Source organism: Octopus sinensis, unplaced genomic scaffold, assembly GCF_006345805.1.
Source record: "Octopus sinensis unplaced genomic scaffold, ASM634580v1 Contig18745, whole genome shotgun sequence".
Classification (NCBI taxonomy): Eukaryota; Metazoa; Mollusca; class Cephalopoda; order Octopoda; family Octopodidae; genus Octopus; species Octopus sinensis.
The window spans coordinates 86,711-148,390 of record NW_021835992.1 but is presented as its reverse complement, the minus strand read 5'-3'; the positions used below and the strand labels follow the sequence as shown (position 1 = coordinate 148,390).

At 36.6% G+C, this 61,680-nt stretch overlaps 7 protein-coding genes and 2 non-coding genes across 9 annotated transcripts; 5 read left to right on the top strand and 4 right to left on the bottom strand.

Moving 5' to 3' along the window:
• Window positions 1-8,462: 8,462 nt before the first annotated feature.
• Window positions 8,463-8,534, bottom strand: Trnaq-cug. Its single transcript has one exon. It is a non-coding gene; the product is annotated as a tRNA-Gln (tRNA).
• A 2,033-nt stretch (window positions 8,535-10,567) lies between these two features.
• LOC115231612 (DNA polymerase kappa-like) lies at window positions 10,568-12,196 on the bottom strand. Its single transcript, XM_029801595.2, has one exon. The coding sequence runs from the start codon at window positions 12,056-12,058 to the stop codon at window positions 10,568-10,570; it is 1,491 nt and encodes a 496-aa protein (XP_029657455.1). The 5' UTR covers window positions 12,059-12,196.
• Window positions 12,197-14,249: 2,053 nt separating this feature from the next.
• Window positions 14,250-14,810, top strand: LOC115231611. The gene has a single exon (XM_029801594.1). It carries the CDS (start codon window positions 14,250-14,252, stop codon window positions 14,808-14,810), a length of 561 nt encoding a protein of 186 aa, XP_029657454.1.
• Window positions 14,811-31,857: 17,047 nt separating this feature from the next.
• On the top strand, window positions 31,858-31,929 carry Trnat-ugu. The gene has a single exon. It is a non-coding gene; the product is annotated as a tRNA-Thr (tRNA).
• Window positions 31,930-37,440: 5,511 nt separating this feature from the next.
• LOC115231610 lies at window positions 37,441-38,016 on the top strand. The gene has a single exon (XM_029801593.1). It carries the CDS (start codon window positions 37,441-37,443, stop codon window positions 38,014-38,016), a length of 576 nt encoding a protein of 191 aa, XP_029657453.1.
• A 721-nt stretch (window positions 38,017-38,737) lies between these two features.
• LOC115231609 lies at window positions 38,738-41,216 on the bottom strand. Its single transcript, XM_029801591.1, has 2 exons — window positions 39,858-41,216; window positions 38,738-39,010 (listed from the first exon to the last, which is right to left on the bottom strand). Exons 1-2 carry the CDS (start codon window positions 41,214-41,216, stop codon window positions 38,738-38,740), a joined length of 1,632 nt encoding a protein of 543 aa, XP_029657451.1.
• Window positions 41,217-48,491: 7,275 nt separating this feature from the next.
• Window positions 48,492-51,091, top strand: LOC115231608 (inositol-3-phosphate synthase-like). The gene is given in 4 exon segments (XM_029801590.2): window positions 48,492-48,520; window positions 49,532-49,892; window positions 49,895-50,323; window positions 50,326-51,091. Coding segments are annotated over 4 exon segments (1,542 nt in total). The 3' UTR covers window positions 51,049-51,091.
• Window positions 51,092-52,511: 1,420 nt separating this feature from the next.
• On the top strand, window positions 52,512-53,228 carry LOC115231607 (POU domain, class 3, transcription factor 3-like). Its single transcript, XM_029801589.1, has one exon. It carries the CDS (start codon window positions 52,512-52,514, stop codon window positions 53,226-53,228), a length of 717 nt encoding a protein of 238 aa, XP_029657449.1.
• A 1,242-nt stretch (window positions 53,229-54,470) lies between these two features.
• Window positions 54,471-55,764, bottom strand: LOC115231606 (prelamin-A/C-like). The gene is made up of 3 exons (XM_036500125.1): window positions 55,636-55,764; window positions 55,241-55,603; window positions 54,471-55,209 (listed from the first exon to the last, which is right to left on the bottom strand). Exons 1-3 carry the CDS (start codon window positions 55,750-55,752, stop codon window positions 54,622-54,624), a joined length of 1,068 nt encoding a protein of 355 aa, XP_036356018.1. The 5' UTR covers window positions 55,753-55,764; the 3' UTR covers window positions 54,471-54,621.
• Window positions 55,765-61,680: the final 5,916 nt, after the last annotated feature.

The following is a 61,680-nucleotide window of genomic DNA, read 5'->3' as shown; positions in this document are numbered from 1 at the left end:
CAAGATTTACAATAAACTAATTATTAAAAAATAATCAAAGAAAAATTCCATACATTGATCACCCTGAGCTTTAAACTTTTGTACTTAAAGACATTTTTGAGTAAAAAATCTCAACATTAAAACAAGAAGCTAAGGTTAGAAACTAAAATTAAAGATTATGAATCCATTTTATTGTTCATTACTTTATCAATTTCATTTCTGAATTGATTAATGGGAAACAACTTTAAATCTTGGGAAAAGTCTGCCTCAATAATATCTTCGTCCCAGTCGATATTCCATGCACTCATAGCCAAATGATCCTGGGAGTCGTCCCATTCTTGATAATAAAATTGTTTCCAAACCTTTTATTGGAAAATCCTCGAAATTGTCATCTTCATCGAAACCCAAATCTGAAATATCCATCACCACAAGATACAATGCCGTTATAAATTATTTTTATACATTTACGATAAGTTTTAATAAAGTCTACATAATTAAAAAAATATTTTTAAAAGATATTTTAGTAAATTATTTTTACTTATAAAATTTGCAAATTGGATTCTCGTATAAATATGTAGTTTTAAATATTAATAATATTTATTAAAATAAACTATATTTTTAATTTAATTAAAATTGAAAAATGTGGGATTATATAAATAATTATAATAGGTAATTTGTTGGGTTTCAATCAATGTGTCCAACTGAAGCTAAAGGTGGTTTGCCGTTAGTCAGTTAATAGTAACAATCGACGGTCTCGAATCTCCACTTGTTGTGGCCATGGTCGGATTGCCCGCTCGTGGAAAGACCTACATGTCACGAAAACTGGCCCGATATCTCAACTGGATAGGCTATACAACCAGATGTATAACCAAAATAACAAATTATAGTCCGTAGCTTTCAATGTGGGAGAGTATCGTCGTAAAGTGGCCAATCAGAGAAATATTGACTGCAAAGCTGATTTCTTTTCTCCTGACAACGAAGAAGGAAGAAAACTACGAGAACTGTGTGCTCAGGAAGCAATCAATGACATTATTTCCTGGCTGAATGACCCGACTAGTGGTGGGGTGATTGCGGTTGCTGTATATATCAACATGATAGATTTTCGACGCAACAAACACGACGAAAGAGCGCAGGGAAATGTTTTATCGTCGTTTTGTTGTCGAAAATAATCTTTCTTTATTTTGTGTCGAATCCATCTGCAATGACATTTCAATCATTTCAAAGTGTATTCGAGAAATTAAATCGACTTCTCCTGATTATAAGAACTCACCTCTCAATGGAGCTATTGACGATTTTAACTCTCGAATACGGAATTATGAGATTAGTTATATGCCTATTGATGGGGACGGGACAGAATCACATTTATCCTTTCTTAAAATAATTGACCAAGGAAAAAGTCACATTATAAATAAACTACACGGTTTTTTATTTTGGATATTTGTAGGGTTTGTTCCGAGTAGGATTGTTCAATATCTGATGAATATTCATGTGATTCCTCGGGAAATATATATTGCTAAGGTTTTCCAATTCTAACATTTGAAAGACCGCCGAGACACTTTTTGACCAACGGGCGATATTGGTGGTGACAATTTTGATTTTACTGCCAATGGTCGGGCATACAAAGACCTTTTAACCAATTTTATTATCAAGAAAGATGTGAAAGATCTGTGTGTTTGGACGAGTCTTTTAAAACGTTCATATCATACAGCAGATGGACTGAACTGCCCTAAAGTGCACTGGGCTGCTTTAAATGAAATTAATTCTGTTGGTTATTGCTTTTCATTCTCAGGGCAAATTTGATGAAATATCGCTTGATGACATTAAAAGCAAATTTCCCAATGATTACAGTGAGATTGCCAATAATCCATACGATTATTGTTTCCCGAATGGTGAGTCATATCGGGATCTTATATATCGACTTCAGCCTGTCATAATTGTCGGTTTTATTACTTACTGATTCCTTATTTTACATATATTGATATATTTAGGAATTGGAAAGACAGACCGATGTGCTTTTGATATGTCATCCGTCAGTTTATCGCTGCCTTCTGGCATACTTTCTCGATGTTTCATTGGGTTTTCAGTATTTTACATTTTGTAGAGGAAATAGATAAATATGAAATATCTCAAAACTGCGTTAGAAAGCTCACGCCAGTTGCGTATGGATGCAGGGTGGAGGATATATTTCTCTACTAGTTAATTCGTCTTGGTTAAATAGGAAAATTATAAAAGAAAATCACTTTTACTCTAAAATAATGTTCTTTATTTTTGTTACAGAAATAACATCATTGCAAAAAAACTAGCTTTTACGCTTTAATTTAAAACAAAACTTTCTTTTTCTTGGATAATATATCGCGTTGCCACAAGCACGTTAGTGTTTAAGATTTGCTTGTACTAGTAGCCACACGACTTCTTAATAGCAAGAAAGAGAACAAAGTGGTTAATTATTCGAAATAATTCCGAATAAGGGTCCTCATTAGTGTCTCCTATTTTATTTTTCTTTTTGTTGTCGTGCGGCTGGTTAAACGCTCGAAAGGTTGACATGGATTAGTTAGAAATCAATTTTTATAATTAAGAATATTAAAACATAGGAGATTTATTTTATTGATTCTTGTAGTGCATGTCGCTGGAATGAAATTCTCTATCAATTTGTGGAAATACGGACTGCTCTACCGAAATATCAGATCATAACCCTTTACAAACGGTTGAAGACTCGGTCGACACAGTTGGTGGAGCGATGCGTCATGTAAGCCAGAGGATCCATTCTCTCCGAGGTCTTCTCTCTTCTATCAAGAAGAGTGATCAATCACAATGGGCGCATGCAGTTCTGGAGTCAGTGAAGAGTCGGTTCAAACGTGTTCCGAGAGGCGGATGGTCTATTTGTTGCCATTTTTTGAGCCTTCCCTGGTTAAACGATGCAAGGAGGAATTTGTCAATGCTTACAGTTGCGTGAACAAGTCGGACCGGACTGAGAGAAGGCCAACGAAGAAGATCTCACACTCATACGTGGATGAATGCATAATGTCTGGATTGAACAAAGTAGTTGCTGAGTTTACAGCGACTAATCCCCCGACCTGTATTGACGAAATCTAGGACATATTATGTCACCGGTTTTATAGCCCACTGGGTTGGATAACCCACCTACTGCCATATTTTATAATAATAATATTTTTCATATATTTAATTTCATTGGAAAAAATGATTTTCTTAATTATTTTAATAATTTATTGTTCTTTTTTTTAAATATTTTAGCGTGAAGACTATAACTTTTTATTAATAAAGTTTAAAAACTGTGAAAATAAGTAGGGTTGTTCAATTAAGTTCAATTAGAATATGGTTCTTTTGAAATTAACGACAAACCAACTTAATGAAATAAAAAATTTTGATGACACCACTACTATATACGATAAAGAGAAAAGGAGAAGGCTCAGGACGCTTAAAAATCGTTTTTGCTTCAAAGTTCCTGAAAAAACGTATATAAAAGTCAGAAATAAAAAACTGCGTTTTTTTACTCTAGAAGAAAGTGAGCTAAAGTTAAAACTTATTGATTGCAGATTTAGTGGATCTAAGGAGATATTCAAACCTTAACAGCAATTATGGATGGGTCTTTTTTGAATAAGTCTTAGTTGGTTGTTGTAATCGACTCCTTTTCCAAATTTGCAGTGGTAAAACTTGCAAAAACGAAATCAGCTGAAGAAATAACAAGAAAGCAGAGCAGAAGAATTAAAGATTTCAAAGTACACCAATCTCTCGATTTCTTGGAACGCTATCTGTTTACCCCGATCGCCGTTGATACCTCAGGCGTAATCGGTGACAGGTCACTCATTTTCCTCAAAAAGCTGGTCGTCTGATTTCTCGCAAGAGGATTTCCCTTGCCATTGTACGTGGAAACTGTTTCTCCATCTACGAGGCGGGGAAGTCCTCTTGTTAACTCTCTTGTCTCTCTGTTTTCTTTTAAGAAATAAATATTTTGATAAAAAACAAGAAAGTTAAACAAGATTTCCTTTTCAATCCGATCCCCGTTTATCTTGCAAACAGACAATGGAAAAGAGTTCAAGGAGAACAGAAGATCAAATAAATGCATTGTTAATGTTCGACGGAACAAATCCAGAACTACACTCCTCGCCAAAAAAAATGATTCAAAATTCATATTTAAGTGATGAGTCAAATTCGAATTATTTTAAAAATGACGATAAAAGAACTGAGAAACAAGTGCATGAAAACCTTGTTAAAGCTGGAGAGAAAATGAAAAAACGTCGTAAGTGGAAATATGACGCAGAAGACATTGAAATTGGAGATACAGTGCTGCTGAAACACGACAGGGATGATAACCCTGGTAACCGTAGATACCCATTATATGACGAACTGGATATAAATAAGTACACAGTTTCATAAAAATTTGAAACTACGTGTACTATTAATAAAGATAATGGAGAAACAGTATCAAACGTGCATTTAAGTAGATTAAAAAAAATTTGATTAAAAATTTGATTTTTTTAAATGAATTAATTCTTATTTTTTATTGACTCCTATTAAATATAGATAAAATTTTATTTATTTTAAAAATGTAAAGCACAAATGAATGATGTGTGATTTATGCAACAGGCAGAAATATAAAAACTAATAAAAAAGAAGAAAATCAAAGTTAATTATTTTCTGATGATTTTTAGATTTCGGTGGGCTATAAAACCGGTGACATAATATGTCACAGGCGCTGGGCATTTCCGAGCGCAGCGAGCGACCACTCAATTTCTAGATGCGATCAATCAAAAAATTTATAAATTGACAAATACCCATGAATTGAATTTAGTTTATTGTAATTAACCGAGAAAGAGAAAGTGACAGGAATTAAGGACGGTGAAAGGACGAGACTGATGCCAAGGCAACTGAACTCTTCTGAGCTTGCGTCCAATTCATCTGTCGTGAGCCAGAGTTAATAGTGGCTATGTTGCTGAATTGCTCGCTTCTAGCAAGAGCTCTTGCAGCATATTCATATCCACTCCAGATATCTTCAGGGCTCCTACATAATCGCGGAAGCACTCCAGTAGGGCATCTCTGTTGAGTATGACCTGCTCCGAGTGGGCTATTCTTTGTGACAAAGCTTTGTCACGGTGGGTTTTTCTCCTCTTATGAGGGACAGCCGAGCGGACCACTTCTGAGTTATGGCACTCATTAGTGTTTGACTCCGCGCTTGTGAGTGTGCTGGGGGCCGGCGACGTCTGAATAGAGACATCGACTTTAGACGGACTTGGGGAAGACCCTTTTGTCCAGACTGATTTTATCGGTTCGGCTTTTACCCAGCGTACTGGGCTTTTAGTCTGTGGGCTCTTCGCAACCCTTGAGGCTGCTGTTGCTGCTTTGGCAGACGGACATCCACCGTAGCACGCCAAGTGCCCAGTGTTCTTGCAATTAATGCAAGTTTTTGCAGCTGGGACATTCGGTGTCGGCTTGGAACTCAGGCAGTTTTGGTGCCTGTGTTCTTTACCGCAGAGGAGACAACGGAGTTTTTCGGAGCATCTGTAGGACGTATGTCCAACTGATTGCAACGGAAGCATCTCGTTGCTGAGGGCTTGTGCCATTCGCAGCGGATATGGCTGAAGCCCGCAGTTATTCCAAAGCGGATGAGGGTGTTGGCCTCGGCTCTGGAATCCAGCGTGAGTCTGCCGATAGGCATGTCGGTTCCATTGCGAGAGAATCTTTCGAACTTGAAGTCCGATTCTAGACTTTCTCTCAAGTGGAGGTTAAGATCCTCTGTCGAGATCCAATGAGGGATTCCTTTAAGGACCAAGACTGAGGCCTTCTCAGCTACTGAGGCAAGTTTATGGCCGCCTTCGCCAAACATATTCGATTGAGACAGCTCTGCCTTGAAAGCAGCAGCATCCTCGGGCGATCTGAATTTTAGAATGAAGGTGCCGGACTTCTGTAAGGTTATCCGGGCCTTGGAAGCAGATTGATGTATAAAATAACTATTTATATATTTTTTAAATATTTTTAAGCCAGGTGTCCATTTATTCGCGTGTCCATTTATCCGACTGTGTCATAATATATCAGCCCAAGTGGCTTATGAGAAGTTGACTATGAGGAACCCTGCTAAGAAAGACCCAGTGGACTCTTTTGATAAGATTATTTGCGAACTGAAGGAAAAACTAGAACTTATTACAAAATTCTTTGAAAAAAAGCTGACCAAGGAGGAAAAACCAAAGGCGGCAAATGCATTATCATCATTTGGGTACAGGAAAGTTCGGAATGAGCGAACTAAATGATCAAGATTGTGGAAAAACGGAAGGAATTATTTAAGTCGGGGAGGAAGTTCCGTTGTGATAATATGAACTTTGAGCTAAACCGAAGAAGGTTTTACAGGAACCTTGAATCTGAAGAGCCAGTTACTATCCAAAATATTGATGAGGAAGAGTGTGCTGAATTCTGGGAGAGTGTATGGAAACCTAAAAATGTCTTAAACGGTGATTATCCGCTTCTCCGAAGAATTACTGGAGTTGAGAATGATCCGATTAAGATTAATGAGGAGTTGTTAATGGATGTTATTAAATTTCTACCCAATTGGAAGGCAGCTGGGTGTGATGGAGTATTTAATTACTTCATCAAGAAGCTTGATTGTCTTCACAAATTTATTTATGCAGAAATAATGAGGATTATTGGAAATAATTACTACCCTGGAGAGTGGTTTTATACTGGGGTAACCTATTTGGTTCCAAAGTGTAAGAATCCGACTTCTCCAAAGGACTTGAGGCCCATAACATGCATGCCGTCACTGTATAAGTTGAAGAACTTCGAAAAGTCTGCAACAAATTCGATGGCATTGGGTGATGAAGCATATGTATTGGATGGATTGCAAGGATATCGCTACCTTGGAATCATTGAAAACAAATCTAGTGAAATGAAGAGTAATGAAGTGATGGATGTCTTGAAGCAATTGCAAGGATTAAGAAGCTTGCTAATACAAAGCTAAATTCTGGAAATTTCTTCAAATCAGTTAATGAATATGCACTATCGATTTATAATTATTATACAGTCCGACCCCAAAATGGGGCAGACCCCAGGGGTGGGGCACCCTCGGATTTTGGGGCACCCCCGCAATTTGGGGCACTTTATTCCAAAAGTACATTTTGGCAGAAAAAAAATAAAATCGATAAAAAATTATGGAATTTTTTGGGGCACCATAAAATCATTTATAAGGAATTAAAAATAAAATAAAATTATAATAAATTAATTATTTTTTGTTTTATTTTCAATTTATATTTTTATGTTGTGGTTATGGATTACGAAACTAAATTGAAGATTGCTAAAGAAATTTTGAAGAAAAATTTATCTGAGAGGCAACTAATGAAAAAGTACAACACAAGTAAAGGAACAATATCAAGAATAAAAAAGGTTGAAGACACACTCGGTGCAGGAGGTTATATCGAATGAAAGAGTTGAGATACGGGTGGACACTCGAATCGAGACTGATTCTACCGTTCGTTATAACAAACCTGATTTATTAGTATATGATAAAAAAAGAACGTAATTTGGATTGTGGAAGTGGGAGTTACTTCTCAAGATAATTTACAGCGAGTAGAACTTGAAAAGTTAAAAAAATATGATTTACTCGCTAATGAATTATCCCTGATTCACAAGGCCAAAGTGAATATAATTCCTGTTGTCCTTACATGGGATGGCATTGTGTCTAAATATTTTAAAAAATATTTGGACTCGATCAGAGTGAGGGAACATCTGATTGTTTATATGCAATCAATTGTGCTTAAGCGTACGATGGAGAGCATTGTGCTGGACTTTCGAAGAGGTCTTACGCAAATGGATTATGAAGCCCGGGTTGAGGAGGTATTCTCAAAATACGAGGAAGCTAACGGGATCGGTGACCGAAAGATCGCGGTGCGTCGACTTGTCGAGGATGCCTACCATGTTCCTTTTCTGGATGGATCGAAACGACTTAAAATTGACGGAAGTGTGGGCCCTGGGATGATAGATCGGGAAGATAGTGGAGCTCGTAGAGTGGACTCCGAAGGCTGAAGGGTCTTTTAATACTATTTTATTCGGAATTGTGTTATTTTATTTAAAGTTTTATTTAAATAAATTTTAAAACATAGTTTATGTTAGGTTATCCAATTAAGTAATGTCCGACCTTTCGGGATCTCATGAGCCAATTTCACCACGCCCCTGGTTATTCGCGATTTTTATAAGCCTTGATAAAGGCAATCCCATGACGTCTTCTACCATTGATACTCATCGAGTCCTCGGTTGGCTGAGACTCCTTCCCAATAATATTCCTCATCATAATGTTCTTTCCAATAAGTATGTAACATTATAATCAACATTAAGCAATAGCTTAGCTTAAAAATAAATATTTGAAATTAAATACTCGATCGCGTCGGCTTCCCGTCCATGAAGCTTTTATTAATTAACTTGTAGTTATTTACTTTGTTGTGTTCATTAAACTGTTTTTCAGAATAAAAAAAAATAAATACAGGTCCCACCGAGATTCGAACTCGGGTTACCGGATTCAGAGTCCGATGTGATAACCACTACACTATGGGACCTTTTTGTTTCTTGTACTTTTGATTGACAGAATTCCCCATAGTGGTATTCTATATTTTATTTTTATATTGCTTATTGGATTCCTTATTTTCTCAAACAGTGAGTGCCCTTCTGCTCAAAATCTCTAAGAATGTGTGAAACCATTCGTTCTGCTTTAATGCTTATAGAGTCAAGAACTCCTCTCAATTTCCCTCTGTGATTATAACTTTTTGTCGTTAGAAAGTTTATTCGATTTGGTCTTTTGCCATTTTCTGCAAAGATCCTTGAGGTTTCCGCTGTGAGTGGAATCCAGCAGTGCAGAGTAACTATGAAAGCGTCCAGTTAGGTGAAGTATACAAAAGAGTGGTAGTTCCACAATAATAAAGCAGAACTCATTGGCATTTATGTTTGACCGATGGTAGGCAGATTCCAATCCTCACAGGGGCAAGTAGTTGTTTCAATAAGATAAGAGTTTTGTCAGGCACGACTCAGAGGCGAACTACTCATTTTTATAGATCGCAGTTAGTTTTGATGATGCTTTCGGTGAATTTTTTGTTTGCTTTATGGTTAATTAGTGATGTCCATTTCGATTGACAACATGTATTATTAAAACAGGCAGTCCCGGTTTTTCACAAATGGCAAGGTTTTTTAAATTTTTCACTTATTTGAATCTTTTTAAAATTCTTTACTTATTTTATAAGCAGATATTTATTTCTTTTTTAATTTGTATATAGGTAATTGATTAAAAACCCGATTTTTTGAGGAGCCAACCAGTAAAAATCCCAATCATCTTGAAAGTGTTGCTCATTTCTATTAACTCCACCCCGATTTCATCCCTCAAAGTAAGACTGACTTGAATCATTTCCCCAATCTTGTTTAGTATCGAAATAGCTGTTCATGTTGCTCTGTTTGTACATATCTGCACACTATATTACAGTTGGACTATGTACTTGAATTATATTCGTTTTGGCATTTACACAGAATTCTCATACAATTACATTTGAAGTTAACTCCTGCCTTTTTTGAACGTCAATGTCTAAATAATATCGGAAGAATTCATACTTGAATTGAAACGTTTCGACTAAATAAAGTCGGCATTTCAAACAAAATCTATAATTTTCTTATCCTAAATTAAAATCAAAGGAAATAGACTGGTATTGATGGCTGATTTAATTTTATTTGTTTTTCTGTTTCGTAACATGGCGAAATCTTTTATTAAAGCACTTTCCAGTGGTTTTGAGGTCCTAATCAAGGACAATCGGGAATTATAAAAAACTGCAATTCGACTAGATAACGTTGACGACCTCATAAAAATAGCAGTGGAGGTTTTTAATACGACGAGAGCAAAAAAGTGGTGTATGGAGAAGTTCGGGTAACATACCCGTGCATGTAATAGAGTGTCGGGCCTTCACAGAATGGAAGATTTGTCATTTTTTCAGTCTCTTATCATCACTTCGGTCGAAATCTGTTTGTTTGTAGATCGAAGCGAACTCCGGTACCTAGACAATCCGAGACAAAATCATCCGGCTCTGGGTCGGCAAGAAAGAGAGTGTAAATCCTTTTTATCAACCGTGCTCTTGCAGCCTCATGGGTGCAATGCGCATACTTCCAAACCGAGAGGCAAAGCCTCTTTGTCCGGATAAAGACGAGGGGAAAGCGCTGAGGTTGTAATGCTTGAATTTTGTTCCGAACATAAATGACTATTTTCTTTCTTGAATAAAAAAACAAAGTTTGATTAACATTGATTGAAGTTCTAGACTTAAATTTTTCTCATTTTTTGTAGCATTTAAAAAAATATTTATCAGGTTTAAAGTCTCGTTTCTAATTTTGTGAAAATATTACCTTTTTAGCTGAAAAACTAATATCTTATTGATAGAATCTCTTTAGCCAAGCAAAGCCCTAATCGTGAATCTCCTGCGCTATATTTAATCAATTAGTTTTGGGACCATATTTGATTACCACAGCAAAACACCAATTAATCACTGAAAAGTGTGTTTCCTTATTTCATTGAATACTTGAATCGAAGAATTAAAAACACGTGATACTACTAGTTTTATTACACAAAATGTTTATTCTTTAAAAAATAGTCAGTAATTTTGGAGGTGTGCTTATCCCGTTTTTGCTTTTTATTACTTTTTTTCTTCTGATTTTTGATTGGCGGCTGCATCTGAGTTTTTATATTTTGCCTTTTAGCAGAACCACAGCATGCACAACAACAGGTATTGACACATCCAACCACAGTAAATCTGTCAATATAATTCTGAGAAGTTGCAGGTCTTAATCGATAGGCACGAATTCCCAACAATCGAAAAGACCTTCCAGCAAATCGAGAAGACGACAACTGTCTTTTGACAAGTCCAATACACGCAGTACTTATTACTGATAGATTTTGAGTGTAGGAGTGAATTAGAAGCGAATGAGTCGATATTTTGAATTTGTCAGTCTTGAGTTTGATGGACAATCCCCGTGTTTCGAAATCTTCCTTAATCAATTCCTCGTGTAGAATACAGGCGAGATATCCACATTTGGATACAAGATAATTCAGACTACCAGTCGAGGGAAATGTCCGCTCAACACTAATCGACTTTTGCTGACTTATATTTAGGCGACACTTGGTCAGGCCAATGGCCGCACTTAGAAAATATTCCACGGACTTGAACAGACAAGTCAGTAGTCCTCTCTGACTGAGAATATCCCCACATGTCCAAACTCCAATCGCATTGAGAAGGACAGTCGTCACTTTCCCAATTCCAGGCACTTTCAAAACTGGCATTTCAGCCATGAATTCTCCAATTGAGGAAATGCTTGACTTGTCCAAAATATACTGCCCGTTCGGTTTATTTATTTCACTGCATATTTTGGCCAGCATTGAATTGTGGGCTACTCCCACTGAGCCTGTCAGCCGAGTGTGTTGTTTGATCCGGAAACGAAGTTCTTGGGCCACATCCTCCACGCCTGTGCCAAATGTCCTCCAAATTCGGTCCCCTTCGATGACAAGCGAACAAATCTGACACGTCGTGGAATCCACCAAAGTCATTGTTTGAGCATGGAGAGACTGACTTGTCAGTTTATTCATAGGAAGGTGACACGAACAGCCGCCTGCATTGAGAGTGGCTTCCAGAAATGTGCGATCTTGGGGAGTTGATTGTAGACGGGCTTGCAGATGGGAGTCGAGTGAGAGAAGAGCCTCGTCCAGACTGCCCGCATGAAAGTCCCTGTCATAGGTGGCGATAATAGTTCTAATTCGATGACTAATTTGAGTATATTTGGAGTGATTGGAGGGAATGATGACCAAATCGGGACAAAGTCTGCGTCCAATGAATCCAGCCATCCCAGCACGCACACCAAACCTTCTTGCAATGTAATTGGACGTGGCCAACATTGATGTACTCCCCACTGGCTTGTCGGCCAAATCAGGACGGTCCAGCAATTCCACTGACGCAAAAAATGAGTCCAGGTCGATGTGGAGAAATGTGCGAGATAAGTCTGCATTTTCCTTGATTTTCTGGATGACCAAATCTGCCGAATTGGTGCCTTTTTGAATCATTTCCTCGGTTAAGTTAGTTTATTAACTCGTTCTTGTATGGACTGTTCTCTCTCCTGTTGGTTGATTGACCCCCGCGAGGCTTCCATAATAATTTCGTTTATTTTGTCACGGTCCAGTCCTTCCATTCCTGCTTTTGTGTCATTAATTCCCATCATGTTGCATTTGCTTGATTCAATGTCCATCAAGACACACATAAAAGTGTTATTTAATATTAATAAATTTAATAAATAATTTTAATTAATAATTTTTATATTCAAAACATCCTTCCTTATACTAATTGCCGGTGATTGGAATGCTAAGGCAGGCAAAGGCCGTGGTGAAGAAGTGTTCATGGGCAGACATGGACGGGGGATAAGAAATGCACCAGGTGAAATGCTTGTGAACTTCTGCAGCATATTCAAGCTACTGCTATGCAATACGGTCTTTCCTCATGCGGCACGTCATAAAACCACGTGGACCGGGACTAGAAGAAACAAAAATGGGGAGTACGTCAACATCTATAATCAATCGATTATATCATCTGTAGACAAGAAGAAAAACATCGATTGCTGGATGCCAGGTCATATGGCGGGGCACTTACACTGAGCGATCACAAAGTCATTGTGGCACGATTGAGACTGAAAAGAATTTTTGGATCGCCTCTTTCAAAAGAAAATGAATCAAACCGAATTAGATACTCAGTGGAAAAACTGATTACATCAGATGTTACCAAGGAAAAATACTCCCAGGCAATCATCGAAAACCTAAAAGTAACAGAAACGGTAAAAGACCCAAACAAAAGCTGGGATATATTAGAAAAACTTATTCACAAAGCTGCAACGGAAACCATTGGAACGACTGCATTCAGAAACCACTCAAACCCATTGAATCCAAATGTTGCCGAAATGGCAACAAAACAAAAAGCCATCCAACTGAAAATTGAAAACACCAACGACAAGGAGGCAAAGGAAAAACTCAAAAGAGAACGTAGGAAAATATCGAGAACAATCAAGAAGGAAAATCTTAAATACGTGAAAGCTTTATTAAACTCTCGAATATCAGAAGTTGAAGACTTAAAGGATGGTGCGCAAATGTACGCAGCCATCAGACTACTACGCCGACGACAACAGAAAACAAAACTGGTTGTGCACGATGAACATGGGAAAACAATTGGAAACCCAATCGAAATGGTAAATACAATCGCCGACCACTTCGAAATACTATTCAATGGCAGGGCCGATGCTCTCGATGAGGGTGAAGAACGTTATCTAAACAACAAAATAACACACCTTGAAGTTTTGAAGGCTATAAAAAAATTAAAAAACAACCGTGCGGCGGGTCCAGACAACATCAACGGTGAATTGATAAAGTACTCCCCAATGGAGATCTCAACTATAATCACAAATCTCCTGAACGAGATGTTCCATGGAAATACCATACCGCCTATTGGGAAAGGAACGCTAATTCCTCTCCAAAAACCCAACAAGCCGCAAGGTCCTCTTAACAACATTCGCCCAATCATACTCTTGAACACAATAAGGAAAATCTTCTCACTCGTAACACTGGAACGTATTAAGGACCCTGTTAATGAATATCTGTCGGCTAGCCAAAGTGGATTCAGGCCTGGGCGATCAACTGCAGATGTAGTATGGGGACATAGATGGATCTGTGCCATATCTCAGAAATTTAAAATGGCGACCACAATATTGGGCATTGATATGAGCAGGGCATTTGATACAATCCGCAGAGACAAGCTAATGGAGATCCTCAAAACCATTCTTGACAATGACTCGATCAGAATGGTTCGAGCACTACTTATAGACACCGAGTTAACGGTGAAGATCGGACCCGTACAATCAAGATCTTTCAAAACAAGCATTGGAACGCCCCAAGGTGATTCAATATCACCTGTACTATTCATTGTCTATCTTGAAGCGGCACTAAGAGATCTGAGAAAACTAGTGAAGACTACTTCAATAACTGAAGTGATATATGCCGACGATGTAGACTTTTTGTCTCATGATAAGTCGACACTCGAAGAACTGCTGAACATTGCTCCTCATGCACTGGAAAAATGGTTCTTAAAGTGAACATAGAAAAAACCGAATATGTAACAATCAACCGGGAGGCAAATAGAACAGACGAAAAATGGCGAAACTCGAAAAAAGTTGGAACTCTTTTAGGAGATAGTGAAGACATTATGAGGAGAAAGATGCTATCGACTGTTGCACTTAACAAACTGCGGACCACTTGGCTACGAAACCGCGAGGTTGGAACGGCCTTACGTGCCAAATTATACAATGCTTTTATTAAACCCATACTTTTGTACAACGGAGGAACATGGGGAATATCTGAGTCTGAATCAAAATCTCTTGATGCATTCCATAGAAGACAGTTAAGAATTCTTATTGGCATCAACTGGCCAAAGAAAATCAAGAACTCCACCCTATACAATATCTGCAACAGCAGACCCGTCAGTGTGGACATTACCGAAGCACGTTGGCGCCTATTGGGCCACATTCTAAGACTCGACCAGGATGTCTATGCTAACTGGGCAATGGAATCATATTACGCAAAGGACGAAAGATCTGCGTCCCGAGGACGCCCACGAAATACATTACCTATTGTAATCTCAAAAGAACTACAACGCGTTAAAAGACAACTGAAAAATGGAGACGACCTAGATACTCTCAGGAGTATAGCATACAACCGCACATCATGGAAAATTATGACCGAAAAGATAGTCTCATATGTGGCACATGTGGGAACTTAATTAGTTTAAATTACATTATGTTCCTATGACAGTGCTAATAATAATAATATATTCATTGTATATTTAAACCAGCATTAGAGGGGAGAGTAGTAAATACAGCCAAGTCTCTCAAGGTGCCAAAAAACAGTGTTTGGTGGTAAATTGGATAAAGACAAAGTAGAACAACAAAAATGCTGCAAACAAACCCCTTGCACTAATCTTTTTAAACTGAGGACTCTTAATAAAGGAATACACCCGGTTGTTATTCACAATGCCTGCTAAGACTGCTGGTTTGCACAGTTAATTGAATGAATAAAGTATTAAGGATTGAACACATAGCAATCATTGGAATGTCGACTGATTATATCCCTGTTGATGAGCATTTCGAGAGCATCCTTAACCTCCTCACTACTCACAGACTGCATATCACCAATCTACACATTACACACACCATCACCCCCTCTAACAACTCAGAGTGAGCTGTCGGTAACACATTCCGCTTGATAATACGACTCATCACTGACGATAACACCCACATCCTCCCATCACGGTCATCCTCCCTTTCCACACTCCCCCATTGGTCATCACACACTGGCCGACAGTCAATCACTTCATTCCCCCCTCCCTTATAGTCGACCCCTCCACAGTCTACCACAATCACCTCAATGACCTACCAGAATACCGGCCACCACCATCGGGGTGTAAAAGTGGGGGAGTGTGGTGGCATCCAGTCCAATCAGGGCAGATAGGTCGGACATTGAGTCTCCCCTGGAATATTAACCAATCACAGACATTCTCATCAGGAGGGCTGCCTGGGTGGGATTCACCACCACTGTCACTTCTATTCCTCATTTGATATCTCCAATTCTATATATCCATAATCTAAAACAAATTCAATTTCCCGAGTTTTATATTCATTTAAATAAAAATCAATGAACTATATTTAATACTGATTTAGTGTAAAATAAAAGTGGCTCGGGTAAATTGGACATGCTTACTGACACTTGGTCGGTGTTTGTCCAATTCCCGCGCTATAATTATGAACAGTCAACAACCGAAATGACATACGGAATAAACGGACAAGTGTCCACGTTTAACCAAGAGTTGAATTTCTGAGAAAAGGATGTGTCTAAGCATTTGAATATCTCTTTAATAGAGGACACAGATGATGCCCCACAAGAACTCTAATTTTGAATATTTTATTAATTACCTCAATTAGAGAAATGGTATCACGTTCTAAATTATTGTGGAATTCATATCCATAAAAATCAAGTCGTTTAATAAAATTTGATTTGTATTTCTAAATGATGAAGAGAAAATACGTGGAGAAATGCTTCATGTGCTCGAATAGAACAAATGAGGACAAGTGTGACATCACTGAAAGGGACAGGGGGACATGTCCACTGAGGGCAGTGTGGAGGGATATCTAAACACACAGAGGGGATACTGATTCGAAGGGATTGCACGTCTCCCCATCCACAATACTCTGCATTCTCAGTGGAGAACACCCATTCAACTCCTTAACAACCTGAGTGAAGTGTGATATGCTCAATCACACTCACAAACTGTCTACTGATTCACACAACCTCCGATGGCTGAGTGTCCTCGGGGATGAGGAGTGACTGACTGAGTTGTTTCCTCACCAGACTGGCCAAGTCCGACAGTCCACTCTGTTCAAACAACTGCAGCACATCCAATGCCCCTATTACGTAATAATCATCACACACGTGGGTAGTCCATCGAATTCAAATGATCCATAAAATACTTTTCAAAGTAGTTTTTGTGTTTGTAGAACAACTCATTGTACAAGTAGGAGGACACTACTCGTATATTAGAGTGTGGAACATTTTGTCATTTATGGCCAACAGTTCTCGAATCTGTCAATATCCCACTCCACCAACCTTATTCACAGGCAGAATGCATGTCCACAAATCGGTGTGCCAACCCCTCCCAGAAGTGGGTCAGTTTGTCCACGTGTTGGTATGTCTGGATTAGTCAATGACCAACCTCGATAACTGTGCTGACCTTCACGAATGAATTCAACTCCACGTGCTTTGGGTTTGCGGAGATTTCACATTTCCAGCAGGCGAAGAGCACAGTCGTACTGGACAGCCATTCCTCCTATTAACTGAATGGACAGTCCACTGCCACAAGGGACAATGGGGCTGTCTTCTCCCTCCCTTTCGAAGCTCCTGGAAGATTGAGTGGACTGTCGAACTGTTCGAGTGTGGAGAGTGCTTCGAGGTGAGTTGGTGTCCCATTTGGTCGATGTCTTCCAAGTGAGGAGTGATTAGTCACCCTCGGTCGAGGGCATGTTCGTGGTATGTCACGTGGTTGAACACTCGATTGATGTGGGCCACGTGCACACAAAATATATCACACAATTGGCGGGAAAATAGTATAAATTTGTGGAATGTTCGAGAATATGTCTCCAGAAGACAATCCTCCTGGTTCTCGATTTCCTTGGTTGGTTAGTGTGAGGATTACTCAGGCGATGACTATTCGTTCTATGAAATTACGGAGGGTGTTGGTCACTCCAAATGGATAGGAGGAATCATGTATGTGTAACTCTTTCTATTCCACTATATAATCATACTGTATGAGCATGTTCCATTCATCTTGGCTTATAGTTTGCAGTGAAATTAAGTTATCCAATTATTTTCAATACAAGACCACAAGGAATCAAACATAATTATATTTTATATAAATTTAATATTTATATAAAGATTTGACATGAAATCCAAATAAATTGATAATAACTCTAAAAAATCAATCTTTTTGTCGGCGGTTTCTAATATCTGTTCAAGCGAGTCTGCCTAGTCAAGGGTAATGTCCTGTCAACTGATCAAACAACCCATTCATTCTAATATTTATTTAATACATTGCCTTGTTTGGACTCTACCCAAGTCTTCAATCAAGTCGGGACAATTTCGGTCTATTGTAAAGACACTAAAATTACTCCTAGGTGGACTAGCATCTTTATTCCATTGCTCATTTTCGCACCCTTCGTGGGAATATTAGCCACATTTTTGAATGGAACGGATTGGTAGAGTCATGTTGGTGTGTCTCTATTTGGGTGGTGATTAATGGAGTAGACCTCAACGCTTCACTATTTTTGAACGCATTATTATTAATAACATTTACTGCACTTTCGGGGTATACAATTGAAAATGATAAAACTAAAATAGTTGATTATTTCTATATTCCAGTCATTGCTCTGAAATGCTTAAGAAGTGCATTTTTGTACCACCCGGATTAAAAAATATTGTTGGCATTATCCCTCAGAAAATAAGTTTAATAACTGACTTTGCAAAAGTGTTTTTGAATTGCTTATCTCAAATTAGGTTTTTGAACAACTGTCAATTCAATGGAGAACATGTTGCGAGACATGGAATAAAAGTTACATTCAAAGAGGCGTTTTTTCCCACCGAGTACTATTGTGCAGTCCAGCAAAATTAGTGGTACGCTAAACATTTAGTATTTTAGATTACTCACTGTGTAGTGTTGACGGAGACCAAAAATATTCTCCAATGGGTCCCAAACTACCATGTATACTTAGATGTTCTCTTATAAGAATTACGAATTTGTTTTACCTCTGCCAATTTATTAGCTGACAAAAGTGTGAAAATAAATGCATATCCAATCAGCGAGGCAACACTAATAACCGAGAAAGCATATGGTGGGTTTGTTTATTTACATTAGATTGCAACCTCTGTCAGAATCCCTTATCGAGAAATATGATATGCAGAAAGCACTGTGCCTAATTAAATATCAATAATTAACTAATTTTATCTCGAATTAGTGTTACATGCAGTATTCAAAAATACATAATTTCCCAAAGATATATACTGAGCACTAAGATTCGCCTTCTCATTTTTTATTTAGATTCATTAGTCAGCAAATAAATGTCAATTATTTGTTCAAACTCTTAGTTTTAATATTCCTAAAAGGGCTAATGCTTTGTGTAGTGGAATTTATAATTTTACCTTTTGACTTGAAATTACGAAATAACCTAAAAGTTGATAAAATTAAATCAAACGTTGATTTTCTCGTTTTAAAATCGTTTCAAAAATCTATTCCAACCTTCCTAGAACGCGATCTGAAATTTTTTCCGACTTATGCAAAAAGATTTCTTAAAAAACTTGCTTTATTGATGATATTCGAAAACAATCTTCTTGCACATAATTGTTATCTAGGCTATCAAACTTTTTGTGGAAAGAAATATAAAGAATGAGAATTAGGTATTAACCTCCTGCCAAATATGAAACGTTGTAATTCTTGTATAATATAAATTTTCTGTCATCTTTATGATAAGGAAAAATTTCTTAAGTAAATGGGAACCCTTTATAATACGAACTATTGCCGCCACTTTTTTTTCTTTATATGGTCATAAATAATGACAGGAATCAACTACAAACACTATTAGTACTAATTTTCATTTTCTTTTGTAGTATGATATGATTTTGAATTTAATTTGTAATGGAGTAAGTTAAATCCTTGCATAGATCTCACTATGAAATTGAGAGTCGCTAAGTAAATCCACGCCTTTTATTTAATTTTCTAGATTTTGAATCCAAAATGAATTGAAATGATTTTTCTATCTTCGGGGATTTTATCATCCATCCTCGGTTTATACCAAGGAGCGGTATCATAGAAAATTGAACGACTGGTTTTCTTTAAGCTTGAACTCATTGAAAGCAATTAAATTGATTCCTGCTCTTTACCATCACTATAGGGCATCCAACGTAGCATTCCAGGTAACTGGGGTGACTACAGTTGATTAGAATCCGTTCGAAAGATTTTTAAGTATTCTGTTTGTTCCGAAAAACAGCTTCTATGATCGTGTTGTTCTCCGCAGAGTAGGCAGCAGGTCTTTTCTATATTCGACGTATGTCCAAATTTGTAACATCAAGAGCACCGGACCGCAGGAGTTTGACGAATGTTTTATTCAGGTGAAAGTTTACTTGGCTAGAAATCCATTGAGGGATCCCATTTAAGATTAAGGCTGACATCTTCCGAGCAACTAATGACATATTCCGAGCAACTGTTTTTCTTGATTCAAGGCTAAGGAATCCTGATTTTGTAATGTTATCCGACGCCTCGAAACATTTTTTGCTTTAGAATGGAGATTGAACTTTTTGCTTTTATCGAAAGCGGAGCATGTTAATTGTTTAAAACTAGGTTACACCTTTCTTTTTTTGCTCTCCAAAGGTTTATCTAGTTTAATTGGCTTTTTAGTAGAGTCGTAGGTTTTTGTCTTTTTGTACTAACTTTAAGTGCTATGCACTTTGTAGTCAGACAATTTGTCGAGTTCACGTCAATAATTTAATGAAAACTATGAATTTAATATTAATACGCTAAAATTTCCTTTTTTAAATTCCTGAATTAAGGCATGATTTGAACAAATCCATATTTATTAAAAAACTAATCTAAATTATATATTTAGTAATAAGTATAGATCTCTTGTAATGTTTGTGGAGCCATTGCATTCGTGTGTTCTGATTTAATAGTACAATATCCTTTCAACTTCTTGTGGGTCTCACGATTAAAAATCCCCGAAGACCTGAAAATAAAAATACATTAAACTATACGTGAGATTTTCATCTAAAATTATATATTTATAAAATAAAACCTTTAATTTTTCGACGGTATACAAATATTTCGAACAATGAAATTCCAACAAAAATAATTATCGAAAACAAAATCAGCAGAATGTATACGAGAGAAATAGATTTTTTTTCCTCTAAATTCATATACATTAAAAAAATCACCAAAGTGCAAAAAAACTTTGATTGTATAGAAATCTTCTAAAAATCCATCAGATAAAATGCAGGTGAGATTCATTGCTGGAGGATCATTTTCTGGAACATTGTTGGATTTCAAATGAAATAAAAAATTGCTTATATTTCCTTTGGATTGTATATTATAGGAGGGATCATTTTTTGTGGTATTTAGTCCATTAAACAACCATTTGAAATTCATTTTTCTGATTGAATCGACTTTTCCACCACATGTAATTCTATAATGATTTCTTCCAATCTTTTCAATTCGATTATAGTAAGGTAGGAATATAATTGGCATTTCTGTGATTCTGAGGAAAACCGTTTTAGCAGTTCTTGCAAATTCGTTGTAAACAAGACAACGAATGCTCAATGACTGAGTTGCATTTATAATTGTTAACGTTGTATTATCCTCCGATAAAAATGACTCAAAATCAATTGGATGTGTTCCTAAATCGAATTGGCAGTCAAATAGTACCGTATTCTACTGAATCCAAATACCACTTAATTTGTGGTTCAGGATATCCTTCTACCCAGGTACACCTAAACGTCGCATTATCCCCTTTTGTTTTATTCATTGAGGCAAAATCATGGGAAATAGAAGGGGGTTCTAACATTAAAAAAATATATTACCGTAAAAAGAAAGTTTAAATTTTCTTTCAAGATGCAAATATTTATAATTCTTATACGAAGGAATGCAAATTAGTTCCCGGGTTGGATATATCGCAGTTAGACCCACCAATAGTCCATCAGTTCCTATTAACGTTTTCCCCTCGTAATACGAAATCGAGTCATATATTCTAAAATTAATATTATTTGACAAACTCTCCAAAAAATATACATGGATTAATTTGTCCAGCTGTATTAAAATTGATGAGTACATGGTTTCCTCTTGGAAATATGTGTCCTGCCACGGGTGCGATTTTTTTATTCATGGGCTCAACTTTATTAAACTGAAAAATTTTTTCTTCATATTTGCCTTCACATATGAACTGACAAAATGAATCCTCCTTGATAAAATATTTAATGTAGAGATTGTTATTTTCCGTTTGTATTCTGTCATTGCTTGAATTGAACTTAATAATTTGTTTGAATCCATCAGCTGGGCAACGGCTATACCAGGTGCAGTCAGTACTAACGCCCTTACTTTTTAAAACTGCATAGGAAAGAGGATATTCGTTAAAAACTAGAATTATTCACAATTTCGAAATACCAGTATATTTATTTAATGCCTCAACTTCAAATGGGAGAGATGTCTCTCGACCACATTGGTTTTCAACAGTACAACTAAATATTCCTGATATGTTGTAGTCCTGGTTGAATCTGAGATTTCTGCCATCTCTATAATACGGTAAATCTTGCGTAAAGTCAATGGGAATCCCATCTTTACTCCATCTATAAATATATTATTTAATTATCATTTACTTATATTCATGATCTGGTATACCTTCTATGGGACATTGTATGGTGTAGTTTAAATAATTCAGAAAGTAAGTTGAGTCCGACATGTCCATTGTTGGAGGAAGACATTCTGGTATTATTTGAGCAGATAATATAAATAATATTAACACCATTTCAATCTATTTGCGATCTAATTTCTACTTTTATGATTGGTTTTTCTCTATTTATGGCAATATTTAAAATGTTCATAATTAACGTTAAACTGATTTTGATGACATTCATAAAAAATAAACTTTGTTCATAGTTTCTTCTTGTGTTTAATTCAATAAATGGATTTTTAGTTTTTCCTTATTTGGTTAAAAAATTATACAACTAAATTTGAACAGTTAATTTCCTTTAATCACGGAACACAGTTTTAGTTCCCTCTAAATTCAACAGTAAAATATTATTTTTTAACTTTAGACAGGAAATATGTTGTTATTAACCAGTAGATTTTTTATTTAATCAATAAACTCAAAGGTCTATGCATCCAAGTTGTCATATAGAAAAATTTGAATTATTAAATTTTAGTTGTTATCGACTCATTTTTGAAATATTCAATGGTTGAAGTCGCAATTGTATTTATTCGGAAAATATTTTACACAAATAGTCCTTGGCTCGTACTCTATGCGGATAATAGACAATAGTTCAGCAACTCAATTTAAAATTTACTAACTCATAATTTTAAAATAACCTTTCAGTAAAACTCAATATTTCACATCATATGCTTAAATCACCAAAATAAAAGCAATGAAAAAATTAAAGACCAGTAAAAATAATTATCTAATAAGGGCAGGAACATCCACATCCATTTGGACATCTTGAGCCTTCAATTTTCCTGACTCCTCCATTTTCTTAGTCTGCATCCTCAGCCTCTTATCCTTCACATTCTTCCTCTTTGCATCAGCCAAATCACTACCAATAAATAACAACTGTCCACCTCATTTCTTTGAGTCTCTTTTGTTCTGACTGATTCTTATGAATATATTCCATGAGCGTCCTCTTACTCTTAAATGTATTTCCCTTACATTTCAGATATATTCGATGATATCTGGACATTCAAATAATTGGCAATACGTGTGACGGTCGATTTTCCCACTTTCCCTGTAGCTTTTCAGAAGACGACGTTGAATCCGAATTCTGTTAATCCACAGACGTTTCTGAGGCATTCGAGCGTTTGCAGTGCCTCTCCTCTTCCCAATTCCAGTGTGGCGACCCTTCCTTCTGGCCTCCAGTTTTATACGTATTCGGGCACGTGATTGAACTTTTACGGGCTTGCGGAAAATTATTCCGTTTTTTATCATTTTTCGAACACTTTGTCCTAGTGGGATATATTTTAGAGATATACTTGAGTTGGCACTAGATATGTGCTGTGTCTCGTTTGAATCCAACCAAACACGTTTTTTCCCACATTTAAGTATGTCGGCTGCCAATCTTCGTTGTAATCTTAGCATTTCGTCTACAATTAAATACTACAAAACAAACAGCCAACGAGAAAGTAAACGTGCAAATTTAAAATAGCAATTTAAAACTAAAAGTTTTTAAGATTATTTATACACAATCATTTTATGTTAATCATTAAAGCGTGAATTAAAAGTTAGATGACAATCGCCTTTAATAGATTAGATTAATTCTGACTAAGTAAAGTCAACAAACTAATAAATTCTCCCAGCGAGACGGAGGGAACAGCTGTTGCCACGCATGACAGCCAGCAGGATCCTCTGAATGAGGAAAGTAAATTCCCTAGGGTCCTTGGACCGCGAAGAACAAAGATGTCCCAATTTCTTTAGGGAAGTGAGGGTCCCGGAGCCAAAGACGCCGGAAGTCTCGACAACGATTGGCCAAAACCAAAAGTCATCCATCAAAGACTGATATTTCCGGCACTTCGAAAGCTCAGCCTTATTAGCACGAGACCCAGCAAGAGAGGCCGATTCGTTGATGAAAGACTTTGAGAAGGTATCCACACAAGTGGAATCCCAGACCAAAGGTCTCCCAGAATAAAACGAGAACAACGTAGAGCCGTCCGGCCTTTTCCCGTCACCACGGTCGAGACCCTTAGGCTCAAGGACAGAAGGGTAGCCGGCCTTTTCGAGTGAGTCGAGAATGATTCTGTTAATCGCCGAATGGCGTGGAATACGACCCGCGCTTTTCTTGCAGGAGAGGGCATGGAGCCCGTATACGTCCATAGTAGATCCGCACCGGCAGGGGTGGGGACTACAGATCGGAAGTCCGAGGCGGAGGCAAATGCCAAAACGGAGGGCGTCGGAGTCAAGACAGGTGTCCGAATGGGTCGAAGGAAGGCAGTTAAGCCAAGAGCCAGAATGCGGTTGGCGGCTGGCACGGTAACAAGCCAGTCTGTGCTGGTTCAGGAGAGCCTCCAACGAGTCCGCATGATGCTTACTAAGAATTTTATCCCATTCACGTTGGAGGGACCTATCAGAAGGGAACTCAAGCCCTTTTTCCTTCCAAAGCAAAAGTGCAGAATTAATATCAGAGTCCAAACGAGATCCGGGCGATTTTTCAAGAATCTTATGGACAAGAAGATACAATCCTGAAGACGATGAAAGGAAAGCGGGAAGAGAAATGTCGAGAGCCGAGCGGAGCCCAAGCCCACCAAAAGGAACAGGAAGTTTGGCCTGACGCCAACCGACATCATCGAACTTGACGTTAAAAATAATCTCGGCTGAAGAACGCACCAGAGCGTCAAAAGACTCCAAAGCAGAGGGAACAGAAAAGCAACAGGAACTCCTTAGGACATAATTGATCCTCGGAATCAAAAGAAAGTTTTTGAGGATAAAAAAAGCGGGATGGGGATCGATGTCCACAAGTTTATCACAAAGAGAAGCAAGAGCATTTCTCTTGGAATCGAGAATACGAGAGACCGATTGGTGGTGGATCGGGGCACCCAGGATTTCAAGTTCAGAATAAGAGGTCTGCCTCAGATCGGGCAAGAGGCCACGAAACTGGGCAAAAAGGTCTTCGAAGGTGAGGTCTTCGACGTTAAGATTAACGATTTCAGATTTTAGAGAATTGATTTCAAGACCAATAGATGACAACGCCGGGAGTAGAGATTGCAAGTCGTTTAGCAAAATGTCGGGCGGACCACCAATAGTACAGTCGTCCAAATACCAAATATTAAGAGGGGACGCAATCCTGCGGGCGACAAAGTCCACCGAGAGGGCAAATAATAAAGGACCCAAAGGATCGCCTTGCTGTACGCCACAGGAAGACGAAATGAAAGAATCGCCAGCAACCAAGAGGGTCGGGTTACCATAAGAAAGAAAAATGAAGGGCAGCAGAGAAGGAATTCTGGCCTTGCAAACCTCAAGAAGATGCTTTCTATTGAGCGAATTGAAAGCGTTCTTCACATCCAATTTTAATAATAACTGGGGCCGCTCTGAGAGACGAGCCGATTCAATGAAACACCGGGCAGCGTGGACCGAGGCCTCGCACCCACCAGGTACCCCCACACCCAACTGAATGGGCTGGAGTTCGTCGCTAATAGAAGGAATTACAAGCTTGCATCCGACCTTTGCAAACAAGCGACGAAAAACGTTCCCGACGGCAATAGGTCTGATGCCGCCGTCTTTCTTCCCAAAGCAGACAGGTTCGCAGAGAAGAAGAGCAGTCTGGCATGCTCGGATATGTCCCCACGGAGAAATAGGTTACAAAGTTAGATTAATTAAAATTTTCAATTTACTGGTCTTGGGCCTCCCTGAACAGCATCACCTTCGTGATCCTCTTGCTATTATTTTGTCCTTCCTCAGAGTATTCGTTTTTTGTCACCTCATCATGTCTCCTCTTCATCGAGATAGCTCCCATTTGGTGAATGTTCCACACTGCATAATCTTTGTTGAGAATCAATGCTTTAGTAATTATCTCTTCGAAACCATGTTTATATTCTACGAACATTCCTTCTAACGTCTTCTTTAATGCAATCGTTTGGATGTATGCCAGAACACTGTCTTTAATGCCAATCCATGTATATTTTAAAATACTTGGAGGTGATTGCATCCCAGGTAATGACAATCGGAAGTATTTTGACTTTGGCTTTGTAAATGATTTCTAATTCACTTGCCAGGATATCATATTTATGAAGTTTTTCAACTTCAACTGCTTTTAAATTATCCACACACGTAACTCCAATCTCTATTAGCCATATCTAGCTTAATTTTTTGTCGTATAGGAAAATGTCCGGCTTGTTATATTGAATTTTTGATTCGGTAGGGATAGTAGTGTCAACTCGTAGTTCAGCACGATCATTGGTAATTACGCTTTGGATAGCGTGAGTCTAACCTTTTTGATTTTTTGAATCCAAATTTTCTGCATAGGTGCATGTGTACGCATTTAACAATTTCGTTATGTCGCCTGTATAATCGGAATTAAGCATTCTATTGCATCAAGTTGCCAAATGGTCGACTGTCTTATTAGAAGATTTGCTATGTGGGCATTTCGAACCAAGCTTGCGGGAGAAAATATTTCTGTCCTGCAGAAGGAAGAACATGGCTTCAGATTTAGGGGAAATATTTCCTTTTACAATCAATTTTGAGGATGTCTGTATATAGAAAGTCTCATTATCAAGTGATTCGAATAATTTTGAATGGAAAGTTTTCTTTTTAATAGCTGATAAGAGACACTCAATCTGCAGATTAATAAATATTTTGTATATAATTTTAATAAATAAGACGATTACTATTCCTCTTTCCTGTGCTCCCGAGTTTATCATAAAAGTTAAATGAATAACGGTAAAAAAACGCAGGTATGCCAACCTGCATTGAGCACCTCACATGACGCACTTTAATTTCGAATCGAACGTAGCGCATCTACAAACAACCTCAGCATTTTTCGAAACCCACATTAAGATTTCTTTTGACAGTGGAAGTGGTGCTCGTTTTTTGCATCAGGCATAATATATTTAGGACGAATTATTTATAAGAATATAAAAAGTTTTATTTTTTATTTGCTTTTATTAATGTTTTTTTTATAATCAAAGCTACTCATCTGTTTATTTTTTATTGTTTTGTTCATAAATAATATTTACAAAATTATTAAATTACTTTTACAAGTTATTTCTACAATATTTTATACATTTAAAAGATTATTTTGCAATTTTTTTATTTTTAGTTTTATTATGAGAAAAAAGAAAATATCTAGAGTGTCACCGACTTGAGGGTCAGTCCTACGACTATGCGCTCGAATAGAGAGGCAGTTCCCGCGAAGATTTAAAACCGAGACGCGCTGGAAGTGCCAGCTCTTTTTGAATTATGCTCTTTTTTATTGGGCTGACATTATTAAAATGATTTTGAAAAATGTGTTGTATATATTAATTTTAAATTTTGTTGAATACTTATTATATAGCTACATTTTGACGACCGTGACTTTTTAAATGTTATTTAATGATTTATAAAGATCTTATTAATTCTTTAGGTTTGGTTTTTCTTTGTAAATCTATTTATGATTTTTTAAGTTGAAAAATACTAATATAAATGTTTTTTATTGAAATTTTTGCGTTCGTCAGTCTAAGTTGTTGATTATTTAAAATCAATAAATCAATTCATATATTTATCAAGTCAATCAATGAATTATTATTTTATGGAAATTTTTGACACAGTGTGAATTAAAATTTCTAATCCATTAAACCTCTTTGTCTGTCGTTATGGATGGACTGAAAAATATGAGTCTTATAAATTTCAATAATGCATTTAATATAAGTTAATGACAGGAACTACTTTTATGCAATTATCTCATTTAATTTAATAAAATAAAAATAAGTTATTACTCTAATGGACTTTTTATTTTCTCTATGTAATTCTGGTCCCCGTCCATATTTGAATTTGAAACAAAGTAAAGGTAATCTCGAATGGTCTTGAGTAATTGAAAATTGCCCTCTCCTTGAACCTAAATAATAATTCGTCGAGAATTACGTTTAAATTATACTGGTCATTTTTATCAAAATTTAAAGATTTTTTTGGCATTTTTGAAGATGATTGTGTATATTTTTTTCTTTTTTTATTTTCGGAAAAACTCGATGTTTTTTCATCAGATCTCCGATCTCTACCAGGGCATGCACATATTCTCACTTCCGCAACCTTCCTTCCAACCACAGCAAAAGACCTTTAAGTAATTTTTAAAATTTTAAATACTCGTTTTCTAATGTGAAGACTAATTGTATTGGCCTACGGTTAAGTCCGCCTGTGCATGACCCGTAGCACATGAATTGGTACAAAAATGTTAACCATTTGCAGCCCGCTGCAAGATTATATATTCCAAAGATACGCTGGGGAGTTGAAAAAGGGACAATAACACTCTCTCTCTTATTATCGTCAGAGTAAAATGCATTTCTATCACTACACCGAACTAAATGAGATGGGGCTATGTGACCTTTAGTTTTTATATAACACGATTATTACTGTGATCTGAAGAAGCGTGGTTTGGGCATCTTGTTACAACTTCTTTAACGTGTTCAGGTTTCATATAAACTGCCATTCCTCGAATAACAAATCCACTCGGTGTGGAAGAATTACAACAAAATCTCACAGGACATTGACAAAATGGACGTACGTAGACTTTATGATTCAATTTTGAATACTATTCAAATTAGGAATAAAATATTTTACTGTCCAATTCGTAGATTTCGTTTCTTTTTCGGGTTGTGAAAATGAAACTTCAAAATCATAAATCCCGGAATAACAAGTTCTATTATTATAGCTAGTGAGTTTACGTGGATGGTATTTCGAGAGCATCCACTGCAGGGTGACCAAATTGACGACTATGATCATATGAAGGCTACCACCATAATTATGTATAAAAACCTGGTAATAAAATGGATAATGATTCGGGTAAAATTGATTACAGTCATCTGGCGAGATGTTAATAGTTCGAACTGACCGTTGATCCATTCCATTCACCTAAACAAAATTAAATTCAGTTTTTTGAATATAAAAAATCTCAAGTAACCCTCAGCCTATAACACCTGCGTTTTTAATGCAGGTGCGTGACATGATACTGTTCCTATTAAATTAATATAGTAATTAATTCATTTTATCAATATCTAAATAAACTTATATTGTTTTGGCACTATATAATTTACACATTACCATGAACGGAGACCCTTCATTACGGTAATTTTCAGAATTCACAATTTCTTTTGATTCTCTGGATTTACTAAAAATATTTTTAAAATAAATATTAGAACCTAAATTCCGTTTGAATACCACATAACATTTGATTATTTTGAGATAATTTAAAATTACTGTAGCCATTAAAAATTTTTTTTGAAACGGGGGTGACTTGACAATAGTTAGAACTGTAGCTCATAATTTGTGGTTTTAACGGAAAAATATCATTTATAGTATTTAACGTCAGCGCAAAGCTTTTGTTAAATTAAAAATGTGTCTGCATAAACCGACACATAAAAAACAATAAATATACACTCCGTTGAAATAAAATTTCCATCAAATAAATTAAAATAAGTAAATGATTAAACTTCTGTCAGATTTTGTCATTTTTGACCATATCTTTCCTCAAAATCATAGAAGACGGTTTTCAAAAAGATTAAAATTTTATATTAATGGTCGATTAGCTCGAGCTTTGATAACTTGGTAGTCGAGAAACAATTGAATAATTTGAAGATTAATACAAAATAATCCTCTCGATGGAATAATTACTTCGATTTTAGAATTAAAAAAATAATTATTCGGAAATGAAAGAATAGTTCACATGACATTTTTTGTTAATTTAAAATCATTCTTTTATTTTTTAATTCGATTTGAAAAAATTAAAATAAAGAGATAATTGTCCGAAAGAACTCTTCAAAGCAATAAGTCGGCATTTTCTCTGAATATGATCAAAAAAATCAATATTATTTTTTTAAACGGCGTTTGCCTTTCAAAAATTTATAATGACAGGGCAATTATAGAAGACATATGTTTTTTAATTTCGGCAAAAAATCATTTTCCAAAAGTAATAATTGTGTATCCTATAAAATTAAATTCAATTTGAACACTTAATTTAATGACTTGGTTATTATACCGAGCATTTCATAATGTTAATGATTTTGTGCCAGATTGGTTATAAAGAGAAGAAAGCAGCATGTCCAGACAGCAAACTTTATTTATTTGATTCATAAAAAATTTACGCTTATTGAGTTTTAAAAATAATTTGCACTTTAGCTATTCTAAAACAAAAAAATCACTTAAAGTTATTCTTTATTTAAGATTTATTTCGACTTTAACCTTTCATCAAACAGCACAATTAATTATGTACTAAGACTGTAAATGTCTTCGATAAAATTATTTTATTTGTTAGAAAAGGGAAAGAAAAGATTATTAGTCTAATCTGTATTAAAGATCAAAAATTAGCTTTTAATTCAGATAAAAATTGAAATTCTAAAAACTAATTTTTCAAATACATATTTCTGATATTAAATCAGCTTCCATAAAGAAATTACGAATAGTTTAATTTTTATTGAATCAATCATTTTAGTAAACATTTATGGATGATTTTTGAATTAAATAGAGATTAGTACACTAAAAAAATAATAACTAATAAGAATTTCACACTCCCCACCGAAGTCGGAAACTCTCTTTGTTTCGGCCATCACCACTCTGATCATCCGGATTCTGACCGGAAACATCCCTCCTTTGTCTGCGATCTCCTTTTCTCTGTATACCTTCTTGAATTCAGGATGATATTCTTCCGATTGCCGTCAGGTATTACCTCCACTTGGTCGCAACCAAAGCTTTTGCAAGGAATGTGATTTCTAGTTTCCGCAACTGGGCGTGAGAATAGGCAACAGCTCCGAAACTGTTTTACATGCAGCGCGCGAATTCTTCCACTTCAGTCACACTTGTCTCCACGGTGACTGTCAAGTTTGACCTTAAGAATTGCTCTCAAAAGTGTCAGGAAGGACTGAAGTATCGAGGCTACCATAAAGGAATACAAAAATCGCCTATCTGGTGCATCTGTCTTATGGCACAACCATTCTGATCACCCGTACGGAACGCTATCTACACGGACACGTTCTCGCCATGATAAAGAAATAACTTTAATAAGACATTGGCTGGGAGAGGAAAAAATAATAATAAATAAAAGAGATATTCACGCAGAAAAATCTTGTTAGACTGCTGGAAACTGTATGAGTCCTATGATAAGTATAGTGACTGTCATGAGAGATTCTTATCTCAAAATCATCTGTTGAATTAAGAAAGATTGACTCTTTCCAGCATTTATCTCAGGAATTCAACAACTTCCTCAGAGTTATGCTTTCCTTATTCTTAATTGATTTTTACCTTCATTGTTTATCGGTGGCAATCGAAAAAATAAAGTATTCTTTGCACTTAAACCCATAATTGGAGTCTAATGTGGGAAAGTTAACTTGAAATTTTTTTTTCTTAATATCATTTTATTCTATTTAATTATTTAGTATTTAATTAGCAGCAGAGGATAAGATGGAATGACAATTCCCACGCAAGATGGCTATTGATATGCGTTGGAAAAGCCATGTCCGTTCCCGATGATCATTTCTCCTTCTGCTTGCCAAATCCCCCAGTTTAATAAGGAATTTTTTAGTTCTGAGACCCAGGACTCCCGACGTCTCCACTGCGATCGGGGCAAATATATGAAAGTGAGATAATGCACTGTATTTCTTGATTTTTAGCATTTCTAACTTAAAGAAGTTTTATTATACAGCGATTTTTAAATTTCAAAAATCAATCTTATTATAATAATTATTTATTTAATTGCTAGTTTTCCTTTTATTTTGTACATTTTCATATTTTGTTATCTGTTTGTACAATTAAAGAATATTCAATTTGAAAATTTTTTTAAAGTACTATAATCCAAAAAATGCCCTTATAGCTCAGAGGTAGAGCATTGGTCTTGTAAACCAAGGGTCGGGGGTTCGATTCCCTCTGGGGGCTAAATTTTCCATGATTACATCAATTGGTACAAACTGGCATCTGTTTCCACCACTTTGTTTGTATGTGAAAAATGGAGACAGTTTGCGTCAATAGTCCCGCAACAAACACAACTATGTGGCCTCATTTTTCAAACCGAACCGATTTTTATTTTCTCTGAACGCTTTGAATTCGCGGACGAAGACCAAACCAACTAAGACTGTCAGAGCAAGGGAAGGAAACAAAGTTATGAGATTCAAGAAGCTGCCATAGATGAAAAATAACAAAGTACGGAGAGGTCAACACAGCTGTGAAAACTGATGTATCGTTCTGGATTGGGAAGTTCTCCCATTAAACGTTTTCTAAATAAATAAAAATGTTTAAAATCATTGTCAACAAGCAGGACACAATTATTTCAAAAGCCGATAACAGTTTTCAGACTGATAGCAGGGAGTGGGCGGTAAAGAAAAATAAGATTTGGGATAAAAAAATTTTATCAAAAGAAAGAAGGCGACATTGAACTCCACTTTTGTTATGCGTGTAGTAAGAACTTCAAAGTCTTACGAATTTGCCATAAGAGCAAAGGTCACATCGGGGATTCAGAAATAACAAAATCATAAAGACAGATGTTTCTTAATCCGATAACTTCTTTGCCAGCACGACAGGGAAGTTTTGAAGTAGTCTTGATCAGCAGATGGGGGGAATATCTCAGGCTTATTTTTTCCAAAAGAGTAAATCTGTATTTTTTTAGTATTATTAAAATCATAAAAAATTGTTAATTTTTTCTTCAAATATTCGTAAATAAATAAATTTTCTAATTTCAAAATGTCCGATATCAAAAAAAATATCGTATTTTTTCTTGGACCATTATGTTCAGGAAAGGGAACTCAGTGCAATCTATTGGCTAAGGTAACGATTAAAATGTGTAAATTAACTAGCATTTTGACTGTGAACACATTTCGGCCGGTTCGTTGATACGAGATGAGCTTAATTGTCCAAATTCAGAATTTTACGAAACTATCAAATACAACGTCAGAAACTCTATATTACTCCCAGTGGAAATAACCTGCAGTTTAATAAAAAACGTTTTTTGTTATAACAAATTGAAGAAAATGGAAAAATCATCTTGCAAAAATTTTATAATTGATGGCTTCCCACGAAATCGTGACAACTATGATGGGTGGAATAGAATAATGGGACAACAAGTTATTTTAAAAAGTGTCATTTGTTTGGATTGTCCATTTGATGTACTATTTGGAATAAATACTAATAGATTTGTTATCAACGTTGTTTGGAAAGGAATCGGAGTGATTTCGAAATAGAAATCTTTGATAAAAGGTTATTCACAAAATCTTATTATTAAGAGTTAAGACTTTTTGTAACTCAACATCACCAATTTTGGATCTCTATGACGAAATGGGTTTACTGTTTAGAATTGATGGAAATAGAGATTATCAGAAAGTTTGTTTCAATGATAATATTCAGATTTTTTATGATTTGTTTGCCCACTTTAAGAATATTTTGGAAGAAAGACCAAATTTTTGTTAATTTTTTCCAGCCTAAATACTTTAAAATTTATTCCTTATTATTAATGATTAAATTTTAATATTTTAGCAAAAAATGTAATTATATTTCAACTATAGATTGACTAGATCAATTTACTCCACCATTCCTATACAGGTTTCTAACCTTTTAAATCGTCCCTTAGGGCGAAAATTTTTGTACAAGGGGGCGATATTTTGTAGCACAATGCGATAATAACAGATATTTCTTTGGTTCCATTTCCAAAGGATTTCCGTGGAGAAACCCAGTCATGATACCAGGCTAAATGAAGATTAAAAAAATAAATTTATATTTATTAAAATTGTTTAATTAGAATATTTTTAATGGCAATCTAATAATTTAGACTCAAAATTAATGAAATAACTATCTTCTTCAAGGAATTTTGTCACATTATTGATTGCAAAGAATAATGAAACATTTTGAAAAAATTATTGGTTTATCGACATAATTTTTCAAATCAGTTTGGAAAAATTTCACAACTTTGAGATAATAAATAGTTAGTCAAAATATTTTGACTTGCAACATTTGACGGAACTAGAATCGGATATATCTCTTAGATTCAAGATTGTTTGATTTGGAATTTGAAGCATGGATGATTATCTCGTTTTCATAGTTGCCAGAAGGATATGAACAAAACAATCCAAAGAGATAATTGAATTTAAATATAATGAAAGAATATATTCACAGATTTCAACAGATGTTATCTATATATAAATTTTGGTGGCAATCAAAAAGATCTACAAATGAATTTTCCAAATTATGAAGGAAATGAGTAATTACTATTGACATTCCCTACGCACATTTGGTTAAGTGGATTTTAGTTTTGTAATCATAATACCAATGTGAAAAAATAGACTGGAATTGTGTTATAGAGGCGATATTTCCAAAGTTTGAGCAGATTAAACCCGAATAGAATATTTAAGCGAGTAAACATCAATATCAATGTCTCAGTAATAATTTTTTAATCAAAATTCATTTTTTACATTTGATTTTAATTTTATATTTTGATTTTTGAGTTATGTACAAAAACAACCAATTAGGTACAATTAAAAAATTTTTTAAATTGTAGTGACCAGGGGGCGATAAATTTCAAAGCGACAAAATATCTAACATGAACAAAAATTGAGAATCTGCTCTATAGATCGTATACCTTTAAACACTCTTAACCGTCTTTTTAGCGGTCATGGACATTTTTCAAGTGCTATTAAAAAATTTTTCTTAATCGCACAATAGCAGCAATATTACACATTTTCTAAATTAATTAGGTTTAATTTTTTTGGATTCTATGTTTATAAAACAACCATCATGATTCTGATATATCCAGATAGAGTTAGTACATTTTTACTATTAAATGATTAATACTGATGAATATGAATTTGTAATAGGAATCAAAAATTAATCAGGTTCAAAATTTAATTGATTATTGGTGGTTTTTTAATATTTTGTGTGTGTAAGTTGTGACAGTTTTTTGGTTTTATTGCATCACAAATAGTTTTAGTGAATTTTTAAAAAATTTACATTAATTTACTTAGGGTTGTGGTAGCTCTAAGTCATTAATTAAACAATACAAACAAATGAATTTACCAACTCTTTTTCATGTACCTATTCTTTTATCAGCTAAAACTAGGCTGAGATTTCGCAATAGTAAGTTCAATACGGTGTGAAAATAAATTAAATCAAATGAAACCGAAAATTTCAAGGTTAAAAACTGGGGATTAGTATTTTTACTCATCTATGAACATCAAATTATAATATCCAATGAAAACATTGAATTAGTTTCTTACCTTTCAAATTGAATATTTCTTTACAAAATAGCTTGCTTTTATTAGAAATATTTTTTTATGAACGTCATGATAGTTTTAATTATACTGACATTGGATTAAGACGGACAACAATAAAATTGTAAAGTCAACAAATATTCCTATCGCTCCAAGAAAATAACCGAGTATGTCAATTAAATTTCGAAAGAAGTTGGTTTCCTAAAGAGAAGAGATATTGATCATGGCCGGAAAACAATGTATTTTTCCTAAAGCGAAAAGAAATAATAATTAGGATTTAATTTTTATTTTTTGTTTGATCTTCAAATATTAGTTTATTTAATTTCAACTTTTTTATGTATATTAATGAATATAAATGAATCGATAATCATAGACGTGAAAAATAGAATAAATAATGATTAGATTAACTTGTATTTTATGAATTAAATCTTAATTGCAATTAATATTTAACCATTCTATTAATCACTAAATTTGATAATGGGTAACAAGAAATCAACATTGAATTTAAAAGTTTTAAATGAATTATGCGATCTAACTTCGTTTTCAGAAAAAGAAATTAAAGATTTTTACGAAGTTTTTATTTTTAGCTGTCCCAATAATAAATTAACAATCGAATCTTTTACTGCCATGTATAAAGATGTTTTTCCTAATGGAAATCCAACAAAATTTGCAAATTATGTTTTCAAAGTTATTGACAAAAACAATGATGGGACAATTGACTTCACAGAATTTGTTTTAGCATTATATTATTCGGGATCCGAAGATCCTGAACAAAAGTTACGCTGGGTTTTCAGTCTATATGATCTTGATAAAGATGGTTCAATAAACAAAATTGAAGTAGAAAATATTTTTAAAGTATTTGTTTTCTAATTTTTTAGTCCGTATATGAATTACTAGATAACTCACAAAATAGTGACAGAACTCCATCTGATCATGCAAATTATATTTTCGAAAAGCTAGACAAAGATAAAATGGGCTGATAAGTTTAGAAGAATTTTTGGAGGGAGCTATAAATGATTCCTCAATAACAAACCTTATTAAGTTTATTCCAGATTCATAATATTAATACAAAGAAACTAATAAACTATTTACTTGCCTAACTAAGTACTGAGTATTATGAGTAAACAAGGGATAGCACTACACACACCTCTTTTCCTTTTCCCTCTTCTCTAACTCTATAGACATCTAAGAAGGTGTATTTCAATCGACCTTTACCGGTGACCTTATAGAGGACCACAATGTCGGGTTTTTTGTGGTGGACAACAATCAAGATGCGTATTAGAGTATCCACCTTAATACCTACCTTCGAGTTCTCACACACCGACTCTCGACCACACCATGAGACTTATATTCTTCTTTTTCTTCAAGGCTTTGACTAGATCATCACACACAAGGGTTTTAGTCACCGATTTGTAATTGAAATCAAGTCTAACGGCCTTCATGAAACCTTTCAGTTTCGCCAATTAAGTGGAGGAACATAATATTAATCTAATCAAACTTAATATATTCTATCAATAAGATTTTGGTAACTTTTTTTTGGCCAACATTTTGGCAGAGTAAAATGAAAAATCGATAAAAAATACGGAAATTTTGGGGCACTATAAAATTGTGGGGAATGAAATTATAAGTAAATAAAATTAAATTTTATTAACAATTAAATTTACACGTTTATTTACATTTTTTTGTTGTCAATGGTTATAAACTACGAAACAAAATTAAAGATTGAAACAGGGAAAAGAAAGAGTCACCGTATTTCTTTGTTGCAATTCTATGGGAGAAAAACTTGAGCCATTAATTGTTGGAAAATTTAAAAACCCTCGATGTCTCAAAACTTTCAATGTGAAAGATTTTGGAATTTCATACTCATCCTCTAAAAATGCATGGATGACTGGAAATATTTTTATGAGCTGGTTGACTCAGTAAATGAAAGATTTTATACAATCAACAGAAAAGTATTAATATTGCTTGACGTAAGTCGTCAACGACTTGGCTAAGATATGGAAATAATTCCCCTCGATCCGAAGGATTATTTACCTATCTGCAAGATCGAAACTTTTTCTGGAATCGATCTAAGGTCTGTCCTCATTGTAAATTGAGGTGCCTGTCCGTAGATTACATAGCCACAAAATGCGGTATTGTGCTTTACCACGACTATACGTGGAGGCATAACGAGGTTGTACGTAGTTTACACTTAATGCTGTGCAATAAGTATGGGATTAGACGTTCCAGAAAGTTGCGAACTCATAAGGTGCAGTCTGTGGTCGAGAATGCCAGAGTATGCATTAAAGTGGATACTAGTATTCACACCTCGATACTTGTCCAGCACAATAAGCCGGACATTGTGGTACAAGATAAGGTCTCTGGCGAGATTTCTATCATAGAAGTTGGCATCACATGTCTAGATCGTTTGACCACGGTGGAAGTGGAAAAGAAGCGTAAGTACGACCTTCTTGCAAACGAGCTTGGGTTGATGCACAGATGCAAGGTCCTTGTCATTCCTTGCGTGATGACATGGGAAGGAATTGTATCTAAGTACCACAAGGGTTATCTCAGGCAGTTGGGAGTCGATAGGTACATTCAGGCCTATATGCAGTCCACTGTCCTGAAGAGAACTCTAGAGAGTGCATCTGTTGATGCGCGCAGATCCAGCCCCCTAATGCCACATGGGCAGAATTATCGGCTGGAAAATGCTCTCACAGAGCTATTCCTTCGACCAGAAGCAGAAGAGGCTGGTCTCCAGACTTCAGATGCGGACGGGTCGTCGGATTAGTTTAGTTAACTATTTTATCTCGGGGTTTTTTGTTAATAAAGATTTTTTTTTATTTTTTTGCTTGATAATGCGGGATGTCATAAAACTATTGAATGCTCAAATATTGAGTTTTATTTTTGCCAAAAAATACAACACCGTATTTGCAGCCATTGGATATGGGAATAATCAAGATCTTTAAAGGTTATTACTCAAATTATTACTCAAACGGTCGATAAACAAAATAAACCTTTGTCAGGTAATTCTGCTAATTTCTAAAAGCTGGGAAAAAGTTAATCCAAGTTTAATATTTAATTGTTGGAATTAAATTGAAAAGATTCGTGATTCCGTAAGAATTGAAGATAGCATTAGAGAAGAATTAATCAACAATGCCGTAAACGAAACATTGAATGGGGAAAATGACGAATTCGTCAATAATATTTATAACAAAGGTTTAGAAAACGATAAACAATTCTAGAGATCTCCTGAAATGCTCAAAGAATTTTACAATTTTCGAATTAATTTTATGAAAAATGTAAGAAGTAAAAGGAAAACTGGGGATAAATTAACTGATTATTTTTCTAAATTGATTTTTGATGTTTAAAAATCTCTGTTTTTATTAAACCCCTGTTTTTGGGCACCGACTGTATAACACTAAAACGGAAACATTATCTCAGTTGATAAAATTATCCTTAAATTTTCTATAAACTATAGAATGAAGATCTATTACAAAATACAAAAACTTTTACTCATCATAACCAAATATTTCAGCTAATTTAGACAGCATGTTGAGATTATCCGAAGTCATGTTTAGAAATGAACAATTTTCACTGAAAGTCAATTCACTGAATGATGAATAATCTCTGTTTTTTGCATTTGCGACATAAAATTTATTCGGATCACCGGTAGGATGGACTTGGAATCCTGCTATATCGAGCCTTCTCAGGGCAGATTTTCGTCCAAATTTTGCATCTAAAAACGGCTTAAAAGGACTTCTCAAGTCAAATCCATCACATTCCTACATCACGAAATAAACCCAAATCATACTTTCAGAGTGCAACCAGGATTGTTATGAGCTATCTCAACGAAAACAGGTGATATGTTAGTCTCTGGATCTCTTTATTTTCAATGGCTTGTTCAAGCTAATTTATGTACAAAATAAGTAAATTACTGCAAAATGAATCTGCGCAGGAAGCTTAGTTTCGATTTTTATCGAAAAAGATTGGCCAGGTTTAAGAAATGTATAAATATTACTACCAGATCTCTATATTTAAATCAAACCAAAAGACCTTTCTATTTTTGAAGACCGAAAAGAATTTTGATTAACCACAAGTGCTTGAATTGGGGAGATCCTACCAATCATTTGACTCAGTTGATTGGGATCCAGATAATTGTTGATTGGAGAAAAAATAATCTAAATATCACAAACATTACAACCTTTAGATCAGGGGTTCTCAACCTTTTTAGCTCAAGGGCCAAATTGATAATTAAGATTAGCTTCGCGGGCCGCACAAAAAATATTTTATATATTTTTATTTTTTTTTAAGATAAATTTTTAATGGAAAAAAAAGAGAATAAGAGATAATATTAAGACTAATTATTTATCAATTGAACTAATTAATGCGTCCTCTTATTCGATTCTCCTCCTCTTTGAGCTAAAGCCAATCTCTTCGATGGGCACACTCATCCATCTCACAGGGTTGGCTTCTTCTGTGGTCGTTCTCAAGTTCGACTCAATGGCCTCACTTCTTGAGTCTCTCTTCCGTTGTTCCATTTGTAAAACGAGTCGTTTGGCATTCTTCTGGCGGGATCATTCCAAATTTGTGTTCTACACGCATACTCTCCAATGTTTTTCTGATAACTACCGATTGAATGTAAGCTCGTGTAAGTTCTTCCAAACCAATAGTATCGCAGTGATGTTTATAGTATTTACTCACAACACCATCCCACGTTAGTACCAATGGTACTATGGTTACCTTGGCTTTGTGGATTAATCCCAGTTCACTGGCAAGCAGGTCGTACTTGTGGAGCTTTTCCACTTCAACTTGCTTCAATTTTTTTTGAGAGGTGATTCCAATCTCTATAAGCGTGATTGTGTTCCTCATTTTGTCAAGTACAAAGATATCCGGCTTGTTATTCTCAACCTTCGTATCCGTATTAATTGTCGTGTCAACACGAATCTCCACAGAGTTATTCGCAACCACTGATTGAACAGAGTGGGTTTTCAATTTCTTAGATTTCTTGATTCCATACTCCCTGCATAGATGTAGATGTACACATTTCATTACTTCGTTGTGTCGTCGTAAGTAGTCACTATTCAGCATTCGACCACACCTAGTTGCTAAGTGGTCAACAGTCTTTTTAGAAGAGTTACAGTGACTGCAAATTGCCCCAACATTGTCGAAAAATAGATTACGTTCCTGTATAAAGCATAGCAAAGCCTCGGATCTTGGTGAGTTATTTCCATGTAATAACAAATGAGAAGATTCTGCAACGTCAACATTGGAATCATTCAAACAATCAAAGAGAATTGCATGTAATGGTTTTTTCATTATTTGCTCAATTAAGCTGTTCTTCTGCAATTCTCTCAGCATGTTCAAATCAAGACTTCCAATATCTTGGATGTTGTATTTGCGCTTGAGGTATTCAGCAATTGTGGCCAAATGTGTTCTCTTTGAATTAATGACCCGCAGAATCCCTTCTTTTCTTATGCAGTAACGAGATTTTGTTTCAAGATCACGGAGGAATTGAAGTAATATCCGTTCATTTTTATGAGTAATGGATACAAGTCCTCTTCCAAATTGATCTCTTGGGAGGTAAAGCCTTTCCTTGTTTGCAGGCTTCAAATGAATTCGATGATGTACAAGGATGCTGCGTACATTTTTGTCAATTTGTTCAAACTCAAGTGGCTCAATGTCGACAAGCCCAATATAATAGTTATAGAGGGATAATGCGTGTTCATTTATGGCTTTAAATAATTTACACGAGTTTAGTTTGGTCTTCGAAAGATTGTCGATCCTCTTTTTTAGTTCCCCAAAGAGTGCCTTCAATACTTCGCTTTTCAATACATCGCTTCTTCTATCTTCTAACACTCCAAGGTATCTGTAACCTTCCACCCCATTAAGCAATTTAGCTTCAGACCCAAGGTTTGCCAGATTAGTTGCAGACTTTTCGACATTTTTTTCCAGTCCGACAGCTTCAAAGAAATTATTTACCCCATTCATCATATTCATCATTGTATCTTCTTTTTGTAAAATATTTTTAGATCATCCATAAACAGTAAGTGATTTGTTGTATATGTAATACAACCCTGATCTTGGTTATCAATCATCACTTTTGGGTACTTAACATTCAGAATTCTACTAAGAGGATCCATCACCAGGGCAAAGATTTGAGGTGACAAGGAATCACCCTGGAGTATTCCTCTTTCCAATTTTACCTCTCCGATTTCATTATGATTCAGAATTAGCTTTATTCTCCACTTCGTTACAAGGTTCTTCACAAAATTCACAATCCAGCTAGGGAGTCCGGAGTTTTCAAGCACCTGGAACAGAAAGTCGTGATCTACCGAATTGAACGCTTTCTTTACATCAATCCAGGTAGAAAACAAATTATTTCCGTTTTGCTTGTGAATGCACCGGTTAAGAATTGCTTGTTCCTTTGCCCCTTGACATATTCGCCGAGTTCCCAATTGATTATCGGCAATCAGATTATATGCCCCATTTCGTTGCAAGCTTATATAGGTTAGACATACAAGTAATTGGTCTCAAATCTTTAAGTCCTTGACAAATATCTTTCTTTGGGATGAGATATGTGATTCCAGTGTAGAACCACTCATCCGGTGTGTATTCACCATGGATTATCTTGACTAGTTCTTCACACAAGTGATCATGGATTGAGGCCATTTTTTAGAAAGAAATTATACACCCCATCACAACCGCTAGCTCTCCAGTTTGGGAGTTGTTTAATTGTTTCAAGGATGCTTTCTTTACTAAACTCTGCAAATGTATCCTCTGCCCATGTCACTCTCTTGTTAATATGTAACACATTATCGCTCTTCTCATTTCTACTCCATATTTTTTTCCAATATGATAGACATTCACTGTTATTAAACATAAACTCTGCACTCTTTCTTTCATCATTTAAACTGCGATAGAAACAACGCCGATTCAGTTCAAAGAACCAATTCTGTCTCCGAAATTCTTTTCTTGCATCATGGAGTCGAAGTTTCTTCTCAACAATCTTTATTTCGTCTCCAATGCAAGCATAAATTCTTCCAAGTTCTCCTTTCTTTGCCTTTCGATATCCATATTCACTCAGCATATCCCTCGTTGCAATATCAAACTTCAAGCTTCCTTTTTGATCATTAGTCTGTTCGTATTGTTCTTTAAGTTTAATTAGTTTTGCTTCCATAATTCCTTTCCAGTTGTTATTCTTAGGAGAGTATTTTGTGAGAGTTTGGTATGTCAGCTGTGCAGCATAAACGATATCGATGATATCATTCAAATTGACAGGAGGGTTGGTCTTTATATATTCATTAATCACTGCATTTATTCCAGACAATATTTCTTTTTTAAGTAGTTGATATGGGACTTTTTTGGTCGGCTTTCGTTTTTTTCTAGAGATAGATTTTACTTGCTCTATTTGGTAAGAAAATTCAATTGAGCAATCTCTAAAATTAGAGATTTCCATCTTGTGATTCTTTTCTTGATCCATTGGAGAGTTAAACTTTGTTCTCGTCATCTTAGCCAGACTCTTCACATTCGCCACAGATTTGGACGTGAGGAACTTTTCGTTAAAAGCCTGAGTAATCATAGGCCATCCACCACGTGGTATTCTTTTGAATCTTGCTCGAGAAACGTTACCACTTCATTCGCCCATTGATCATGTCCACCTGCGTTACTTGATCGATGATAGCCCGTAGAGTTAACAGATTAGCAGGACAATCCGTTTGCGACAACCGAATTTGGAGGGGGAATATCAGATTCTTGCGTTCCAAGCTGCCCATGGACCACCCGATCTACGTTATTATTGGTTTCTCTTTAATTATCTTCCGTAGATAGGTCCATTGGAAATGTTTCATTAAACCCAGTAGAACAAACATGCACGTAACAACAAGAATTAGAAATTAGAATAAGAGAGAATAATATATTTTTATATTTTTCATTTTACTAAATATTGATTCGCATAAATATGTAGATTCATATATGCATTGTGTGTTATATTTTTGAATTTTTCTTGAGGAATTAATTCGTAAAAATTACTAATGGACGCATTTTTGAACAATGCCGTCAGTTCTATATCATGTTGTAAATTAATGAGTTCTAGTTGAAACTTCGCTAGTTAACTAAAGTGACAGACAGGACATACAGTGCTGGTAGAAAAAAACCGGTTTTGGGCAGTTACTAACTTTTTTTGGCGGATAGCTATTAATTTTCTAAATGAAAATAAAGAGTTTGAAGTTGATTATATATAATCTTTTTTACTTTTAAAAATTTCAATAATCGGCCGAAATTTTAAAAATTTAAATTTTTGCATGTGAATAAAAAACCGGTTTTAACAAAAAGAGTTAACAAATCAACAGTTAATATGTTGTGTGGTATCCTCGATTAATAAATAGCTCGTATGACCTTTTAGGCATGCTATCAATTAACTTCTGAATACTTTCAGACGGCAATTCGTTCCAAATTTTTGTTAATTTGACTTCCAGATCCAGTTTATTTTTTGCAGGATCTAAAGAATACTTCTGCTTCATCATGCTCCAAACATGTTCCATTGGGTTCATGTCTGGAGATTGCGGAGCCCAATCAAGAATTGGAATTTTATTTTCTTCAAAAAACTTGGTTGTCAATGCAGATTGATGGCAGGGAGCCAAATCTTGTTGGAAAGTGAACCGATTTAGTTCCATTTTTCGCGCCGAAACGAACAAATTATTCGTTAAAACATTTATATATTTAGCGGAATTGAGGGTTCCATTAACAAAAACTAATTGCCCACTCCTTGATAGGAGATACAGCCCCAAACCATAACACTGCCTCCACCAAATTTTACTGTCGGCGTAGTATGGCTCAATTCATAACGTGAACTTTTTTTTCGATAACTGTATTGCCTTTTTTTAGTAGGAAAAATCTGAAAAGATGCTTCATCAGAGAAATAATAGTTTTCCATGCGTCATTGTTCATCCGAATAAAAATTTTTGACAATTCATATCTTTTTATTATGTTTTTCTTCGAAAGCAACGGTTTGCGTTGACATACTCTTCCGAAGAGAAAATTGGAATTTAAGTAATTTCCAATTGTCTTTCTACAGACACTCTTACCAGTTAAATGATTTATTTCATTCCTCAACGTGTTAGAAGATTTTTTTGGATCGCACTCAACAAGATGCAATAAAATTTCAACGTCTGTTTTTTGAAGCTTTTTAGGACGCCCAGAACCAGGAATCCTATCAATAGTTCCATATTTTTTGAATTTTCGAAGAAAATCTCCGATTGTCGATTTTGGAGTATTTAGATGATCTGCAATATCTTTTATCGTCCAATTTAACTCATAAAGAGCAAGAATCTTCCCTTTAATTATTTTATTTAACATTTGCTTATAAAACTAAAAATTCAACAACTAAAATATCACTCAATAATGAAAACCGGTTTTTTATTCACACGCTAAAATTTAAATCATCCGAATTGTAAACGATTAATGAAATTTTTTATAAATAAAAAAAATATAAATCTAATCAACTACAAAGAGTTCGATTCAGTTAAAAAAAATAAATGCTATCTGCCAAAAAAAGTTAGTAACTGCAAAACCGGTTTTTTTCTACCAGCACTGTACATGGTTATATTCTTGGAGAAAAGCCGCCGACTGGTATCTATTCTGGTAAATAAATCCGTCCAGGAAAAAAGGGGTGATATTAATATGATGATGAGATTCGAGCAATTCCTGCGATTTCCTGGCTTGCTGTTAGGCAAGAGGTCGGTCCACGATGAGTTGTTGGTCAACACAAATCTCCTTTTCAGTTCTGGGTTCAATTGTTCCTTTCTCTACCTTATTGGTCAATGATTTTGACATCAATGAGGGCCAAGAGGACGTCTTTGAGGATTCCACTGGTTTTTCCATCAATTAGATTCCTCAAATCTTTTTTGTGGGCTAAGCTAATTAACAGTGCAAGTCCACTTTTGTTTGCTGAAATCACTTATTCAACTTTGGTGGCTGCTTTGATTGCGTTTACAGTCAGCAGAACTTTGGACGTAGTCAGTGCCACAGCCAGTTCTGCATAATGGTTAGGCATATTCGAGGTAAATTCAAACAGGAGGTCCTTTTAGTGAAACTAGGTAAACATACTTTGTTGTAAAGCCTTGCATATTCCTCACAAACATCCTGCTTCTGTTCTCTTGATGTTGATGACAAAAACTCAGTGATCTTATTTTCATACAAGTCTACTTATGAGGAAAGTCATCAAAGTCCTTTAAAATCGAATTTAACTCGACAGCTTCGTCTGTTTTGTTGAAAAAACTTTTTGGTTTGATAGTTGGAGTTGATTTCTCGATTTGAACGCGTACCTCCATTCTGGGCCTTTTCACTGATTCTCGGTTTATTTTGGCAAATATAAGAGAACTCAGAAACGTTGAAATTCCATACACTCTTTAGAAAGTTAATTAATGTATTTTATTAGAAAATTAGAAGTATCAATTATTATGAAATCATTATGTTTTGGATTTGAACCCTTCGACTAAATGAGGCCTGAAATGTCTGATAAATCTCTGGAAATGATGACCTGCCTCACATGGATAGGTCAGCCCTCGCCATCACTCAAAGCACAGATGAAAGACAGTTTGACATTACTTGACCCCCAGCCTGAAAGCTGAATCCTTCGGAGTTGAAACTTCGAAGGTCTTAATCCAACATCGTTGCAAACTCTTCAGCCAACGAGGCCAGTTAGAACACTTAGAAAATTAATGAAAAGTTTATCACGACATTACTTATTAACATTCCTTTTTGCTAATTAAGCTAATTTTCTCAATTACTCATTAACCAAGTTTCTGTAAACGTAGCATCCCAGATGAGGCATTTTCTATTGCGAAATAAAAAGGTAGTCATCCCGTTTTACCTGTTTAGACCGACTGGTTCGAGAACATTTAGAATTTTCGTCTTCAGATGAGTGGAGATGAGTACGTGGGAGTGAGGGTGGCCAAGGGGATAAACGGGGGCATATTTGTTGACCACATCGACGACCACGGGGTAATTGGCAGAGATGGACGACTCCGGAAGGACATGAGACTGATCTCTATCAATGACGTGTCTCTCCTCGATGTCAGTCTATCCGAGGCCAACAAAGTCATCTCGGCCATCTCCTCAGATTTCGAGGTCACTGCATGCGACTTTACTCAGGTGACTGGTCGACACAAGCACAGACGGGCATGCTCCTGTCCTGTCCTTTGCCATGCGTGGATGGATGGAGGAATGGATGGTCGTCTGCCACTCAAACCCCCCGTGGTGGACTGAGTCGAGCCAATGTGAGTGTTAGTGTGTTGATGTGTAGGACAGTCTCAGAATACAAAGAAGAATACTCCTCAAACCCAGGACTGGTTATTCCCTTTAATATTGTAGATTACTTTCCCGAGAATGTGGAATGACTTATGTGATTAATATATATATGAGAGAGGAGTGTATTAAGAATAGTGTTAGTGGTCGTGTCGTACTACAAATATAGGGAATGACAGACGTGTGTGAATGTAGTGTTCGAATTCCCTAAGCGAGTGTGTTCCCCGTCTGCGTCGATTGTATTGGCTGTCACAATTACGGCACCCTTCACACCGACAGAGGAGAGAGCAGGGAATGCCCGCCTGAGAGTGAGGAGGGGGAGTACTCCATAGCACTCGCAGTAGTTCTTTAGACAGGCCGACCTCTTGCAGTTGCAGCCCTTTTGGTGTGATCGGTCGTCTGAGTAGGAAATAGAGAGTACCAATCTTGGGGGCGAAGGCAGTCGGGTTGCGAGAAAGGAGGATTTTGATGGCAGTGGCTCTCTCCGCGGAGTGTCCCTCCGTGTTGTGGCAGCCCACACAATTACAGTTGTAGCAACACGCCCCATTGGCAAAGCACTCGCAGTAGCTGGCAATATTATATATTCCTACAGTTTAAGACACCGAGATTTGGAGCAGTTACATGGCTTGTGTGTGGAGGACTTGAACTCGTCATCCGAGATCTATAAAGTAATCCACCTCACTCTACAGAGGACTTGATTATCACGTGGGAAGACTTGTCTGCAGTCGATACCACTGCTCGAGTGGGGATGCCTCCTCTTGAGTGACATGGGGCTATTTTGACTATATTTCCCTTCTTCTTTGCTTTCCTTGTTTCGGTTGAACTGAACACGTTCACCGGCCCCTTCGACCCACCTCCACTGCTGGATGTAGTGCTGGATGCAGCCAACTGTGTTTTGTTGTCCATCTGTGTATATTACAGTATTCCGCCCACATGGGGCATGGTTTAAATTAATGCAGTTTAAAAATCAAACCAGTTCAATCACTGTGGTGTCCTAATATTAATACATTTTATTTACACAATGTACATTTAAATATAATCAAGTATAACTTGTATGTCTTTTCATTCGATCTAGTTAAATTGTTTTTTCTCCCATTCAACTTTGTTTACAAAAGCAAGTACATTCACATGTCATCAACACAGCCGAGAGCCTTCACACAACCGGAGATGAAGATCCTACTGATGGACATTCTTCGGATTAATTTGAAACCATTTGACAACACCTGTAATAAGAAACTGCACAGTCCTTATACAAGTCCCGTCTTTAGCGAAAAAGAATGAGAGGATTCCGGGATGATCTAATTAATTGAGTTCTGAATATAATGAGTGCTGTTTTTTTATCTTCAATAAACACTTGGAAGAATTTTAGAATTTAATCCCAATGTTTCATTAGGAATTTTCATATAAGTGTAGAATCTTGAAGACAGTGGGTCTCCGATGAGATAGTAAAATGATAATCATCATTTTTGGTTCCAATTTATGATGTTCTTTTTGTAATTTATTGATCTGAATACACCTCACAGTCCCGTGTGCCTTCTAATGAAAAATCTTATTACATCAATTTGCGAGATCGTCTATTTTTAGTCAAAGATTACAAATGAAACATTTTTCATGAAATCTTTGTGTTTCAAAGAAAGAAAAGTATGACCTGAGATATATTCACTTCGTAGTCATGTTCGAGATGTTCGATTAGCAAGCGAATTACAGTCAATTAAAATGCTTATTGTATTCTTTGAGAGACATTTGACCTATTTGAGAAAAATGTGTGTCAATAAAGTAGGTAATTTAAACGGTGGGGAATTATTTGCCTTAAGAATGATTGAAATACAAGAATAGTTACCATAGCAGAAATGAGTGACAACACGACTGGAGCTTTGATAATAATAAGATACAATGTAAACGACTTTCGTTCATACCGGAACACGATTAAGCGAGGAAAGAGCATATTGAAAAACTACAATGGATCAGAGACTGCGCTGTGTCCAGAGGTAGATGTTATGTAGAATGTAGATCATCGGAGTGGAGAACTACAGTCAGACATATTCTTTAGGAATGCTTTACTTCCGCTCTTCCCGAGATGCTGTTTTTTGGTATCAGAGTGAGCCTAACGTCCGACAGCAAGACTGGCTGTCTGGCGTGGACATAATTCTCGTTCCCACTCTCTGCACACCGAAGAGAGGTCACTTCTCCACTTATCCATTCCTAGACAAACCAGCCTTTGAAGTGCAGGATTTATTATTGGGTGAGGACACACGGTACTTGGAAAGTCTATCGGGGGACTACGTTACCAACATAAGGGAGAACTCTGGGGACAATCTCGTGGCGAGTGAACAGATCGAGGTACTGCGTGGGCTATGGAGTCCGTCGTTCGTGGTAATAAACCAGTGGACGTCTGTGGAAATGTGCAATGAGTGGTACAATTCGGGTGGGGAGACATTTCTTATGATGACAGAGTGCGGAAAGAAATATGTGGAAATGAGGCAAAGCTGCACTTCTGGTTGTGTTTTTATCGCCGAGAACAGAGACATAATTTCTCCTCCTGCCTCTCCCACTAACGCATCCTAATCCAGTACTAATATAACACATAACATAACACTCCATTCACATAGGAAAACCATTTATATAGTCATTTAAGTAGGCAGATAAGAAGGTGTGTCGACCAGCCCACATTGATTGTAGTCTGAGTATCTGATTAAAATACTTGTGGTCTACGTGAGAGTTGTTTCTAATGGGAATAGCATTCCTACTCGTTTCCTAAGGGGGATTAGTGGGGGGGGGATTAAGGGGGCAATAGAATGTGTTGGAATGACGGGAAAATTCTAGAAAAAAATTAGCATATAATGCGATGAAGCGAGCTTTATCGTAAAATGAACGGACGAAACGTAAATGTGGTGTTAATATATGATAGAGAGAGTGCGGTTTCCGAGTGAATGATCCAAGAGTAAAGTATTTTGGAGACCGGATAGAGGCAAGGTGAGTGTGAATGAGTGAAGGCGTAGATATGCATACGACCGGTCAGTAGTGAGGGCAGAACAAGACTCGTTCGTGGTGAAGCGAGAAGAGGAGGAATATGTGTTCGTGACAGACACCAGAGTTCCCCGTCTGGGACTGATGATGGCAGGATGGGGAGGCAACAATGGGTCAACCCTGACAGCGGCAATCCTGGCGAACAAACACAAACTGAGTTTCCGGACGAAGGATGGACAAGTGGATGCGGAGTTGAGGGGGTCGTTCACTCAGTCGGGGACATGCTACGTGGGCCAACTGGAGAACGAGGAATGGTATGTGGGGGTAAAAAACATGTTGCCGATGGTGGAGCCGGGAGACTTGGTGTTGGGAGGTATTGAGAGTGGGGGAGTGTAGGATGGGATATTTCGAAGGCAAACCTGGGAGAGGCGGCGGAGAGAGCAAAAGTGTTGGACTGGGATCTGCAGGAACAGCTAAGACCGATGATGAGTAAAATGGAACCCCTGAAGGCAGCATTTGTGCCTGACTTTGTGGCGGGGAATCAATCATCGAGGGCAGACAATGTGCTTGAGGGAAAGAAAGAGCAATTGGTGGAACAACTAAGACAGGACATTCGCGATTTCAAGCGTATGAATCAACTGGAGAAGGTTGTGGTTATGTGGACAGCAAACACGGAACGATTCTGTGAGGTGAAAGAAGGACTCAACGCGACATGGGAAGAGTTGGAGGCCTCCATCCGAGCCAATGAAACCGAAATCTCGTCCTCCACATTGTACGGAGTGGCCAGTGTGCTCGAGGGGGTTGTCCCTCACTTTTACTTTAGTGCACATTTGTCAACTGTTCTCCACAAAACACGTTCGTTCCCGGCCTCATTCAGTTGGCTGAGAGTCGTGGAGTGTCCATTGCCGGAGATGATCTTAAGACCGGACAGACTCGACTAAAATCAGTCCTCGCAGACTTTCTCGTGTCCTGTGGACTTCATCTCAAATCAGTCGTAAGCTACAACCATTTGGGCAACAACGACGGATATAACTTGAACGCCCCTCAGCAATTCCGTTCCAAGGAGATATCCAAAAGTAACGTGATCGACGACATGGTTCACTCCAATGACATTCTCTACTCCACTCCAGCCGACAAACCTGACCATCTAGTAATGTCCTCTTCATATTCTTAGGTTGTCATCAAATACGCTCCTTTTGTCGGCGACTCTAAACGGGCCATGGACGAGTACATCAGTCGTCTCATGTTGGGAGGCCTCAACACCATCGCCGTGTACAACACGTGTGAGGACTCACTCTTGGCCGCACCAATCATGCTCGACATTGTTCTCTGTGCTGAACTTCTTTCACGCATTCACATCGGTCAACGTCCCTTCAACTCCATTGCCTCCGCACTCAGTTTCTTCTTCAAGGCTCCTCTCGTCCCACAAAACAGTCCACTTGTCAACGCACTTTTCCCTCAAAGGGCCTGCCTTCTCAACCTATTCCGCGCTTGTCATGGACTTTCGCCCATCAACCATATGCATCTCGAATACAAACTACTTAAGTAACACTCTCTCTTGGTTTCTTTATGGTTTTGTTTAATATACAAAATTTGGTTATGTTATCAGTCGAGACAATTTTTTGTCAAGTCTCTCTAAAGAGTTCAGCAGACGGTTTTCTTCTATCGACAGCACTGAAGGGGGACGTCGGCGAGTGCACACTGCGTCGTTGACAAGTTTATTGACCAGACTAAGTGACAGGTTGTCGTAGGTGACGTATCTCTCGGCTGCATTGAACAGAGCAATGCTGTCGAGTGCTACCAAATCATACCCCAATCATACTAGGCAGTAAATTCACACGCATCCGGGCATGCTTTGGAATACTACCAGATTTGGCTGGGACGGGAATCTGCGCCGTTTTTGAAATTTGGTGGGATCTGGGGGTCCCTGAGTATGTGGAACTTGGTCTATTGGAGAGGTAAATATTCCGCGACGGCAATTCAGTGTGAATATTACCGTTGATTTGGATGGGGACTCTCCATTTGTTACCTGAGGCTGCTGATTACTGCAAGTACAACTTGTGTCTGTCGTCTCAGGACGTTCCGAATTATTTGATTCGATTTGATCAGCGAATCTCACTGTCTTTGTTGGCAAGACATGGGAGGACACGTTTTTAGTATTCCTTTCGTGTCTTTTAAACATTCCTTCGCTTTTTGACATTTCTTTTCAATGCATCCACTCAGAAACGAATTGTCGGAAATGTTGTGACCTCCTTTGACTGTTTTGTCAGATGTGTTGTGTTCTGGTGGTTTATTGAGGGAGGGTTGATAGGCAATCGGCAGTAGTTGCTGGGAGTAAATAATTTTGCTCAATGGACTCCGAGAAAACGTGGTTAGTCGAGGCATATCCTCTTCGTTTAGAGTGTTTTTATTTGTCACTTCGTCCTGTATTTGTTGCTGTTGATTCAAGGAAGGGGCGGAATGTACTCGCTGTACGTGGTATTTCGAGGATTTGTCTACAATTAACATTTATTGGCGACTGCTTTCTTTGATGGCTGGTCGCTGAGAACTTGGTCGGCAGTACGTCACTAAAAAACATCAACATGGGGCTACTCAGTTTGGGGGAATACGTTTGTGGTCTCCTTTTCACATATGTTCCCCTTTGGTACTTTTCTGTGATTTCTTGGAAGCGTTGGTGTCTCTCTGCCAAGACTTTTCTTCTGTATTCTTCTTCGTCAGCCTGTTGCTGGCGGATTTTCTCTTGGTAGTGTCTTTTGTCAGATGATAAGACAACCTCTGTCTCCGCCTTGTCTCAAATTGGACTCTTTGTTGGAGTGACTGGTGAACTGTCTGGTGAACTGGGTAGTGGAATGGCTGCCTTCGAATGTTTTCTCTAAAAAGATTAGTGGCATCAGTACAAGTATGACATTGCGTGTCCATGGATATTAAAATAAATGACGGAAGTGTTTCATGTCCGGATGTATTGGCCGGCAATATCGATGGTATATATATGGCCGATCATTCAGTTTTTAAATGGACTTTAACGACTATCCGAATAACAACTTGGTGATGTATCAGCCAGACTACTACATGTGGGAACCCTATAACGAAATGTGGGGTTCCTACGTCTATTCAGACGAGGATCTGTTCAGGTCGTATTTCGTCAAAGACAAGGAAGAACAACCCAAGGAGGCTGTCAGTTCGGAAGAACTGGTCGAATTTGCCAAAAAGTTTAAGCAAATTCGAATGCGGAATGGACACACACAAGCAGACGTGGGGAACGCATTGGGGAATCTTTATGGGAGTTATTTGTCTCAGACGACTGTGTGTCGTTTTGAGTCACTCCAACTGTCCACCAAGAACATGTGCAAGTTGAAGCCCCTCTTGGAGAAATGGGTGGATGAAATAACCAGAGACACAATGGACAACTGCATTCCTGAAAAACACACACATTCACAGAAACGCAAAAAGAGAACACCCATTGACAATTCTCTCAAATATGCCCTCGAAAAGTATTTCTTCCAAAATCCTAAACCTGTGTCCAACACTCTCCGTAGAATTGCCAGCAGTCTCAATCTCGACAAGGATGTTGTCCGTGTGTGGTTTTGTAATCGACGACAAAAAGCAAAAAGGGACAAACTTGACCACTTAGAGGAGATACCCACTAATCACAATCTTTTTTTCAACACCAACGAAGGGGATATGTTCTTTCTGGGGGATCCACCAAATTATTTTAGTACTAAACAATGATTTTTTAATATTTCATTTACTATTGATCTTTAGTGACAGGCTGTGCATCTCATTATTGACAAACAGGTGTATTTCTCCCCCTTCCAGACCTGTCATCCCCCAGTGACACATGTCATACCAGACTGGACCCCCCGACGTCTATTCTTGCCACATTCTGTCCACGAAAGTCATATGTCTCCTAGAACTATTTCAGGCATATTAGAGATTTGAAGTGGGAGTCACTTATAGACAGAGTTGGTGATAATTCTTTTAGGGTTAGGATAGGGAAATGTTGTGTAATGGAATAATTAATAAGTTTGGACATATTTCCTCATTAATTCCGTCAATCATTTCCGTATGTTCAGCACGCTCATTTCAAACCTCTTTGGAAAGTCGGAAGACTGTCTTATAGAAATGGCAGGTTTCCTGGAGTACTAACCGTTCTTTATTCATTCCACAAACATTTCACTTCAATTACACCCCGCTAAAATTCTTCAATGACTAGCAAAGGCGTGGTAATAAAGGAGTCTATTTCAATAAACTCTAAACCAATTTCTCAATGATCGCAACGTCGAATGGGAATTGGTAGAAATGGAATAACAGATTCTTTTGCTAGTCTAATCCGTCAGTCTTGGTAGGCCAATATGTGATGAAGACACAGGAGATGTACACCAAACTAGACTCTCAAGACTTAAATTGATTCATCAATGCCTCCCCATTTCAAAATCAAATGCCTTTTACATTATATGAAAAATGAGTCCTCATTATGCCTACTTAGTGGGGTACTCCTCTACCGTGTTGGACGTATAAAGTAAACAGGTGGATAAATACTACCTATTCGAATTTATAATATTTTGGTCTAAGTCATATTATAGTGGATACACAAACAAGGACTAATTATTCACAAACACAGAAAAGGAACAGTTAATAGAGCCTCTTGGTTTCTCTCTCACACTCCATGAGAGCAATCACGTCTCCCACACGCACAGGGCCCTTGACATTCCTGATTATACTCCGATGGGCCGTGTTCATAAGAGTGACTCGCACTTGAGTGCACTGACCCTGCGAGCCTACTCTTCCCAGTACTTTGGTCACCTTCTATATTACTTACTCATCACCTGTCCTAATGCAGCAGGGGCATCCATCACAACAATACTTAACGTGACAATATTTATTACAAATATTTAATAACAAGAAAATACAAAACAAATAATGGAAAAAGAAAAGAATCAAGTAAGACTACTACATTAAAAGACACGCTGATTGCTTGACTGGAGTAGTGAAGTAACGTTTGGCGACTTGCACGTTATTGGCATCAAACAATCGAATAATAGAAGGATGTCCAGCCAACCAGGGATATTGTAGTGCAAAGGAGAGATGTTGTGAATCATGAGTGGAGTCAGGACTATATATATTACAATATCCTTGGGGAGGGAGTGTAGTCTGAGGGGGAAAGAGAAAGGACACTTGTTGTGAGAGTACAGTCTGAGTAAGCAGCCAGGCTGACACATCGACAGTCTAGAATGAGAAATGTGATTACAGTGTCGGCAGTGTTGTGGAGTTTGACAGTATCATCAGACTGATGTACAATACGGACATCCCCCGTAGAAAGAGAGCAGAGGGAATCTCGTCTCCTCTTCCGTGGCCCATCCAACTCAAGTCTCGTCTCCTCCTTCTCCATGAGAGTACGGTAAGCCCCGATTTCCGTATCCAGCCGGACTTTGGCTGCAAACAAGTCGTGATGTTCATCGAGAGTATTATCCAGAGTGGCAGTAAGGTGAGAAAGGAGTTGTTCAGTCCTCCCAATATGTGTGGTATGTGCAAGACTGGCCTCATCCATCTCCACCTGCTTGTCGAGCAATGTTTTCTCTAATTGACTAATCTGTCGAATATATTTCTCAATTTCTTGATTCCTTTCCTTTAAACGTGCAGTGAGAGTGGTCATTTGGTCAGTCAATGAACTCACTTGTTGTTTCCGAACATCCAATTCCTTTCTGAGTGCATCAATCTAACCCATGAGTGTACAAATATGCCTTAGTTTGGTGTATTCCTTCCATTCTACTCATAACAAGACACATATCATCATCCAACTGATCTCGCATATCCTCGTATATTCCTTCCCCACTCCTCACTGATCTGTCAAACACGGCTGTCTCTCTCATTGTTTGGAGAGAGTTCTCTGCCTCTATTCTCCCCAATGTCTCCCTCTCCAACTGACTACGTGCTACATTCAATTGCTTCTCTCCATTCTCCAAGTCACGTTTTAATTTGTTCATATCTTCACATGCCTCTTCCAGGGCTAATGAGAGGGTCTCTATTTGGGCAGTCTTGTGGCCTAATTGAGTACTCAGACTTCCATTTAGCTTCCTTAGTCTGGACACATCACACTCACTCGCCTCCAGTCTGGAATGTCATTTTATTCTTACTTTTCTCGTAGGTCTTCTGCCTCGGACATTAGTCGGCCCCTCTCTATTTCCACCTCCGCTTTCTCGTTGGATATTTTGTCCAATAGACTGCGGACATCCTTCAACTCCTCTTCGTACATTTTACGGCCTCCTTCTCTCTACAACTCACATACTCAGTCATACATCCAGTCCACGGTTGTGTTCTATTAATGTAGCCAGTCGACTGTTCAGATCACTCAGTTCTTTACGTTCTTCTAATCTCATTTCTCGGCCAGGAGAGACAGACTTTACTGGCCTTCCATTTACTGCTTTTGCCCCACTACGACGAGAACGCATTTTTCTATTATATTATTATTTAAATACAATTTTGTTATTATTTTTTAAATTATCCACAATATAAATCTTTGACTAAAACTATGGTTAGTTTTTTAATGCAACGATTAGATATGAAGAGTTTGTGACTCAATCGGTGGTCCATCTTGCGACTCGATATAATAGAATGTTAGATTAGTGAATTGGTAGAGTTTCTCGAAAATATAAATAAAATTCATATTTATTAAAATTATTACACTATGGTTAACCTATTTTTCAAGGTAATCCTAATAAATTATAACACGTTGATACACGTGGTTGTCATACTTTGTTAGTATTTTATTTGTACTTTTTTACATTCTTATTTAATTTGATTTTTAAGGAATGAATCATTATGAACTTTCATTTCCTGATTTCAGAATTTGAAATTTTATTTTTTGTATCATTTATTCTGATTTTATTCCTTCAAAGTCAATCTCTTTTATTATTTTGACATTTTTATATTGTTTTTATACCTTTTTGAATTTTTTTACTCCATCTTTGTTTATCTATTGTCACAGTCCAGACGTGAGTCACTTTTTAAAAATTTATAAAAATAAATAAAAAATAACTAAATAGATATACCTTACTCCAATTATACCATATTTGTGTTTTTTATGTCTTTTTTGGATAAAAGTTCATATTATTCCCCCACAAAAAACAAACATAACGCATTTTTGACCCGACATAGCGTTTTATCGATTAACTTGATTTTTTTTATTTAGAAACAATTTCAAAATATTAATAATTATTTTTTTAATTTTCTTAGCCAACTAAAATGTACTTTTTCAATAATTTCCCCCTCTTCATTTTCTAAATCTAATGTGCCTCCGTCCTGTTTTATCACTCTGTATGCAGATGTATCTATCTGGTCATACAGAGGATATTTTCTTGTGTTTTCATTTATATCTTTATCCATCCGTAAAAGTGCGTAATCTCCAACTGATATTTCCTCTTCATCAAATCTCCATCTTCTCCTTTTTTTCATTTTTCCCCCGCACTTTCCAAATTGTTAAGTACGTCTTCTTGCATTTTATTTACTTCTTCGCTTTCTTGATACACAAAATCTACTTCTTCGTATTCATTTTCTCTTTATCGAAAATAATTTTTATAATTACCAGTAAAAGCTAATCCCCAAGACTGCATAATGCAATCATCTAGTTTTTTTTTCATATCCCCACTCCGATAAAAATGTAAATGGAATATGCTTCGTAGTGTCTGTTTTAGAATTATTGTATTCGTAAACATTCTTTTAATAATTGAATGACAACTTTGACATCTATTACAAGAAATCTATTTAAAATTTCAATAATTCCCCCTCTTCATTTTCTAAACTAATGTGCCTCCGTCCTGTTTTATCACTCTGTATGCAGATGTATCTATCTGGTCATACAGAGGATATTTTCTTGTGTTTTCATTTATATCTTTATCCATCCGTAAAAGTGCGTAATCTCCAACTGATATTTCCTCTTCATCAAATCTCCATCTTCTCCTTTTTTTCATTTTTCCCCCGCACTTTCCAAATTGTTAAGTACGTCTTCTTGCATTTTATTTACTTCTTCGCTTTCTTGATACACAAAATCTACTTCTCCGTATTCATTTTCTCTTTATCGTAAAATAATTTTATAATTACCAGTAAAAGCTAATAAAGACTGCATAATGTAATCATCTAGTTTTTTTTCATATCCCACTCCGATAAAAATGTTAAATGGAATATGCTTCGTAGTGTCATGTTTAGAATTATTGTATTCGTAAACAATTCTTTTTAATAATTGAATGACAACTTTGACATCTATTAACAAGAAATCTATTTAAAATAACGAAGAATCAAAAAAGGATTAAATAAAATCTATCAGTAACAGATATCAATCGAAGACGAGTCAATTCCTGAAAGCATTAAAGGAGCAATTAAGAACCTTGTTCAGAAGGTCGGGAATGCAACAATTTCCACGGACCCTTTCAGACACAGCTCTTTTTCGATACAGACCAGCATTAATAATTAAAAAACTATTCCTATGGTATGTTTTGATTTGGAAACTGCGGGTCCGATCGGAAACACATCCTTCTTACTTATTTTCTCGCGAGGAGCAAGTCGACCTGCCTGTCCAAAATCGTGAGGAGGTCCAGCAAACCAGTTTGCGTGGAATGTTTAGTAAGAAGATCACTCTTAATAGCGGTCGGCAGGATGGGGGATCCGAGGATCTGGAGATCATTTACATCAGTCGTGCGTACTTGGCCAAGACCAGTGCGGAGGGACGATGATAGGTCGTCAAGGCGTTTATAAGGAAGGTTGAGGCTGACTAATTCGGATTTGGTGAGGTTAATCTTCAGTCCAATCTTCAGAAGTGCAAGTGCCAACGATAAAGCGTCTTTGAAAATTGTCTCTGAGCCGCCAATAGTGGCATCGTCCAGATACCAACTATTCAGTTCGGAGGAAACCGACCGAGCTATCCCATTTATTCCAAGGCAAAGAGAAGGGGACCTAGGGGGTCGCCTTGCTGAACTCCCGTACTTTAGGGGATAATATTCGATCTGAATATTATGGTTTACATGGAGAGAGCCTCGTCTCTTGGAACAGTGCAATGTCGATACTATGTGTTAAGAGGAATGAGTTCACTTCGAAGGATTTTCGAGAGATTCCATTTATGTTCAATTGGAGCAGTCTTAACTGTCTTGGAGGTCCTGGTTTTAAACATCGATGAACAGTGCTTTTGTTGATGGCTAAATTTTGTTCTGAAAAAAATTTATTTTGTAAATCACGTAATGTTATCGTAGGGTGACAATCAACCCATCCTCTAATTTGATTTTCATTCAGCTTTGATGATGAAAGAAGGAACTGTCCGTACTGATCAGCATTAGCCTCCAAATATCCAATACAGCCTTTCGTATCCAAAGAGAGGTGGGGAATATCTGGTGTACCCAGTTCCCATTTGTCAGTCTCCTACCGTCGCTCACCGCACGTCATTTGTTTCCGGGAGGGTTTTACATAATAAAGATTTTTTAATTGGTAATGTGATCAAAGGAGGTAGGAGGTCCCCTTTCTACATCTGTATCGTGCCAGATGCACTCGTCGCCTCACGGTTGGGAACAATGACAAGACTTGACCCCAGCTGGAAACTTGCTTCTTTCGGAATACAACCCACGGCATTCGAATTCCAACATACAAAAATAGTCTACAGTCAACCTGGCTACAAGTCATGATTCTGGCTGCGAACAATTCATGATTTTCATCGAGATTATCAAGTGTCAGGTGAGCAAACAGTTGTTCCATCAAAATAAATGATACAAAGAAACAGCAATTAATTCATTTCGCCACGAATTTACGGGCGATGTAATTACCGCTATGAATTTATCTAGATCCGAAGAAGGGAGCAGTGGTTTTACTGTTGCACTTAAATGCTTTTCCATGGTTTTTTTTCAATCTTTTAAATGATCGCATTTCGCTCAGCGTGGTAAATAATCAGGAACATAAAGACGTGGCACATCTTTAATTGATATTTCAAATGAATAGGCTTTAGTCACAAGCTCAACGCACTAATATTTAGATAAAACAAAGCGATCGAAAAGTTCAGACAAAACGATCTGTTTTAAGAGACGGAAATTCAAATGTGTGAAATGAAACTTAAAATTGCCGGATCTTTATTAGAAAATGTAGATGAAACAATTGGAAGTTTATTTGATTCTTTTCTTTAATTCTTTTCAGTTTCAACTTCAAATAAAAGCAAATGACCATGAATGATGACCATTAAGTCTTATCGCAACCGACTAAATAGGATGCGGCGGCTCAATCCATATAGAAATTGTTTTTTTTACTGCAGAAGACATCATGAGATTTTAGAAATGAGTTTTTCATATCTTTCTAACAAGTATGACTTAACTTCGATACATTTTTCTAGTTTCAAGATATGATCTACTTGATCTTGCCACCCTGCAAAGTGAGGCGTTTTGACATCTCCTTAACTGTTGAAAGAAACCGTGGAGGACAAAAAAACTTCTAACTTTTAAGCCTAAAAAAATATGAATCATTAGGAGACCTGCTGCCATTTCTCCACATAAGCAAATGGAAATGTCTTATTAAACCCCTTCTTCACCAATATGGCGGATCATTCGAATAATATTTGAGTGAGATGAATTATAAAAGGAATAAATGTCTTAATGATTTCGATTAGTTGCAAAAATATATTGAATTAAATCGTTTGTCCCAAACGACAGAAAGGTAAATTCTCTAGAAATGAGGTCATAAATAATTACAGCAGAAAGAACTTTCACAGTCCAACACCAAAAGCATTATAAGGATTCACAAGATTGAGATCTAATTTTTGCTAATAACACTAGCTCATAGCCATTTAGAGTTTCAGTCCTACATTTTTTTGCTTCTCATTTTGAGTCGTTTTTTTGACCTGCTGTTGCTTCTCTCTATAGATAAGTGTTTTCCGATTGGAAGTGGAGGAAATTTTTAGGAGGTTCAAGATTGATTTTAAAAATTTAATATATTTCTCAAAATATATTATTAAAAAACTCGCGGTATTTGGAAAGAAGTTATGTTAATTATGGTTTATTGCTGTGATCCGAGAGAACGGCTTCGCCATTCGCGAGGCTGGCCGGGTGTCTCGTAAGGCCTTTAATTAGCTTAGCTATCTTTTTACTTTTAGAAATCAAAAATTATTTGATTTCTTCTGAAATGTTGCAATTTGAATAAATTATGGTTTTACGAAGGTAATTATTGAACCAGTTAAGCATTATTAATGCTTCTGACAATCTAAGTGTTTTTAGGAATAAACTTTTTTTGTGGACTCGCCGTATTCAAGACTATAATTTTGCCAATTTTCTAACACTGAATCAAATTGCTATTGATTCCGACTTGTTTTTTGATAAAAATATTTAAAAAATCAACAATCATCTTGAATGTTTAATTTAAAATTTTTGGGGTGCAAATTCAAAACAAATCCGGAAGCTCTGCTATATAGGTTTCACTAGATAGATTGAGAATAATTACAGTCAAACCTCTCTAAACCGACTTCTTGGTATACCGGAATTCCCTTAAAAACAGAACTAAACTTCTAGCCCAGATTCACCTCATTGACAATCACTGTTATTTCATCTTCGATATACCGGATCTCCTCTATTCTGGATCCTGACCTTATTTTATGCTCCCAACTTGAATTTTCTTTTATCTCAATACAAGGCAATCCTTATTGAAATATTTCTAATTTTACTGTGTCATTTTTTCGTTATAATTAAATTTAATGGATTTTCCAATATGCTGGCCTCTTCTATATAACAGAATTCTGTCGGTCCCGAGAGGAATCGGTTTAGACACCTTGATCCTTAATCACCGTTGATCACATATATATTCCTTTTCAACTCGACAATTTATATTAGGAAAAGGTTAGATGCTAGCTAGGGTAGGTGGCTGAAAGAGTAGTCAAAAGCCTAAGTTTCAGCTCAACTACGCTGCACTGCGTATTGAATGACAGTTTCTGTGGAAAACAGCTACTGAGATTCGCTGAAAAAGCCAGCTCGTCTCCCTCGGGTCGTTTGTTTTTGAGGAAATTCTCAATGTCAATGAGAAATTGAGTCGCAGTCTTGCCGACGATTCCTGAGGTTTCGAAGGCAAGGGGGCAAACTCAATAGAGTCCTAAATACATAGGTATTTCGTCTCTTCTAACTCTTCGGCCTGAGCACTGGCGGTACCCGGGTTCCTGCAAGTCTTGGGT

Excerpts from the sequence above, each read along its gene's own strand:
- LOC115231612 (XM_029801595.2), bottom strand. The coding sequence starts at position 12,058 with ATGATTCAAAAAGGCACCAATTCGGCAGATTTGGTCATCCAGAAAATC.
- LOC115231611 (XM_029801594.1), top strand. The coding sequence starts at position 14,250 with ATGCTATCGACTGTTGCACTTAACAAACTGCGGACCACTTGGCTACGA.
- LOC115231610 (XM_029801593.1), top strand. The coding sequence starts at position 37,441 with ATGCTGTGCAATAAGTATGGGATTAGACGTTCCAGAAAGTTGCGAACT.
- LOC115231609 (XM_029801591.1), bottom strand. The coding sequence starts at position 41,216 with ATGAATGGGGTAAATAATTTCTTTGAAGCTGTCGGACTGGAAAAAAAT. Across the intron at positions 39,011-39,857 it reads CACGAGCTTACATTCAATCG|GAATGTGATGGATTTGACTT; the intron begins GTAGTTATCAGA and ends TTCGTGATGTAG.
- LOC115231607 (XM_029801589.1), top strand. The coding sequence starts at position 52,512 with ATGGACTTTAACGACTATCCGAATAACAACTTGGTGATGTATCAGCCA.
- LOC115231606 (XM_036500125.1), bottom strand. The coding sequence starts at position 55,752 with ATGTACGAAGAGGAGTTGAAGGATGTCCGCAGTCTATTGGACAAAATA. Across the intron at positions 55,604-55,635 it reads AGGCAGAAGACCTACGAGAA|GCGAGTGAGTGTGATGTGTC; the intron begins AAGTAAGAATAA and ends TCCAGACTGGAG. Across the intron at positions 55,210-55,240 it reads AAGGAATACACCAAACTAAG|GCACTCAGAAAGGAATTGGA; the intron begins GCATATTTGTAC and ends GGTTAGATTGAT.